Genomic DNA, 72,089 nt, shown 5'->3' with positions numbered 1-72,089 from the left:
TAGAGATAGAGCGCATGAACAGGGGAAGAGGCAAAGGGAGAGGGAGAGAGAGAAGCAGACTTCCTGCTAAGTATGGATCCCAGGACCCTGACATAATGACCTGAACCAAAATCAAGATTCAGATGCTTAACCTACTGGGCCACCCAGGCACCCCCTTCACTCTCACTTTATAGCACTAGTGGGGTTGGAGAGTTTCCTAAACTTAAACTTGTCATAGGCTCTAGGGAGTAAATTTGGCCAAAGCTCAGAGGGAGAGTAACTGGAAGAATGGAGAATAATAATAGCATCAACAATATTAAATATTTATTGAACACTCATTATGGATTGGCCCTGGGTTAAATATTTTACATCCATTATTTAATTCTCACAACAGTTACGTTCGGATGGTCCCTAACTTACAATGGTTCAGCTTATAATTTTTCGACTTTACAATGGTGTGAAAGTGATACACATTCAGTAACAACCTTTCCGAATTTTGACCTTTGACCTTTTCCCTGGGCCAGTGATACGCATACCGCGCTCTTGCAGTTAGCTACAGTTCCCCATCAGCCACACCATCACCCAGGTAAACAACGGATACTCTTACCATCATTCTTTTTTCCACTTCCTAAACAGTATGCAATAAATTGCATGAGATATTCAATACTTATCATAAAATAGTTTGTGTGAGATTATTTTGCCCAACTGTAGGCTAACATAGCGTTCTGCGCACGTCTAAATGAGGTTAGGCTAAGCTGTGATGTTCCATAGGTTAGGTGTATTACATGCATGTTTGACTTACAGTATTTTCAATTTGTGACGGTTTCATCTGGACATAACCCTATGGTAAGTTGAGGGAGATCTGTACTATTATAATCCTTATTTTATAGATGAGTAAACACAGGCTGTTGTGAGGATAAAAAGTAGAGAATGCTCTTTGAGAAAAAGTGGACAAGAAAGGCCTCCCTGAGGAAATGATTTTTGAGCCAAGAAGTAGTAGCCAGACATGAAGAAGCAAAGCCTGTGCAAAGCTGAGAGAGAATGTTCCGAGCGGAGGGGAGAACGTATGCAAAGACCTCAAAGCAGGAGATTGCTCAGTGTGTTTGACCACAGAAGGTCAGTTTGTCTGCCAAGTTGTGGGCTGGGAGAAGAGTTGTAGGTGGGGGCTAAGTCAGAGAGGTAGGCAGGGTGACGTGGTTGGGTGCCTTGAGGATGGTGGCAAGAAGTTTGAGTCTTACTCTAGGTGTGACAACTAAATAACATAAAAGATCCAAAGTGGCAATCCTCGTTATAGGCAAAACCATTATAGGCATCCATCCATCCATCCATCCATCCATCCAACACTCCCCCAACCCTACCTCTGTGCTAGTTCTTATCCAGCATGCGTTATGCAAGGAATTTGGATTAAAAACTTTTTAAGCTGGATTTCCTGGATTCCAGATGGACTATTAATGAACCAATCCTATCCTCCAAGGACTTGTGGACTAAGAACTGAGCAGGTGGGAAAAGCCCCGAATAAGGCAATCCCCAGAAGACCCTCCTTCTGGTGCCTCCCCAGATCACCAAGACACGAAAGGAAGACCTGTTCCCTGGGTATGGGAAGATTGTAATAATGGCCATTGCAAGATGAGCCATGACTGCTTTGACGATGGACTTGGAGCAGTTCCAGGGAGAAAGGCTCATCTCTAATCATCCAGAGATTTCCTCCTAGATTTTAACGTAGCCTGGAAGGAAATTACATCAAATACTCTTCCCCAGCACAAAAGGGGAATGCACAACAGTGAATTTAGAGACTTCCTAAGCAGAGACCTGCGGATTTGTACAGCCTCACATTGGTTTGTAAGCCTCAAGTCTGGAAACTCCCTACAAATATATGCAAGGAATAAAACAAAAAAGACATGTCAGAGGCATAAGGTAATCACATCTGATCAGTCCAAGCAGTGTTCAAGCTGGGGAAGATTACTGGACACCTACCAAACCTGGAATCTTCTATACTTAAAAAGTAAGGGAGAAAAGTATGTTTTCATTATCTTTGGCTTAAGACTTTGTAACTTTGCCAATTTAATGGATTTAATCATTTTTCACTGTTGCTTTAGTTTTAGTTTTCTTGATTATAAATGCAGTTAAGCATTTTTTTTAAAGGAGGAGGGTTATGTATCTGTAAATAATGACTTTAAGCATTGATTATAGCAACATTAAACAGATCATCTTTTATTTGTTTTTGTGAGCCTTTGGCATGAAATTTTTCTCTTCTTTCTGGACATACATGAGTCGAGGTAAGATATGCTATCAAAAGTCATACCAATTAGCCCAATACATGTGTGATAAGGTTATTGTTTGTCTCTCAGATGTTAATTCCTTCAACGAGAAGGTATGGGGTAACATCTCTATTAGGTAGTTAATGCTGGTTCCTGGGACAAAAGCTTCTTGAATCTCAGTGGTGAACATAGTAAGGAGTTATTTCTCACTCATACAAAATCTCTTGTGTGTCTCCAGCACAGTTCTTCTCCAGGCAGCCACAAAGGGACCCAGGCCACTTCTGCCTTGTAGTTACGCCATTAGAACAAGGGGCTTCCCAACCGTGGTGGCAGGGGATGAGAGAGCAGACAGAGTGTGTGGGATAATTTTAAGAGTTTAGCTTGGAAGTGACTTGCATCATTTTTACCCACATTCTGTCATCCTGAATCCAGGCACACGACTCTGCTTAGCTTCCAGGGATTCTGAGCAAGGTAGAGGAGCGAGCTCATGGACAGATGTGACAGCACACACAGCCTCTGTCACACACTTATGCATCAGCCCTGTGCTTGTTAATGAGAAGAATAAGGGGAAACAGACACGGACCCACGCCTCAAAACTCACAGTCTAACTGGAAATAAAGGACATACATAGTTATGCCATAAGGCTGCATATGATGGCTACATAATGAAGATTATTGATCAGGTACTATAAATCTCTCCATACTTTATTTATTTATTTTTTTTAAGATTTTATTTATTTGACAGAGACAGAAGAGAGAGAGTGGGGGAAGCAGGCTCCCCGCTGAGCAGAGAGCCGGATGTGGGGCTGGATCCCAACCCTGAGATCATGACCTGAGCCAAAGGCAGAGGCTTAACCCACTGAGCCGCTCAGGCAGCCCTCTCTCCACCCTTTAAATGGCAGTCTAGAGAAAATAGCAAGGCAAAACTGTGGAGGCCAGAGAGCATGAGATAACACTTTAACAGGTGTCAGGGACACGCGAAGGGACAAGTGGCAGGAAATAAATCTGAAAATTTAATTTAGGGTCAGATCAGAGGAAAGCTAAGGAATTTCAGAAGTCATTGAATATTTTTGAGAAAGGAAAGAAAAGATTAAGTGAAGGAACCAATTCAACCAAAACAGGAAAAGTATGTAATCACACCGTGCCTTGGTTTCTTTATCTGCAAAATGGACATACTGATATTTACTTGTTACTCTTATTGAGAGGATTAAATGAATAGTACCTGTGAAGGGCTTATAGGTATTTACACTAATACATTTTATTTATTTACTTATTTTAGTCGGGGGCAGATAGGGGAGGGGGAGACAGAAGAAGAGGGAGAGAGAGAATCTGGAGCAGATTCTTTCTCAAAAGGAGAAATTTTTGAGATTCTCAAAAGGAGCTCAATACAGGTTTCAATGTCATGACCAGAAATCATGGGCTGAGCCAAAACCAAGAGCCTGATGCTTAACCGACTGAGCCACCCAGGTGCTCCTTGTACAGCTGATTTAAAACCCAATTTCCACAGGTATAAAGTGATAGTAATATTTCCTTCATGGGGTTGTTGCATGATTCAAAAATACAATATGTGAATGGCATTTAGCCATTAGCACGGTACCTAGTTTTCACTAGATGTTCAAAAATTCTGGTTATTACTTGCTATTATTAGAAGACATAAAGCCAAATAAAAACTAAATTCTGTAGCCAAATCAAGAGTTAATACAAATTCAAATATCTGCATATTTGAAAACAATTCAAATAATTTGTGGGTTTATTTCCACTTCTATTTGGATGTTTAGAAGAGTTTGAGCATAAACCCAGAGAAGGGACTATATCTGTTCAGTTGTTTATCCTCCCCAAAAGGGAACCTTTAAGCATATTGCTGACTTAGGGGGTAACTTACCTAAAACGACCTCAGCAAAAATCCTACAGTTGAGCTTTGACCCTGGTCAAGTCCCATTGTGACCCAGCAAAATCCTGGGTCTTGTCCCTGGGGAGGGAATAAAGCTAGCTCCGTTCATTCCAAAAGGGGCTCTGCAGAGCATTCAAAGGAAGCAGAGGATGATTCTTCTACCTCTCCAAAGCTACCTACCCCTGGTGCCCCAAACAGAGCTGGCTCTTGCAAACCAGGTGCAAAGGGGGCCCTCTCCGGACTTTGCACCCCTCAGTGCAGCTCTGCTCAAGCTTACTGTCTTTCCTATTCTCTCCTAAGGTAGGGACTGTAGTCTAGGACTTTACCTTCCTAGTCAAAACCCAGGGAGCCAAGTGGGTTAAAAGAATCACCACCGTCCTCACTGCATTGCACTGAATTTTCCAGAATCAGTCTCTCTAGTTAAAACAGCTTCCTTCTCCTTTAGACAAAATCAAACCAAAATAAAAAATCCTGAAGTCGAAGTCCTAGTGAGGAAAATAGTTACACATAATTCCACAAGCAGCTGAACTCTGAATCTAGTTTGAACTTCGTGATGCCTGTGTCAGCCTATTCTCAGTGATATAAAGAAGGATTAATTCAGGGAGATTAAAAGGAGGAAGACTGTGGAAAAGCTAAAATCACTGTGCCCAATTTATCTCCAAAAACATGTATTGATGCCTACTGTGTTCCAGGCCCTGTTTGGGGCAGTGGGGATGAATAAATTCCTGGCAATAGTCTTAAAGAGTATCACTAAGGGAGATAGAAGATTAAACCCATCAACATAAGGACCACAGGACAGGATAAGCACCAAAATCAAAGCAATTATCATGTGAGGCAGCACAATGGGGCAGGCAAACGTGTCAGAAAGTCTCCTGGGGGACATGACACTGAAGCTATGTTTCTACGACTAGAGTTCCTCACCAGGCATCGAGGTACAGAGAGAAGTGAATCAAAGGGAAGACGTTTTCTAGGATCTTGATAGTCAAAGTGACTAGCATCATTTTAATCACCTGCACAATTTCAAGATCCATTCCAGATCTGCTGACACCTCAACAAGGTCCTCATGTGATTCACAGACACTGTGATACCTCTGCACAGTCAGAGCAAAGGAAGGACAGAAATCTCTCTGCTCAGGGAATTATAGGAAGCTCAGACCAATCAGGAAACCAGTGAAAGGCAGAAGTAGATGAGGCTAGAGAAGCAGATCCCACACCCACACCACAATTGCAAAGAAGATAAGACCCTTCTTAACAGAAGTTCCTCCACTTAGAACCCCCAATAGCATAGAAATCAAACCACAGCCAAGTGAGGGGTACTGCCAGCTGGACTCTGGATCTGTCCCACCTGAGACCAGAACTGACCCCCCACTTGCATTTCCTCCTCCAGGCATGAGTCCTCGCTAATTTAGCTGTCTTCTGCCTACACCACCAGGCCATGCTGATGAAAGTGCATTCAGACCAATGAATTAGGCTGATTTCTATGAACCCTAATTGTCTTGTTTGGATTCCTTGCCAACAACTAAGATGTGGTGAGCAACTAGCATGACTTCATTATGGTTTTCAGAATTCCCATGGATGCTGCGGGCTTCTGTGCATAAGGGTAAGTGTAAAGCCGTGTGTACACTTGGGTGCATTGCACTGTGCACCGCAGCATGCACACTGAATAGTTCCTCAGACCACTACCTCCTCCCTTCAGCCTGTGGTCTCCCCTCTGGGAGTAAAGCGGGATCTGCCAGACAGAATGGAGACACAGACGCTGGTAGGGATCCATGACCTTCATTCAAAGAACCTATGGACAATTGCTTGATCTTTTGGGTCTCCTTCCCTTCATCTCTTGGCACACTCATGGAGCTGTTTCCCTCACCCCTTAATGCATTCCATCCTTATTCCCAAATGTTACACGCTCCTTTATGTGGTTTTGCACATGCCATTCTCTCTGCTGGGCATGCCCTTCTGCCTGCCTGAAGAACTCTCCATTCAAGCTGTGCTCCTCCTAAAGTCTGCTGTGAAACTCCTGAGCAGAGTAAGTGAGACTCTCCTCTCCCCGTCAATAGTCCATAATCCGGGCCTCCACTTGAACCTCTCGTATTGAACCGAGGCTGGAGTCTGGAGGACTCCTCCAGGGCAGGAACTACATAATCTGCTTTCATCTGTCCCCTAGCACCAAACGCATTTCTTACTACAGAGTAGATATCCAATAAATACAAGGAGAAAATTCCACTTTACTGGGACTGAGAACACACATTTTTGTGAATAAGTTTAGTGAAACAATAAGGTTAATTTTTATTAAATCTGCACCCTGATGTAAAGAATACAGGGCAAGTCTACAGTGCCCCCATCTTTCCTCAGGGCTGCCTGAACATGCAGAAGTAAAAAGCAGGGGAAAGATGTGAATTGAAATACTGGGAGGTGGGGAGAAAGAAAACTTAAGAGCATGTGGCTGATCCGGCGGAGCAATGTCTGCCCCAGGACAGTTCTGAACCTCAGAGGTTCCTTGAGCCAACCCAGTTGAGGGAGCTTTCCTATGTCTTTCTGAGCCAGACTGGACCTTGTTTGTGAGGAGCAAGGAGATGTGAATGAGATACTTCAACATCCAGGGGGAGCAGGTTTCAGCTCCAGCTGCGGCTCCCACAACAAACAAAGGTGCAAAATCACATTTGGAATGCTGGGTTGCCAAGGGAAGAGCCCCAGGGCTGGGGATCTTTTGGGTCTCCATCCCTTCATCTCTTGGCACACTCTTTGCATCCCTATGCTCAGAGCAGGTCATTTACATCTAATTGTGGAAGGAGGGTTCAGGTGACAGAGTGAAAAGAAAAAAAAAAGGTTAAGAACATGGGTAGCCACAATCAGTTAGGTGTCTAATCTTGATTTTGGCTCAGGTCAGGATCTCAGAGTCATGAGATAGAGCCCCATGTGGGGGTTCCACGCTCCGAGGGGAGTTCTGCTTGAGATTTTCTCTCTCTCCCTCTTTCTCTGCCTTCCCTCCCACTGTCTCTCAAATAAATACATAAGTCTTTTAAAAATAAATAAATAAATAAAGGGAGAAGAGAAAGAAGATGACGAGTAACCAGAGAAGCCGGGGTCCCATCTGGGCTCTACTGCAGACAAGCCATGTGGTCTTTTCTTGAATTTGCCGAGGCACAACTCTCTCATCTATAAAATCGAGGTATTTGCAGCAGCTCCCTCATGGGGTTGGTTGGGGAGACATTCTGCAGTGCCTACCGCTGTGCTGAGTGCACCATGTGTTTTTAATAAATGGTCCCTCTTACCCTACCCTGCCATCTGACAATCATTACTGCCTGAAACAGGAAAGGGGGACCATCAGCTCATAGCTCTTGTGGAGAGGGTCAGTCTCAAGCATAATAAGGACGACAATCACATTCTAAGACCCCCTCTCACAGTGCTCTCCAATGTGTCTTCACAGATTTCAGAGAAGCAGGAGCCCCAGTTCAGACGTATGGCGTGATGTGATGCCCTGGTTGTAAGCCCTGGCTGTGCCACGGGAGCTTAAGGAAGAAATGAGGCCTCTCTGGACCCCATTTTCCCCCTTCGGTTAAATGGTGCCATTCACAATGATCCCACAAGGAGTGAATAAAAGGATACAGGGATGCACGCAAGCGTGTTTTATAAACTGTAGAGTTTGGGATGATATTATCACAGTCTGCTTGGTAGGGTGGACACTGCTCTTAGGATTTGTGTTGGACCTGAATTTGGGGGGAAGGCAGAAGATTTTTGTGTTTTTCCCACTTTCCCTTTTGGGGCTTTTGAAGTCTAGCTGACTTATCTTGGATGGCAACCTCATCTGGGGCTTCAACAACTCGTCCATTCAACACATGCTAATTTGGGACTTCCAATTTTCTGGGTGTTCTGCATACTGGGAATACATTGATGAATGCTGCATACAACCTGTATGGGTTATTTTCACTGTCCTGTGCCCAAGGAACCCAAGCCATGTTGCTGGAACATGAGATCACAGCCTACAAAAGATGAGACAATTCCAGCCCAGAAAGGTTAAATAATCCAGTACATTACTTAAGATACCACAGTAAGTTGGTAGATGAGTTGTGCTTGGATTCCAAAGCTTCACAATATTGAAAAAAAATGGTGTATTAACAATTTAATGTAATGCGGTAACCTATTGAGAAATTACCCCCATGCTTTGTTTTGGTCATTTGAGATTTTGGAAAAAACAAAGGAAAGAAACTTCCAGCCTTCCTCACCACCCCATGATTGACAGGGCTTTGGTCCTCATGGGACCAAAAGTCCTGTGAGTCCCTCATTTCCCAGAATGCCACACAGCTCTTCAAAGGGCAATAGGCACATGGATGTAGAAATCTTCAAACACTTTAGATTTCTTTTTCCTTTATGGGTGTTTGGTAAGCCTCAAGTAGAATTATTGCTGATAGAAAAGTCACCTGTTTATTGGGTGCTAGAGAGGACTAACATCCTAGTTGTCAATAACACGAACTTCTGGTGCTTCGGGAGCTTCCCTACAAACCTATTAAAGTCACCCTGCTGCATAAAGAACCCCTGGGTAGCTTAGAACTGGCACATTGTCACTTCCGCCTCATCCAGAATAAAACATGACTTAGCCCAATGTCAAGGTGGAAATATACTATACAGCTGTGGCGGGAGAAACTGGCACCTTCACTTGGTCAAGGGAATGCATACAGGGAAGGATGAGCAATTGAAGATGAGGCAATCTCCCCAGGAAGGAGAGACTAGGGAGAGGCCTGCCCTGTAAGCAAATGTGTGGGGGTCACAACAGGACTGCAAGGTGGCTGGTCGGACTGAAAAGGAAGGTCCTTGGGTCGAGCGTGTGAAGAAAGGCTTGGGGAGACTGGTTGCTGATGGCAGCCAGATTTCCATAGGTCAGATGAATCCAGTGACTTCCCTTTGCACTTGGAATCAAACCCAAAGGCACTAACCTGGAGCTTCTGGAATGCTAAGAAGTAAGAAAGTACAAAACAAAACAAAACCCCAAAAACAAACAACAAAAAAAGCCACTATAATAACAGTATGTCAGAGAGACCCAGCAACCAATGGGAAGACACTCAGTGGCCAAATCTGGGACAATTTGAGCAACAAAATAAAGTAATCCTGGACTATAATTCATATGTATAAGATAAATATCCAGACTGATATAAATAAAAGATTAAGTAAATAAGAGAATAGACGAATCTCCCATGTAGAAAAAACCCAGAGCTCTTGCCTGATCTACATGGCCCCATGTGAGATTGCCCCTGCCTACCTCTCCAACATCATCCCTTTACCCACAGTATTCTAGCTATATTGCATTTCCTGGGGGCTTAGCACCTGGTATTCCTTTGCATGGAACGTTCTGCCTCCAATTCATACAGTTGACTGCCTCTTGGCACTTAGGTCAAATGACACCTCTACAGAGGAGTCTTCCCTGATTACCCCAACCATTCCCTCTTCCTTTGCCACCTCATTTCCCTCACAGCACTTGGTGTTTCAAACACGATCTTATTAATTTTTATTAACTCGTTTATTTGTGCTCTCTAGTTTACAAAATAAACCATGGGAACAGTAGCCTTGTCTGTGTTCTTTACCACTGTGTCCCTGATTGCAGGCACATAGTGACAGGTAATATGCATGGAATAAATGGGTGAGTAAATGACTGCTTACCGACCTCCACAGTCACGAAGCCAGGCACAGGGCCTAGTGCGGAATAAGGATGAATGCTGTTTGTTTTGTGGATGTGTGCATGGATTAACATACAAATAAATGAGGAGATTGATGAATGAGCAAGAAAAATAAGGACCGAGCATGAGTAAGTGAGGAAACTATGTCTTTAAGACCTTGGGCTGCCCCTGTGTAACATATCAGTAGTGAATGCATTAGTCCAGGCTGGTTCTGCAAAGCTGACCTGCATATTGCATGGAGAGCCACCCTGGTTGGATTTATGGATCACGTAGACCTCAGCTTTTGGAAATGCCTATTTAGAGTAGGGTAGGAGGGATACCCATGAACTTTTCCTCTCTAAACCCTTAATGAGGCTTTTGGAACACATCATTTGGAGAGGATGCTCAGCTCTGTGAGGCCCAAGGTATAAAAATAGATGGATTTACTTACTGAAATGATTCCCTGCCATATTTTCCCTATGTGGCATAATGATTAAAACTCATAAATTACCATTAAGTGTGAAGTGAACAAACATTGAACCTGTGAGTATCTCCTCCATCCCAGAACTGGGTCTTGGGAGCCCTCAGGAAGTTGTGATGGTCTGTAGCAAGGCACTTCAACTGGAAACCCAGAAGCCACATCAGGAAGGAAGCTCAAAGGGCTCACGGTCCCCACACAGAGTGAATGAGTGCTTAGCCACTGGAATCTGCGGCTGGAGGGGAAGGTCCAGGAGGATGAGGGGTTCAGGACACCTCATCACCAGGGGAAGAATTCTCTCAAGTTCTGTGGGAACTGTGTGTGCAGTGTGTAGAGTGTGGAAAGACCATTGTCCACACTCCTTAAATCAGCAAATCAAGGACCATCCCCCACACTCCTTGAATCAGCAAATCTGTAGTGCAATCCTGTCCAATCCTGGCCCAGTGGAAGGCATCTGCCATCTGAGGACCCTGGAGAAAGGAAACATGCTTTGCTTGTATGTGGTCCCAGTAGGGCTTAGCGTGGTGAATTCTAAACTAGCTATTGAATCAATACCTTCTTAAAAATTTTTAAAAACAAAAATTTCCAGGTCCCAGCCTGGACCAATGAGTTAGGATCTCTCAGGATGGGAGTCAAGGCAGCTGTGTTTTTAAAACCCCCCTGAGTACCTTACTTGCCTTCTCTCCATCATTAAAATAGAAATGAACAAGATGAATGGGGCACCTGTTTCCTGGCTGGATAAAATGCAGAATCGTGACCCCTGAAAGAAGGGAAACACGTACCAGGAAGATACTGCGTCTGTTTCCCAGCATGTTCGCCCAGGAATACTTTCTTAAAGGCAGAAAGAAGGAGACCCAAGCAGACTGTGGTGGTCTGATGTTGCTGAGCAGAGTTTGGAGTCCGGGCTGCTACAGTGGCTGGAATTTGTGGGGTAAGGCACTGGAGGGGAAATCCTTTAGAAGGGGGTGTGGGCATGTCTCATGGGTCCTTGGGTGTAGCCTGGTCTTTGGAAGCCCAGAGCAGGACTCAGTGAGGCCCAGCAGAGGGCAGGTGCTTAGGGCCTGAGGACAAACTGGAAATTTCAGAGGCTATGCAGTGCTTGGCGCTCCAGCTCCACTAGAATGGAGAAGACTTGGTGTGCATCCCAATGAAGACTGCAAAATCATTACATACTAGGGTAAGACCAGACTCCTGAGCAAAGCTTCTCAACTTCTGCGGCCCTGATACTCTGAGCAGGTAATCCTTTGTTGCGAAGGCTGTTCTGAGCATTATAAGACGTTTAGCTGCTCTACCCATTAGATGCCAATAACACCCACCCCCATTTGTGACAGCTCAAAATGCCTCTAGACATTGCAAAATGTCCTCAGGGGGACAAAATCACCCTCAGGTGAGAACCACTGCCCCAGAGTCAGGGCTACATTTCATAACTAGTGAAGAAACTGAAATAAACCAGAAATGACCTGTCCTAACAAAATTTACAAAAATTATACCAGTCCTAGTGAAAAAATGAAACAAAGCCAAATAGGATCAAGAGGATTCACCAGTAATTTAAAGGTTTGTAATAACTTACAGCCCCTAAAGGAAAAGCAACATAATCCAGCCTGTCTTATATGTCATCATCTACAATATCCAGCATACAGAGAAACATTACTAGGCAAGCAAAGTGGGAACATGTGACTCATAACCAAGAAATGGGTAATCAAATAGTTCACAACACTGTATTGTATATCCAAAAATTTCCAAGAGAGTCGATTTTTTAAGTTCTCGATATAAGAAAAAGAATTTGTGCCCACGTGAGGTTATAGATGTTAACTAAATTTATTGTGGTGGTCACTTCACAGTATATGCATATATCAAATCACTTTGTTGTGCATCTGAGCTTTATACAATGTCAATTATATCTCAACGAAACTGGAAAGAAAGGAAACTGGTAATCAATAGAAACATTCTTAAATGGCACAGGTATTGGAATAAGCAAAAGGACCCTCAATCGGCTGTTATAAATATGCTCAAAAACTTAACAGATGGCTATGATGAGACAAGAAAAGGGGACCTCCAGCAGAGAAACGGGAACTATGAAAAAGAATCAAATAGAAAGGATAAAACTGAAAATTCCAATATTTGTAATGAAAAATTCATTAAATGGAGTTAAGAAGAGATTGGAGACTACAGAATAAAGGATCAGGAAACCTGAAGGTAGATCCATAGAAATGATTCAACATGAAAACAGAGAGTAAAGAGTTGTTTTTTTTTTTTTTTAAAGAAACAACCATCACGTTATACAGTCAATTGTTTTTAGACAAACATGTCAGAATTATTCAATGGGGAAAGAAAGCCTTGTCAGCAAATAATATTTAAACAACTGAATAGTGATATGAGAAAAAAAGAACCACACATTGTATTCAAAAATCAACTTGAGATGAACCATACATTTAAACATAAAATCTAACATCTGGAACAACATAAAATCTAACACCTGAAAGAAGACAAGAGAACATTTTGGGTAAGCCAAGGTTTTTTAAGTAGGACACAAACAGCAAAGAACAATAACTACATATAAATAATAAATTGGATGCCATCAAATTTAAAACTTTTTGTTCCTCAAAAGATACCATTAAAAGAATGGATTCAGGGGCGCCTGGGTGGCTCAGTGGGTTAAAGCCTCTGCCTTCAGCTCAGGTCATGATCCGAGGGTCCTGGGATTGAGCCCTGAGTTGGGCTCTCTGCTCAGCGGGGAGCCTGCTTCCTCCTCTCTCTCTCTGCCTGCTTCTCTGCCTACTTGTGATCTCTGTCAAATAAATAAATAAAATCTTTAAAAAAAGAAAAATGGATTCACCACAGAAGGGAGCTACACTTGTGGTGAGCACAGCATAAGGTATGGAAAAGTTGAACCACTATGTTGTACCCACAAAACTAATGGAACATTGTGTGTCAACTATCCTCAAATTAAAATTTTTTAAAAATTGATTTACTGTCCTTGATACCATGAAGACTACTCATGATTCATAGAAAGAAGTAAAAAATCACCGTGAATAGGAATTTGAAAGAAGTTGATCCCAACCCCCATGGAGGATGTTGAGGGGTTCAAGACCTCAGTGGAGGAAGTATCTGCAGATGTGGTGGAAACAGCAAGAGAACTAGAATTAGAAGGGGAGCCTGGAGATATGACTGAATTGCTGCCATCTCACGACAAAGCTTTAAGGCACGAGGACTTGCTTCTTACGGATGAGCAAAGAAAGTGGTTTCGAAGGATGGAACCTGCTCGCGGTGAAGACGCTGTGAGGACTGTTGAAATGAAAATAGAGGATTCAGAATATTACATGGACTTAGTTGATAAAGCAGCAGCACCAGGTTTAAGAAGATTGACTCCACTTTAAAAGAAGTTCTCTGGGTAAAACGCTACCAAACAGCATCACATGCTGTGGAGAAGTCGTCTGTGAAAGAAGAGTCGATGAATGTGGCAAATGTCATTGTTGCCTTATTTGAAGAAATTCTCACAGTCACCCCAGCCTTCAGCATTGAGGCAAAACCCTCCACCAGCAAAACAATGACTACTTGCTGAAAGCTCAAAGGCGGTTAGCATTATTTTAGCGATAAAAACGTTATAATTAAGTACGTACATGGTGTTTTAGACACAATGTTGTTGTACACTTAATGGGCGACAGAATGGTGTGACCATAACTTGTATACGCACTGGAAAACCAAAAAATTCATTTGACTTGCTTTATTGAGATATTCGCTTTATTGCAGTGGTCTGGAACCAAATCTGTAGTATCTTTGAGGTATGCCTGTATAGTTCATTGATTTTTGGTAAAGATATCAGGGCAATTTAGTGGAATAAAAGAACTATTTCCACAAAGGGTACTGGCACAAACAGATAACTGCATGGGGAAAGATTAGCTTCCTCCTCATACTAGACAAAAATTCAATTTGTACTGGATCAAAGACATAAATGTAAATGTAAATGCCCAAATCGTACAGTTCTAAGCTTCTAGGAGAATACTTATGAGAAAATCCTCAAGTCTTGAAGTAGGCAAAGATTTCTCAGTGAAGGCCTTATACATACAAACCATGAAAAGTCTATAAACTGGACTTCACCAAAATTTTAAATGTCTTTTTATCGGAAGACATCATTAAGAGAAAGAAAGGCAAACCACATACTGGGAAAAGGTATTTGTATATCTGACATATATCTGACAAAATGCTCGTAGTATATCTACTGTGTATTTATATCTATCTATCATCTATCTATCTATCTATCTATCTATCACTAATCATCTCCTACAATTCAATAAAATAGAATACTTAAAAAGATGAACCAAAACTTGAAAAGAAACTTCATTAAAAATATATATTTGAATAACAAATAAGCTTATGAAAACCATTTGTCATCTGGAAAATTCAAGTTACAATTCTAATAAGATTCTACTTTATACCCACTAAAATACCTGTCATCACAAAATGTTGAAAACAATGTGAAGCAATGGAAGCTGTCATATTTGCTAGTGGGTGTGCCAAAGATTACAAGCACTTTGGAAAAGTCTTTGGTGGTTTCTTATAAAATTAACTGTATACCTACTCTGCGACCGAGAAATTCAGCTCTAATGCTAGCTGCATTGCTAGCAGTGAACAAAGAGGTAACCAAACGAAGACAGAAGGTAATTTGAGATTTTTTTTAAAGATTTTATTTATTTAACAGAGAGAGATGACAAGTAGGCACAGAGAGAGAGAAAGAGAGAGAGAGGAGGAAGCAGCTCCCTGCCGAGCAGAGAGCCTGATGCGGGACTCAATCCCAGAACTCTGAGATCATGACCTGTGCCAAAGGCAGAGGCTTAACCCACTGAGCCACCCAGGCGCCTGGTAATTTGAGATTTTAGATGTGATCCAGTAATGCTTTAACCTGCTTAGCGAGATTGTGGTGGGGTTGGCTGCCATTGTTTGTATCAGTTCGTGAGATCCTTGAAGGCAGAGATGGTTCTGAGTCATTCCTAGCTTCTAGCACAATGCCTGAAGACATTCCAAATGTGTTTTACTCAGTGGCTGAGTCGGAATGAGTGAATGAACTAAAGGAATGAATGAAAACTGATGAACCCAAATCCACAATCAAAAGAAGGCAATTAAGCCCCAACTCAGGAAATACTAATAAATGTAAACAGGCACTTAGAAAAGGGGTTAGACTGGAGATCCCTGGAAGGCTTCCTGGAGGAGGTAAATTCTGAACTGGTTCTCTAAAGAAGTTTCAGAAGCCCTTGGGTGAATAAGGCAGGGCTGGAGGGGAAGACTCAGATGAGGCGAACACTCTGGAGAGAAGCCTGGTTGGAGACACATGCACCTGTGGGCAGGTGGCATAGAACACTCTGCTGAGACTTGTCACCTCAGCCAGGTGACAAGAAGGGGTTCTTCTCAGCCCTTCTGCCCGACATTCCACTGACTCACAACCTACCAGCACTCAGCACCATCATGCACCGTTCTCCAGGTGGTGGCTTAAGTGCTATTGTCCCTGTGCCATCCCCTTCTGGCCCAGGTGGAGTGTCCAGCCAACATTAGGCCTCCTTCTCAGCACATTTGGCTGACCTCCGAGCAAGCAGCTGATGTGGGGCTTGTTCCAGAGGTGATTTGTCACTGCAGCAGGGGTGCGGGAGGAAGTGGGATGGGGCCATAGCCAACCTGAGCCCTGACCTCAGATTTAAACTAGCTGTACCAACCTGCTAAGCCCTGGGGGGGAAAAAACCCATTTTTTAAACCGAGTCATCAACGTAACCTAGACCATCTTTAAAACATCAATGAACCATCTCAGACTAGAAACTTACTTTTTTTTTTCTCAGTGAAAGACCTAGCATGATGGTCTTCCAACATTAGTGAAGATTAGCTTCATCTGGTGGACCTGTTCGACCACAGATGGCTGGACCTCACCCAGAGTCTCCCACTCTGTGGGTCTCTCTCACCCAGAGTCTCCCACTCTGAGGCCCAAGAACTTGTATTTCTAAGGAACTGCCAAGTGGTACTGATGCTCCTGACCCGGGGATTGCCCCTGAGAACCATTAATCCAGATGATCTAGGAGCACCACAGTATACTCCAGACCTGAACTGTGCAGCTCTTTGGTTGCTGGTCTTATGAAAACCCAGCTTTGGACTGAGAACCATAACACTGATAATTGTACTCCTCCAGCAGCCACCTCTCATGCTGTGGTTCTTAATCTTCTTGGTTGTTAAGATTTCCTTTGAATATCTGGTTTGAAAAATCACGGGAGCCAGTTCTACAGAAGAATGCATGCAGACACAGAATTTTACCTGCAGTTTGCTGGGGTTGAGTCCAGACGGATTTCCAGAGCAGCAGAAAGCCTGCTATGTAACAATAGGCTGCACCCGTAGTGGAGAGCAGGGTGTCAGGGCTCTCTCCTGTGTGATGTTGAGTTAACAGCTTACCCTCTCTGGGACTCTGAAATGAGGCTCATCAAACCTTCTTTGGATTACCTTCAGAGAATGGGTTTTTTTGGGGAAAACTGGATAATGAATCTTCACTTTTGATAGGAAATTCTATCTTGCTTGTTTTAAAATTTTGGCCATGTGTAAATTAAAACACAGGTACACCACACTTGACTCTTGCATTTTAGTCTTCCGAATACATGTACACAGACTTTTTCATGAAATCCAAATCAATAGCCAATTAAAAACCTTGAAAGCCTGTGTGTGGTGAATACAAATGAAATTTTAAAAATCCTCAGCCGTGTTAGTTTTTAGTTCCCATGTATACGGCAATGAAATCACACTAAAATGGCAAATAACTCAAGCTAAGTAAATGTGGTATAAATATTAAACACGTACCATCCTCCCCGGGTTGTTTGAGACTCAAGTGGGAAAATGTACGTGAAAGAACTTTAGAAACGTGTTGTCTGCACTTAAAGGTTGTTTTGATTGGTACGATCGTCATGCTAATACCTACGGGGCTCAGAACCCCACCAAGGGCCTCCTATAAGCTCCTTTCTGCGAGTTTCCGAAACCCATTCCCCTCACACTTATTCTCAGGTTGGGTCGGGGGGCTCTTCTCTGAGAGAACCTCAAGTCCTTAACTCTAAGTCCTAGTGTGTGTGTGTGCATGTGTGTGTACGTGTGTATGCCTGAACAGGTGTGTGCATATGTGTTTGCGCACCTGGGCGTGTGTGTACGCACCTGGGCAAGTGTGTGCACATGTGTATATGGTCTTTAAGGTGTGAATGTATGCTCCCCATTCCTCCTCTTTCCCTCTCTGTCTCTCTGTCCAAACACACACACACACACACACACACACACACACACAAACAAGTGAATAATAACAAATGATATGTAAAAGCCATGAGCTGTCCTTTGCTTGGCCGGCAAGGCCTGTCCCCAAGTTGGCCCTCTTGCTCTGCTTTCCCTAAGTCATCAACAGCTTCTGAGTTTTTTCAGTGAGCTCATCACCGAGGTCCCGGTGGTCAGTCAGCGACTCCCTGGAAGTGCAATTAGTGTCCACCTCACACAACAAGCAGGTTCTAACAGACTCCAGCTCCCCTTCTCTGAAGTTCTCATCTCCTGCTGTGGTGACGTCCTCAGCCAAGCCGCCCTTATTAAGGTTCCTGGCTGTCCTCACCTGACATTGCCTATCCAGACTGAGTCTGGGAGGTAGATGGAGCAGGAATCCGGGACCCCAGGTCCTAGGCAGGCCCCACTCTGCCTGACTCGTGAGCCTTGCTTCATATGCTTTCCCTCTCTGGGCCTCAGTGTCTCCACACATAAAATGTGAACAGCTGAATTAGACCTATGGTTCTAAGCCTTTTGCGGGGAGCTGTGGGGCCCTTTGAAGAGCTAATGAAGCAATGGGGTCCCCTTCCCAGAAAAGCACACATGAACATGCAAGCAAAAATGGTGCATGTTCGATTTTAGGGGTTCAGCAGGACCAAAAACCCTAGGACAGCCCTGAGTTGCATTCCAGCACTACCAACTACGCAAGGGGACGGTAAACTCTCTTCCCCCAGTCCATCTCTCCTCTCTTTCTGTCCCTCGGTGTGGTTAGAGGGATCAAAGAGGCAACAAATGGAGAAATTGAACATGTGAGGTCTGGGTCATATTATCAATACAGAGGCCACGCTACACCTCCTTGTTAACTCCACGATGATGATATCTACCTTTTAATAAACAACTACTTAGTGCCAAATGACGTACTAAGAGCTATCCTGCATAATCTTATTTAATTTTCAAATTAATCCTCTGAGGGGGGTACCATTAGCTCCACCTTGCAGTTAAGAAAATGGATCACACAAATTTTAATTACCTTGTCTGAGATCACGCAGTCAGTAAGCGGCATAGAGCAGATATGTTTTGACTGAGATAGAAGAGCCAGATAATGGGTTGTCCAGGTTCTCTGTCACAGGGATGACTTTTAATGCACTGGAAGAAACAGTAAAAGTGATTTCTGGACTGACAGAGCAGGGCATCTACTCGAGGACAGACAGACACACACATGCATGTACACATATGCACGTACACATTGACACACACACGGACCAAGAAAGCCAAGTTAGACCAGTATAGATGGACACAGAAGTTGAAGCAGCCTTGGGATTGAGGTGCCTAGAAGGACCAGGCAAAGAAGTTAATCAGGGGCAGTTCCTAGAGGAGGAAAAACTGGGCTAAACTAGGAAAAAAAAAAAAGGAAAAGATAAACAGATGGTGAAGGACAAAGAAGGCACGTTCTAGGCAGGAGGACTGGCTGAGACAGAGGGAGCCTGGGGTCATTCCAGTTTGGCAAACATTCACTGAGTACCTACTAGGTGCACTCTGCTACAGTGTGAGAGGTCTTGCCCTTCAGCCGCTCAGTGTCTAGCAGGGGTGACAGGAGGCAAGCAGCGCTGCCAGTCCATGTGACTCACGCAGCCGAAGGGCTTGTAAAGAGCCAAGATGTGGCTTCAGAGCCCATCAGTCCTGGGTTTGAATCCCAGCTCTGTCACTCACTGATTGCATGGTAAACTTGTTAAAAATTTACCTGTGACAGCTTCAATGTTCTCATGTGTAAAATGGAATCAAACACCAGATCTGCCTTGAAGAGCTGTTGAAAGTGTTAACTGGGGAGGCATGGGTGGCTCAGTCGGTTAAGCTCTGCATTTCTCCCAGATCATGATCCCAGAGTCCTAGGATGGAGCCCCGCATGGGGCTCCCTGCTCATTGGGGAGTCTGCTTCTCCCTGTCTGCGTGCCACTCCCCTGCTTTGTGCTCTTTCTCTCTGACAAATAAATAAATATAATGCTTAGGGACACCGGGGTGGCTCAGTCAGGATAAGTAGCTGCCTTCAGCTCAGGTCATGATCCCGGGATCCTGGGATCGAGTTCCACATTGGGCTCCTAGCTCACTGGGAAGCCTGCTTCTCTCTCTTCCTCTGCCTGCCACTCTGCCTACTTGTGCGTGCGCTCTCTCTCTCTGTCAAATAAATAGAATCTTAAAAAAAAAAAAAATAGAATCTTTAAAAAATAGAATCTTGAAAAAAATTAGAATCTTAAAAAAAATCTTACAGAATCTTAAGAAAAAAAAAAAAGGAAAGTGTTAACTGAGATAATGTATCTGGAGGTCTTAGTATAGTACTGACCAAGAACAAGCACTAAATGGTCATGACTTTTAACGGCCTCTCCACTTACAACTGTAATAAAGTTATTAGCATGATGCCCGGCACATACTAGATACTTAAGTGTTAGTGTCTTTTCATTCAAGATAAAAAAAAAAAAAATTGCTTTATTGTATCAGAGGGGAAACGGAGAGTGTCTGCTTGGCTCCCTTGACTGATGTCCGGGGAGCGAATCGCATAGTTCTTTAGAAGAGAGGCAACGTGCTAATGAACTGTACGGGTTTGGAGAACTGGACACTCATCAGTGACAACCAGTAACTCTGACAGGTGAAATTGAATGCTTAGAACATTTCACTTGATTCCTTTCAAACACACACATAGAGACGGGCCTACATCTCGGCTTTTTCCTTAATTGGTCACATTTTGAAGCATGCTGCTTACTTGTGACCCCGGAGTTAATAAACAGCCAGTCGGAGCCCTCACTATATCGAAAGCAGTTTACAGGAAGGAGATTTGCTGGGTGCCAACAATCATCCACTGGGGTTTTAGAGCAAATTACACATCCATCAATTTCTTTTCTCCTAGGAGGTATTGTTTCAGGCCAAGGGATCCTTGCTAGAAGTGAGATCAATAAATAGAAATTCAAATTTACTCTAAAGACACCTAAAATACAACATGTCCCCAAAGGGCTCCATTTCCTTACCCTCCCCCACAAAGCGAGTCTCCCTCCTGCCTCAGACGGAGGGGGAGGCTGGCACTAGGCTGTAGGCTCCGTATCTTCCTTGCCACCTCCCTCACACCCCAGCTTTAATCAATCTCCCAATCTGACGATTCCCCCTCCGAGATGTCTCTCCACTCCCATTCCCACAGCCCTAGACCCTCGTCTGGTGCTAATGAGACACCTGCCATTGTCTCCTAAATGCTCCCCCTGCCGCCCTTCTAGCTCCCTTTCAAGCTATTCTCCATGTGGTTGCAAAGCAGATCCTTCTAAAATGCAAATTCAGTCCCATCATGCTCCGATTAAAACTTTCCAAAGGCTCCCTGTGAACTTCAGGATAAAGTCTCAGCTTCATATGATGGCAAGCAAGGTGCTTCAACATCCCAAGGCTGCCTACCTTCCTGCCTCCCTGTTCCCTTTCCTCTGCTATGATAGATGCTTCAGCAGGACCAAAAGCCCTAAACAGACTCCTGGCTCTGCCCAGCTATGCGTCCAGTCCTGGAGGCCCTCCTTTCCTTGTTGGCCTGGAAACTTCATCCCTTGCCCTCCTGCAAAGCTACATGCTGACATTATTACTTGTGTGAAGCCTTCGGCAGCAGCCTTCTCTCCTAGAAATACAGTTTATCATCCCGTCTTGTAACAATGTGAATATATTTCAATTGTGGAATACATGTCACTGTATTAAAACTCCATATATTCAAGCCCGCTCTTTATTCCAAAATGAGGACAAGGTGATGTCAGGATCCTTGTATCTTTCTATCCAAAGTGCAAGCCCAAGCGGGCTTCATGTGGATAATTTCATTTCACCTTCACCATAGTCATATTAGGTGGGTACTATTACTGTTTCCATTTTACACAGAAAGAAACTGAGGCTTGGAGAGATTAGGCAGCTTGTACAAGATCACACAGGCAGGAAGTATGAGCCGCAGACTTGATCTCAGGGCTGAGTGACTCGAAAGGGCTCAAGAAACACTGGTTTCTGGGGTGCCTGGGTGGCTCAGTGGGTTAAAGCATTGGGCTCTCTGTTCAGCAGGGAGCCTGCTTCCCCTCCCCCACCTCTGCCTGCCTCTCTGCCTACTTGTGATCTCTGTCAAATAAATAAATAGATAGATAGATAGATAGATAGATAGATAAATAAAATCTTTAAAAAAAAAAAAAAGAAACACTGGTTTCTTTACTGGATGCTAATTGGGCACTCGCTCTTTTAAATCATATCCCCCCTAACCGTATGTGCTCTAAACACATTTAGAACAAGAGCCTAAAAGACCCTGATGGGAATGTTCGGGGGTATATTTAGTGTATCAAGGGAGTCTACGTACATGAACTTTTTCAAAACAAAACTCACAAGAACATGTAGTCATGCGAAGAGCCTGAATTTAGAGAACCCAGGTTCTGAACAACTATGATCATTTTATTTGTTGCATAACCTTCCTCAAGCCAAAAGCTTCAGGTGCCTGCAGCTGGAATGGTGGGACCAGCAGGCTGTGAGCGGGGGCAGTGACAGCGTCCGCTTCAAGCAGTAGCCGAAATTACAAGATTCCATTCACTGACCATTGACAACTGTGCTAAGCACGCGGCATGACTTGGCTCTCTGATAACTTGCCCAGGGTTGCACTGTGCCAGCAAGCAGCAGAGCGAGTACTAAACCCCATGTCCACCTGAGGCCAGAACTCAGGCTCTGGCCACTATTACATGACTACTACACACTGCTGCACCTTATGGCGTACTAAGAACTAAGCAATTTCAGGAGCTGGAAGGGACCCCCACGGTGGAGCTTCTGGGGTCCAAATGCTCTGGCTAGGCCATGTGATGAACATGTCATGTGCACTGGGACTGTGAAGACCATTACAACCAGAGAGCAAGGGTCCAACTGCCTACATGAGCCTGGTGTCTCATCTTCTGTGCTAAAAACTTCACTTCCACCAACAAGCACTAAGACATCCTCAGCATCCTCAGGAAGGTAGAAGCCAAAAAGAGGTCAAGGGAATAGGAAACCTCTGTATTCTTGACCAAAACAAAACAAATAAAAAAAATTCCTGACGCTTCTCCCAGTGTGGCACTGAAAGAGTTAACCTGAAACTGCCTCTATGATGAATGGCTATAATACTGTCTATGTAATGGGTTTCCTATTTAAATTTTGTGAGGATTTAATCAGTTGGGCGCAGCTGTGCAAGCTGCACCATAAACTATGTTGAAAAATATGTAGACATATACATTTATCTGCTACAAATTAAGCTCACTTAGAGGTGGTCTTAATGGCCCATGTAGCCATCATTACAAGCATAAATTCTAAACTGTCTGTTTCCAGTGAATTTGCTTTGAGAAAAAAATTAATGCTCATCCTTAGCAGAGCACAGTAATAAATGAAAGGACCCTTAATTTGCAAAGCGCTAATAGCCCGGCCATTTTTCATTAGGAACCCTACACTGGATCGTGTATGGCAGGGTGGCTTCATGGGGGATTCCGCTGCCCAGGCTGGGGAGGGACGGCCACGCCTTTCTGGAACCCTGCCCTCTGTGGTCTACCTGATCTGCTCAGAGGAAGACTGAAATCCTGGATCCAAGGAGAGGCTCTTGCCCGCATACCCATCAGTTTGGGTAGCACCCTTCCATCCAGGGAGACACACGAGGCTTTGCTCAGTGCACAGACAACGCAATAGTTAGCACACATCTTGGTGCTAATGAGAATCTATAGCAAAGAGAAGTTCTGCCCCCTCTCTTAGGTCCCAGGACTAGAAAGGGGACAAGATGGCAGAGTTTGAGTCCCAGCCTTCTACTCTGGCACAGTCTCATCTTGGCAACTCCCTTCTCCTTGCGGAAAGCGAGAGCTGCTGGTTTGTAAGACATTCTCTTTTCTCATATCTCAGTTGATCCTCAGTTTACTTATAACATCCCTAGGAGGTTTAATATGGTGACGGGCCCTGGACAGGGGTGTGACAAGAGAAGCACCTAGATGTAAAGTTCGGGAAATCATTCACTCTCAGGTCCCTGCAAGTGCCAAGTCTACATTTGCATGACCCTGACATTGAATGGCTCCTTAAACTTTGCTGCTGAAGTGCCACTCTTGTGTTACCCTAGTCCCACTCCTGGATGGGGACCCCAAGGCACAAAGAAACTGAGTGACTTGCCCAAGGACACATACGTGCCACATGAGAGAGCTAGAGTCTAATTCATAGCCAGCTAACTCTAAATTCCATATCTTTTCCATGTGTCTGATGATGCCCATTTAAATTGAGAAGTTTGGTTTTGTTCAGCCTATCATGGGCACTCAACGTGAGTCAAGCTGTATAGCAGAAGCTTTGACATATTTGCTCCTTCTCATTTTGGCTTTGCACTAGAAAGTAGCAGAAGGGGGGCTCCTGAGTGGCTCTGCTGGTTGAGCCTCTGATGCTTGATTTCCGCTCAGGTCATGATCTCAGGGATGTGGGATAGAGCCCAGCACTGGGCTTCATCTGTGCTCAGCACAGAGTCTGCTTATCTCTCTCCCCGTTCCCTGCCCCTTCCACTTTCTCTCTCTCTCTCTCTGGTTCCCCCTCTCTCTCTAAAATAAATAACACATAAAAATGTTTAAAAAAAAAAAAGGAAGCTGTGAAATGATGGAAACACTGAAAATCAGAATTTAAAGCAAGCAAACAAACAAACGAGCCTATTGAAGCCTGACCAGTGATGAAGACAGCACTGCTCTCCCAGGACTGTCCTGAGTGGCATGCTAGATAACTCCTTTCCTGACCTAGGAGACATCTCCCAGAGCTCTTACCCTCTGCATCTGGCCACTGGACCAGCCTCCTTATTTGAGACAAGTCATCAAACGGGGAGACAAGTTATTTCTCCTCTAAGCCTGCTCTAGGAAGGCTTCATTCAGCATGCCCTGCACCATTTCCATAGCAAGCACCAGGGGAGGAGAATAAATCTTTGCAGATCTGGCCTGCGGTTCTGCACAATTTAACAATTGACAAGATTGTGGAAACAGGCAAGTGTCGTTACTGAGTTAGCATCATTGCTTTGAAACAGATGATGAAATTAGAAGCAGCCAAATAGAGGCTTGCCCCCCATGCTGAGTGTCTGGGAAAGGTGATCATGGGAAGCTGCACTTACCCTATTCCTGGGCGGGTTCCAGCGGGTGGCGTCCACACAGGACAGTCTCAGTGGGCACTGGGCAGACTGTGGGAGTGGGGAGCCAAGCACAGTTTTGGAGTTCACATGCAGAGAAGACCAGGCTGAAACCCTGATAGATTGCACTTATATTTAAAGTTAAATATATGGCCGGACATTTCACAGATACTAAAATGTTTTACAGCAAGTAGGGGTGGAACTCATCTGAACCCATGCCTGATGCTAGGGGCCTCTTTTCTGCACTAGCAGTTTCTAAGCCAGCTTCCCTCTGCTCGTGGAACCCCTCATCTGACTCACCGGATGTCATTTCCTCTAGAATGCTGTCTCTGGTGCTTTATCCTGCTCCAGACTGACTTGAAGTCGCTTGTGGCACTCTCGGAACTCCTGCAAGGTATACAACTCTGCCCTTTCAGCCCTTCCTACATGAGGTCTGTCCCCCATGCAGCCTGGGGAGGGCAAAGGCCACAGTGATTCACCCAAGGAAGCTCCTCGTTTCCTAGATCTAACCACCTTATAACAAATAATGATAATAATCAATAATGGTCAACAGCAGGGTTTCCCAAACTTCAAGGTGTATGAACCTGGTTTAAATCATGATTCTCATTCACCTGGTCTGATAATTGGCATTTATCCCAAGTTCCCAGGTGAGGTCCATGCTGCTGAACCAGGGACCACCCTTTGAACCTGGAGGGTCTATGTCACCATGTCAGGCTTACGTGTGGACTGTGATAAGTCCAGAGAGATGGGACCCCACCCCAAACTCTAATCTACTGAAACGAGGTGGTCAGGCTGCCTGAAATCTCTCTTTCATTTCTTCAGAGCAGATGGTCAGTCAGCACACACTAGCGCTAAAGAGCATTTAACTGGATGTTCTAAGAGATAAATTTTACCTCAAAAGAGAGGCTGATACACAGGTTGGGTTTGGGGGGACAGGGAGGTCCCACTGAACATAAGGGCCAGCATAGCCCTGCTGTGACTTGCCCAGGCTCTGGGCCAGCCTGTGCGGTTTGTGTCCTGACTGTCACTTACAGCCTGTGGGGCCCTAGGCAGGTTACTCAACCTCCCTGTGCCTCAGATGCCCCATCTTTAACGTGGAGATCATTAGAACCCGTCCTTAGTGCGGTTGGTGAGGGCTGGCCAAGAAAACATATTCGGGGTGGTTCCTAGCACTGGATCAATGTCAGTTGTTACTTAATGCACAAAGGGAGACCTGTCTCTGCCTTACCCCAGAAGAATAATAACTTTAGGGCAGTGCTCGAAGCCCAAACTGGACACCTTGGAGACCAAGAACGTGGTCACTATTAGAGAAAGCTACGGGTTCAAAGTGGAGTCACGTGCCCATGCAAGCAGACTTACTTGCAGTTCCATCCTCTTTATGTGTGGAATTTTAAGCCAATCAATACAGATTTTTTGGGTCCACACCAAGGAGGTTATCTGCCACTTAGGCTCTCTCCATCCCCCAAAAGGGAGATGAGGTCATCTGCAGGATAAGACCCCCAGCCCTTGCCTCTAAGGGAAGGTGACCTCCCCTGAAGCAAACCTTTCTTTTCTTTTGTAATAACTTCCCTGCCCCACCCTCTCTCATACAACAACCTTCCACTTTGTAGGACTTCTGAGAGTTCCTTTCCAAGTGCTGGATGGGCTGCTGCCCCATTCATGAATCCCTTCATAAAGCCAGTTAGATCTTCAGATTTATTTGATTGAATTTTGTTTGTTTAACACTACCCAGATGTTACAATTTAAATGGCAGAGTCATCTGCCTGTAATAACTCTTAAAAAAGAGACTTGTTCCCATGTCGACACATGGAGATCTAAATTGGAGCTGCAAATCTCCCCCACAAAGGCCAGGTGCCAGCAGAGCTCTGTGGTGCCTGACTCACTGTGCAGGTCACCTTGCCCCGCGGGAGCCCGGCCTCCCCTTCTGTGGAGCCCCCAGAACCTTCATGCCCCCTGGGACCAGCACTTTCCAGATATCTCCATCTCTTCCCACAGGGTCTGTTTCCTAATTTGGCAAAATATAGGATTTTGAAACTGAATGTTTCTGATGTGGAAAACAAAGACAGAAGAAAAATTATTAAATTTCCTTACTACCTACAGCCCCTTGACAATTCCTTGAAATGGGCAGCGTGACATTCCTTTAGGGACTCAACTGCCTCGATATTAAGACTTCGCTAAGGGCAAAAGACAATCTTAGCCCGACCATCCCCACCCCCCATGATTTTGTAAGTCTACTTTAACATACAAAAATTCCTTTAGAAATTCCATTATCTCTAAATCCCCCAAGATACAAGCTGGCAATCACCCCCTAAGCATATAGCCCTCCAATATACATCTGAAGGGTCTCATGATGAAGGTTTTGTTAGACAGTAATAAGTGACCTTTTCCCAACAATTGCTATCCCCGTGAAGATCCTGGAAAACTTCCTTTCAAAAATTCGAGACCTAGGCTATCCCTAACCGCCACCCCCCAACCTCATGACCCTGGTGCAGCTCTTTCTGCCCACGGGTCCTGTCCCTCTACTTCAATAAAACCACCTTTTTGCACCAAAGATGTCTCAAGAATTCTTTCTTGGCCATCACCTTTGAACCCTAATACTCTTTCCTATATGACCAGATGGAAGAAGATTCTCTCCAATTTAATACCAGATAGACAATGGCAGGTGTGATATTGTCGTTCCTAAAAAAAATACTTACTTGGTCATTCAGATGACCAAAATTTATTTCTCAGGTATATCTGGTCTTTGGCCATAGTTTCTGGCTCAGAGCTCCCAAAACCCTCAGAATTTTCCGAGTGATAAGAGCAATGGGAACATTTTTTGTTAGAACTCTTTGTCTTGTCTTCATGCCCCGAATCACATCAGAGCCATAAAAGTAATGTGAGTGTCTTGATATTCATAATCTAACTTTCCACCACAACTGGGGGTATGTAAATGAAGTGATTTTGAGAAAGCACCAAAGGACAGGGACTGGTTGACAGAGAAACCAATCACAGAGGGTTGGGATTTTCAGTCCCACCCCCTGATGTCCAGAGAGGGGAGGAAGCTGGAAGTTGAATCAATCACCGGTAGCCAGTGATCAAGCCTATGTGATGCCTATATGATGAAGCCTCCATAAAAACCCCAAAGGACAGGGTTTGGAGGGCTTCCGGGTTGGGGAAACAGAATGCTGTTAAGTGCAACCATGCCAGGCCTCAAACTCCACAAAGACAGAAGCTTTGTTTGGGACCTCACCCTATGCATTTCCTCATGACTGTTAATTCTTATCCTTCAGTATTTGTTATAAACTGGTAATCTAGTGTGTAAACTAGTTTCCCAAGTTCTATGATCTGTTCTAGCAAATTAATTGAACCCAAGGAGGGGGTGGGTGGGAACCTCTGATTTCTAGCCAGCTGGTCAGAAACACAGGTGACATCCTGGACTTGTGACTGGCATCTGAAGCAGAGGGCGGTCTTGTGGGACGGATCCCATAAGATGTGGAATCTGATGCCATCTCCGGGTAGATAGGATTGTAGGATACCCAGCTGGTGGCAGAGAATTGTTTGCTGGTATTGGGGGAAACTCCACTCCTGTCATGTCTGAATCAGTGATCAGACCCACACAATGAAGCAGAAAGGTGAGTCCTTCCCAAAGAGGAACAGCTACATCACTTTTGGGTTAAAATAATTGAGTCAATCCCTGTTAATACAGTATTTCTTACCTGACCTTAAGAAATTTTCTTCCTCAAACACTCCAGGAAGAGAGACCCTGGTGCTCTCCAGCTCCTGGGCACATTCTTGTCTCATTCTCAGTCCAGGGTCTTCTCTCAAGCTATTCCCTCTGAGTCATGTATTCTTGTATACTCCCTTCTCGGGCTTGACCAGATGCCAAGATGCTCAGATGTAGCCCCACCATCAATCTCTCTCAGAACACTCTGCTTATTTCCTGCACAACACTTGCCACTACTTCTAGTTGCATATTTTTGTTTGTTTACTTATGTTTTGTCTATTTCTCTGGCTAGACTGTAAATGCCATGAGGGCAGGGCCACACCTGTTTTAATCACTGCCCCATCCCTGGCATGCAGCCCTCAGGCATCATGGGTAATGTGTACTGCTTCCTCCCTCCATGCTCACACGTTCTTAAAGGATATTCCCTGCTTTATCCCCCCCTTTCTTTCCCTTTTTCCAACCCTCCTTGGAGGTCCTATTATTAGACCCATTTTTATAAACAAGGAAACCAGAGACATCCAGTAACTCATTCAAGGTCACCCAGGAAGTAGTAGATCCCTCAGCCTTTCCAGGTTAGGCTGACATTGGAGTTGGCCCTCCAGGACAGGAAACAGTGCTGTCAAGCACTGTTTGACAGTGGATGCTCAAAAAAATCTGCTGAATAAATGGATGATTAGACACACGCAGCACAGTACAATCCAGTCTGAACCCATTCAACTCTGTTAACTCAATTCAACCAATACTCACGGGGCACTTTGTTGTGTGCCGCAGGTGCTGTAGGGACCTTGCCTTCAAGGAAGTTAATGGTGACTATTGCAAGACAAGCCAGTGTGTGAATAAGCCAGCTAACTTCATCTGCTTCTTTCCCACATTCCTGATTAGCTTGTTGGGTGCCCTCGGGACACTTGAGTCTTATGAGTGAGTCTGAGATGCACACAGCTTCCTTGGTCTTGGCTTTGCCCTCATCCTTCTTTTTATATAGGTACAGATGCCAGGGCTCAGAGAAACTAGATAAACTGCCCAAGGACACATGGCTAAGTAGGAGTAGAAAGAGGATTAGAATCCTTCCAGACTGGCTCTGGAGCCCCCATTATACTATACAATCTCCTAAGTTAAAGGCTAATAATAATAATAATAATAATAAAGATTTAAAAGAACATGCTAAATTCATTCAGCCTGAGCTTTCTCACATGCAGTTGAAGACAGTCAGCGGCAGACAGTCAATGACTTGTTGGCAGGAGTACAGCCAGGGAGGGGCTGAGCTGTGACTCTCCGGACAACACAGTACCCACAGTACAGTACCCAACAAGCTTCCCTATATGGGCATCTATGTGGGCAAAATACTGCTTCTGATTGAGCGAATGGTCAGGAATAAGAAAGAAAGAAATGTCTGATAGAATACTTCAAAATGGATGAGAGCTATGCAGGCAAGAGAAATGAGTTCAAGTTCAAACATCTTTTTTTTTCTGGCAATTCTCTCCAACAGACTTAGTTCAGCCCTGAAGCTATATATAGGAAGTACCTGGTGCAAAGCAGTCGTTTGCAAGTTTCAACCATTCACATGGCTGCTTTATACCCTTTCTTCCCTTCTCAAGCTTTGTCATATCCGTAAAGCACCATAGTGTTACTGAATGCTCTAAATAAACTCACTTTTAAAAAATTAAATGAAATTATTTTTTAATTTATGAAAAATACAGGTATTTAAAAATAGTCATTAAAAAGCTCTAAGTGGGAAATGAGTAATATTAGGTGGTAACATTTAAATAAACACAATGAAAACAAAACAGTGTTATTAAATTCAAAACAGATATTGTTACTTCCTCTCAACAGGAGGTCGGCTCTGCATTTGATACAAAGGGAGAGAAATCCTGTTGCAGATGAATGAAAGGCAAGCTAGCAGCAAACTAAGCCTTTCATCCTGTTATGATCCAGAGCAAAAGTAAAATAAAGTTGAATCATTTCAATCTGGATGAGTCCATATGATTTAATGCCATTTGATGCTACGGGCCACCCAAAAACACTTTGGGCATCATCCACACCACACATGAGACTGTGGGAGATGCTGGGTACCAGGGGGTGGGGGAAGGAATGAACATGACTTCACACCTTTTCTCTGCCACCTGCAAGCTTTGCGACTTTAGGTAAGTCCCTTCTTTACTCTGGACACTGGTTTTCCCGCCTGTAAAATGCAAGGTTAGACTAGAATTTAGTTACTAGTTGCTCTCTCTGGTCTTTCTGAGTCTCCCACTGTGTAACTCTATTCAGGGCAAGGGATAGTACATCCAGCAAGCTGCTGTACTCAGAAATTGAGAATGTGCCCTGGAAGACCCGTTCAAAACCACCATCATTTCCACCCAGGGCTCATTCCTGGGCTGAAGTCAAGTTTCATGACTTTCCAGAAAGGCTTCTGCCATTGGCAAAGGCCATTCAGTCTTGTGAAGAAGAGCTTGGCGGCTCGGGCAGGAGGAGGACTCAGCAAATAAAAGCCTGTTCGATTCAAGAAAACCGGCCTTAGTGGGCAACTGGAGCGGCTCACTTTGTTTAGAATATTTTGTAGCCAGCAGGATTATCTGCAACGATAAAATTCATACCTCCCGGCCTTCAAATAAAGATGAGCCCAGGAGGATATTGATGGCATCATTGTTGTTGGAAAGAGAAAGAAAGAGTGGCCTGGTGATCCCATTGTGTGTGGAATAAAAGGGCCAGAGAAACAGATCTATTTTCGTATTGCAAAACCGCACACTATTGTGCCCCCAGATCAGCTCATTCTTGGACCACGACAGCTCCTCTCTGGGAAGCCAGGATGTGTTTCCAGCAAACAAGCACAGGCCTGGACCCCCTCGGGGCAAGGGCCTGATTTAGGGGCACAAAGAAATACAGGCACCATGTGCTCGTACGCCTGTCAGGCGTGCATTCTCACACACCTGGGCCCACAGCAGAGACTGCCCTCCTGTCTGCAGCTTCTCCACTGCAACAGCAAATACTGCCCCCCCACCCCCCCACGCCCCCGCCCCATTCTTCTCTGCCCATCAGATTGTCTCCAGCCACCCCTAGGAACACAGTGAACTAAAAGACAGAACTCGGCCCTGCTTAGGGATGGAATGGCTCGAGAACCATAAAACCAACAGCTTCATCCCCTGGGATTAAGCATGATTTATGGCTTCCAAATTCGGCTTGAAGACCCCAGGGCTCTACCAGAAAGTGTCGGAGGCAGTATTCGAGCCCCAGCCAACTGTCCGGAGTCTGGGCTCTGAACCACTCTGAAAATCTCCGACCACAGCAGGCAGCCACTGTGGGGGCCGAGAGCCTGGCTCTGGAAGGCTGGCTTCCTTGGGTTTGAGTCAGAGTTCTGCCATGTACTCTCTCAACAAGCCTCAGTTTCCACTTCTGTAAAATCGGGATAGTGAGATTAGGTACCTCACGAATATAAACTTATTCTATTCTCCGCACGGTGCCTGGCACACAGGAAATGCTCACTAAATGCTAAGGGGTTGTTACTGAATTAACGCAGCCAAGAGTAATTGCTTCTTCCTCCTCTCTGCTCACCGCAGCCCCGGCCTGTTCCTGCAGCCTCCACCATGGAGTTCCCACAAGTGCCCTTGAACCTTGTCTTGGGAGTCCTTGGAGGTCAGCTCCTTGTACTGACTTCACCCTTAAAAGGGCTCGCATCTTCTTCCAAACCTGGCTCCCTGGTGGGGCTGGGCCAGGCCAGGGAGGGGGCAACCTGGGCCCATAACTCACCCAGTCACCTGGCAGCGGCTCCTGGCACCGAAGCCATTAGCTATACACCTGCTGTCTGCACCACCCGCAAGTCCAGAGGCCTTCTTCTCTCCTTCCTCCAGCAGGCTCGGACCTGCTGTCGTTGTGTGACCTCTCAAAGGTCAGTCCCATGAGGCTCAGCCAACTGATTTCAATCACCCCTTCTTTTTTTTTTTCTGGAAGAAATGGATGCATTCCTAGAAACATATAAACTACCACAACTGAACCAGGAAGAAGTAGAAAGCCTGAACAGACCCATAACCAGTAAGGAGATTGAAACAGTCATTAAAAATCTCCAAACAAACAAAAGCCCAGGGCCAGACGGCTTCCCGGGGGAATTCTACCAAACATTTAAAGAAGAACTAATTCCTATTCTCCTGAAACTGTTCCAAAAAATAGAAATGGAAGGAAAACTTCCAAACTCATTTTATGAGGCCAGCATCACCTTGATCCCAAAACCAGACAAGGATCCCATCAAAAAAGAGAGCTATAGACCAATATCCTTGATGAACACAGATGCGAAAATACTCAACAAAATACTAGCCAATAGGATTCAACAGTACATTAAAAGGATTATTCACCACGACCAAGTGGGATTTATTCCAGGGCTGCAAGGTTGGTTCAACATCTGCAAATCAGTCAATGTGATACAACACATCAATAAAAGAAAGAACAAGAACCATATGATACTCTCAATAGATGCTGAAAAAGCATTTGACAAAGTACAGCATCCCTTCCTGATCAAAACTCTTCAAAGGGTAGGGATAGAGGGCACATACCTCAATATTATCAAAGCCATCTATGAAAAACCCACCGCAAATATCATTCTCAATGGAGAAAAACTCAATCACCCCTTCTTATTGTGTCCCGGATCCCGGTCCTGTCCCAGGAGTCACCCACATCCAATTCAAGGAGTTAAACCAGATGTAAAAATCACTAAAAATAATTGACTGATTCATCACTTGAATGGCTAAGTCGTGGGTGAAGCGAGGACACTATTCCTAACTGAGGACATGAATGCTGCCCCCATGCGTTTCCCTGCCTAAGGAGGATGGTTGTCAGCCCTGGAGAGATTTAAAAAATTCCACTGGGTAGGCCCACCCCAGACCAGGAAATCAAAAGCCCTGCAATCTGGGCCAGGCTTGGCAAATCTTTCCGGGTTATTGTAATACCAGCCATGGCTGAGAAGCACAGGTGAAAACTTGATTTGGAGGGAATAAAGAGAACTTCTCTGTGAGTCCTCATCAGTCACCATTCAAGGCTGCCTCCCAGCCACCAGCTGTCTCCAAGGGCACAGGGATTATGCAGCCACGCTCTGGAGTCAGACCACCTGGGCTCAACTCCTGTTTTTTGTTTTTGTTTTGTTTTGCTTTTTTAGAAGATTTTTTAATTTATTTATTTGACAGAGACCACAAGTAGGCAGAGAGGCAGGCAGAGAGAGAGGAGGAAGCAGGCTCCCCGTGGAGCAGAAAGCCCGATGCAGGGCTCGATCCCAGGACCCTGAGATCATGACCTGAGTCAAAGGCAGAGGCTTTAACCCACTGAGCCACCCAGGCGCCCCTCAAGTCCTGTTTTGATCCCTGACCACACGGGCACATCCCTGGGACTGAGGATGCCTCTTTCATCCGCTGTGCAGTGACCAGGTAGTGCTGACATCACAATGGTACTGAAGGAATGACATGGAGCTGTATTAAGAGGCTCCCAGAGCAGATCCAGCCACAGAGTGGGTCCTCGGCAAATGTGACTGACTTTCCATCTGAAGGTGTTGCCCCGCACTGCACCCACACCTTTTCTCCAGTGCTTCTCTGGAATTCAACAATATGATGACATCTTCCCGAGCTGGCCACGCTTCTGCCTCTGCATCTTGTCTCAGTAGGCACACGATGTCTGTATCGGTGTGCTCCACGAGGTACGTCAAGGATGCAATCGCCTGAAACGGGGGTTTCTGCCAGGATCGCTGTGGAAAACAAGAAGCAAAAAAGCCTTCCATCTCTCAGTACTTGTTAGAACAAAACCACAATGATACCACTATCTATTATGTTTTGGTGACTCAAGATTTTGTCAAATCCTTTAGATTTTTAAATGTGTATACTAATGCTGTTTTTAGAAAGTACAATCTGCAATTTGGATACAAATCCTCACTTTCAAAGCTTCAGATGATGGCCCCCATCGTAAACACAATGAGGAGCTGTGCCCATGTTTTGCCCCTACTGCATGCAAACCGCCTTAAGGGCAAGGATGCTCATTCTTTGAGGGGCCTGGCCTCGCTGGTCTGGTCGGAGGAAACCAGGCAGGCCTTTGAGGGGACATCTTTTTCCTGCTGCTGTTTCCTTTCATCCTTTTACTGAGCCATCAGGAGAGGAAGCGAGCAAGCTTACCTCGAAGTTTGGGTTTGAGCTTTCCTCTTGAACTACCAAGTCACAGTGACTTTTGGAGTTTTGTCGTCCATGGAATGGGTAACATTTGAATAATGACATTTTCCTCGCTGGGCTATTGGGGAGTTAAGTGAGATAATGTATGCCTGAAGACACCCAATTCACTGCAGAAAATGGAGGGAGTGCAGCTTTAACGAGCTGGTTCTTTTCCTAAATCCTTCATCCTGGGACATGCAAGCCAGCTTCTCCTGCCTCGATGGGGAAGCCCTGGATCTCTGGGAGCCTATTAGCTGAGCCAAGTGGAGAGTTAAACATCCAAACTGACAAGGGGGTGCAGAGCTATTTCAGAGCACCCCACTGCCCCAGCAGATGGTTCTGGGCCAGATGGCTCCAGCGCAGGGGGCAAGGGGGAGGCAGCCAGGTGTTTATTGTGGCAGCAGAGATGTGAAAGGAAGAGTTCACTTGTCCACCTCCTTGCTCTCCCTCGGATTTCTACTCCAGAGGGGCCACTGCCCAGCCCTGACAGATGTGCAGTCTGGGAAGGTTTCCAGGTGCAGTGTTGGGTAAGTGGGCAATTAACCCCATGCCAGGACCTGTTCTGGCAAGATGCAAAGTAGGTGAGTGTGTCTTTGTGTTTTTTGGCTTCCCTTGTTCATGCTCCCTCACCTTCAACCAAAAACCCTCTGCAAGGTAGGGATCTGTACTCCCAATTTGATGACAACTACCTCCCTTTCTCCCCAACCCCTTAAAACTTACCCATCCTAGTTCTATTATCCCTGGGGCTTTACTCCCATCTGCTGAAGTGATTAATCCAATGCAACAATCCATTCCAAGAATTCAGACCTTAAGATGTCTTTCCCTACCCCCAGGACTTCCCAAGTGAATTACTCTTGGTAGAATTTCAGCGTCACCACAGCTCAGAGAGGGAGCAGGTGCAGTGGGTTTTTCATACTGTTTGGGAGAGCACCTGCCCTACCCATGGGAGGGGACACTGCAGAGAAGTCCAGGAACTCTACCACTTGCTAGTTGTGTGACTCAGCTTTGAGCATCCAAGATTGAATGGAAATAAGAGGAAGGGGTAACAGAGATGTGCACAGATCCAGATGGTATCAACATGGAAATGGGGAATTGTGTTTCCTGCAGTTGTCACAACATCCTTTCCCATCTAATGATGAGCCACATTTGGCCAGAGCCCAGCCAAGAACTTCGCTCACTTGAGAAATACTGTGTTACAGGGGCCTGCACTAGTGTTCATGGGCTACTGTGACAGCACCCCAGAATGCGTGGCTTATGCAACAGACATGCATTGTCTCACAGTTCTGGAGCCTGCAAGTCTGAGGTCAAGGTGTCAGTAGGGCTGGTTCCTTCCGAGCGCCGTGAGAGAAGGGTCTGCTCCTGGCCTCTGTCCTTGGATTGTAGACGGCCTTCTTCCCCCTGTGTCTCTTCACTACATCTTCGCTCTATGAACATCCATGTCTGTGTCCAAATTCCTTGCCTGTATAAGAATGCCAGCCATATTAAATTAGAGGCCCACCCTCTTTCTTATGCCCTCATCCTAACTCATTACATCTGTAACGATCATATCTCCACATAAGGTCACATTAGGGATTAGGACTGTAACATGATTTTGTGCATGTGTAGAGTGGGGAGGACATAACTTGACCCCTAACAGGGCTACACATGACTCTGTTGTCATACAGTCTTGAATTCCAGTGATGGGGGACCTTCCTTAGATGAGTCCTTCAATGACTCTAAGCCTAAGTTTCCTCAACTGTAAAATGGGGGGCAAAGGGGCTCTACCTGGGAGGGGTGTTTTCAGGAAGAGCAAAGACATTGTAAAGCATTCAAATTAAGGCTTGGAACAGGTGAGTCTTCAAGGGACATCAGTTGTTATGATTATTCCACATGTGATGCCGCATGGGAATTCTCCACACTACCCCAAAATAAGGGCACACCAGGGCATGGTACTGAGCGATGAGAGGCCAGACCCATTCCTCAACTGTGTCCCTAACCAGGTCCCTTGTTGCCCAAGGCTCGAGGAAATGCTGTATTGAAAAGAATAAAGATTTCCATTGCAATGAGGATTCCTTTGGTAAAGAAGCAAAAGATTTATGAGAGTAAGGAGTATGAGGCAGAATTAATCATTCAGATAATAGCAATGAATGCTATTTTATGTTTTTAACAGAAGTAAGATTTTTTTTTTTTTCCCAAGCAGACTCTTCCTTGAATCTTGGTTTCTTTTGTCTTTGGAGAGAGCAAGCAGTTCAGGACTGAAGTTCTAGCAACTCGGAACAATTCTCTGGGAATCCCCCCACTTTGCCCATTTCAGTCTCATTTTCAAATATTGTGAGTGACCAAAAGGGAACAGATTCCTGCTGAAATGTGTCTCCAGTCCCCCAAACCTAAAGGTCTCCTGTCTGCAACAGAAAAGCACCACAATGGCCATGTTCCTATCCAATTAGGAGCCTGAGCTGATAAAATATTTCCTGCCAAGAATAGCAATTCAAGAGAAAGAGAGAGAGATTTTCTTCTTCAAAAGTATGGAAAAAAGGCTTTTAATCAGAGAAGCAGATCTTTCTTTTTATTACTGAGGATAATATGATATGAAATTCTCCTCAAAACTGCACATAATGAAGGCAAAGGAATCATGGGAAAATTCCCTCTGTTTCTGTAAAATTCTGATGGGAAAGGGAGCATTGTGAAATGTTTGGGTTAGTTAGTCTGAATTAGTATCTACCTTTTCTCAAGAGAAGGACATTCTCTTTTTAGTCAAAGAAATAACCTGACTGCCTGTGGTAGGCTGAATAATGGCCCCTCCAATATGCCCATATCCTGATCCCTGGAAACTGAAAGTTACCTTAGATAATGTGGTAGTTAATTTTATATGTCAGCTCAGTGAGGCTATGGTATCCAGTTGTTTGGCTGAACACCCATCTAGATGTTGAGGTGAAGGTAATTTGTTGTTGTTGTTGTTGTTAATTTTTGGATCTGATTAACATTTACACCTGTAGTTTTTGAATCAAGCAAATTATCCTTCATAATGTGTGTTGAGGGGGGCGGCTCATCCAATCAGTTGCAGGCTTTAAGAAAAAGACTGAGACACCTCAAAGAGGAAAGAATTCTCCTTAAGACTGTCTTTAGGCTCAAGAGAGCAACATCGAGTCTTCCCTGAGTCTACACTGTACCCTGACAGCCTGCCCTACAGACTTTGTACAGGCCAGCTCCCACCGTCATGTAAGCTAATTCCTTAAAGGGCACCTGGGTGGCTCGGTGGGTTAAGCTGCTGCCTTCGGCTCAGGTCATGATCTCAGGGTCCTGGGGTGGAGACCCGCATTAAGCTCTCTGCTCAGCAGGGAGCCTGCTTCCTCCTCTCTCTCTGCCTGTCTCTCTGCCTACTTGTGATCTCTGTCTGTCAAATAAATAAATAAAATCTTAAAAAAAAAAAAGATAATTCCTTAAAATAAATTACCTATCTATCCATTTACCTACATATCCATCTATACATCCTACTAGTTCTGTTTTTCTGGAGCATTCTGATGAATACATATGGCAAAGGAGACTTTGCCAGTGTGATTGAGTTAGGACTCTTGAGAGGGGGTGAGTATCTTGGATTATCTGAGTGGGCTTGACATAATGACAATGAGCATTGTAAAAGGGATGGATGTAGGAGAAGTCGGAATCAGAGAAAATGATGTGCTGATCGGAGCAGAGATTGGAATCTTGTGCTTTGAATATGGAAAAAGGGACCACAAATTGGGGAATAGAAGCAGCCATTAGAACTATAAATGACAAGGACACAGATTCTCCTTTCAGGGGCTCCTGAGAAAACAGCCCTGTTGACAACTGACTCGACTTTGGGTCTTTTGACCCTGTAATTGTAGGAAAATAAATTTGTGTTGTTTTAAGCCACTAAGTTTGTGGTAATTTGTTACAGCAGCAATAGGGCACTAATATAGTGACCCAGAGCTACCAAAGGGATATTGTTGAGTATGTGAAATTAGAAGTGCTTTTAGAGCTCTGGATTTTAAATATGTATAATTATTGTCGTTAAGGATTCATATTCTTACTATGTAAATAGCTCTTATACATAATTAAAAAGGCAGACATCTCACAACAAAGACTATTGATGAGAAACTCACAGAAGAGATGATACCAAATAAATATCAACAAATGTTTTGGCCCTGCTGATGATCTTAGATATGTAAGACAAAACAATGAAATACTGGTTTTTTGTCCACCTAATTAACGAATGTCTTACGTGGTAATAGAGGGAAAAGGCTGTAGTGAGGCAATACTTTCACCTTTCAAACATGCTAGTGTAAGTGCAAATGCAAACATTCATAAGTTATCTTCACAACACATATCATGGGCTTTGAAAGTTTGTATCTTTTCCCTTACATGTTCACTTGAGGAATCCAGCTTAAGAAAACAATTGGGGATGTGAACAAAGATGAATGCACAAGTGTTACATCACTCTACATGATGTAATGAAAATAATTGATAAATGTCCATCAGTGTAACAACAGTTAAGGAAATTATAGCAAATACTATACAACCATTAAATAGAGTGTTCTAAAAGTCTCTGTGCTGCAGCGGTGCTAGCAAAAATAATGGAGCAAAAGATTCCAAAAGTCCACCCCTCCATAAAAGCAATGGAAAAAGAAACTGGCAAAAATGGTCAGAATCTACTTCTGACAACTTAACTAAAAAACAAAAGCAAATAGCAACCAGGGGAAAACTTCATCAAGAAAAGTGACTGAATCTCCATTAAACAGTGAGCCTTGTCATATTTTAACTGACCCTGGTCCATTCCCTGCTCCCCAGCTCTGTGGTAGCCTTGAAAATAGCAGCTTGTAATCCCAATACTGGTTGCAGAGAAGCAGAACAAACCTCAAGAGTTGTAATTATTAGTTTTGAGCAATTTGGTGTTTCCCAGGAAGACCAGTTTAAAAAGCTTGCCATTACTTTACCTAACGCAGTATTCACCCAGTTCTGAAGCAACTACATGGGAGCATTTGTCAAAAATACTTACAGGCAAATGTTTTAGCTGATGCTGGCTGAGGCAATGAATAACAGTTGGGGCAAACAATAGATTAATCATAAAGCTTGGGAGGAAAGGCAGGGGAATGAAACGCTTTGAGGGAATTAAGGGTTTGAAAAGCTCCAACTTATTCCTGGGATCTAGAAGCCATGTGCATTCACAGGATGTGCACATGCTCAGGAAAGAACTGAGAAAGCCCCCAAACTCTCACCTCTGTCTGACCTTGAGATTCTGGACGAACAAGAGAAGGGTAAATCATAGTTATAAATTTCCCAGCTGATTGTTGAAGGCATGTCCTAATACACACACAGTCTATCTTCAAAGACTGGGAAACTTCTTTATGCCAGGCATTTAACAAAATCTCTAATTATTATCTGACCACTAAGCTGGTGGGACAGAGACTTCAGTGGTCATACATGACAAAGAATACAGACTTTACAAAATTAGTTTAGAAAAGCCACTAAAGAAACAGCCACTACAACCAGAAGCAACAAACCCATAGGATCATCTGATTTGCAGAGTTTCCATTTTAGAATATTCAAAATGTCGAGTTATCAACCCAAAATTACAAGTCTTGTGAAGAAACAAGAAGTATGGTTCATATCAAAAAACTAATCAGTAGAAATAGCCCCCATGAGGTCCAGACATCAAACTCATTCTCTTCAAAAGATAGACATTGGCAGAAAACAAAACAAAATAGAACCATAAGAAATGAAACAAATCCACTGTAAGCTGTCTATGAGACAACAGAGACCCCAAATACAGGAAGGAAAAAAGGACAGAACAGAAGGGAGAAATAGACAGTTCAATTGTGATAGTCAGACACTGATAGTCCACTTTTGACTGTGGAGAGAAGTAGATGATCAGCAAGAAAACAACAGACTTGAACAATGCCATACAACAGGCAGACCTAACGGACACCTGTAGAACACTATACCCAACAGTAACAAAATACACATTTTTCTCATATGGAACATTCTCCAGGAGACAATATGTTAGAGCACAAAGGGAGTCTCAGTAAATTTTAAAAGATTGAAATTATACAAGATATATTCTTGCTATAGTGGAATTAAGCTGAAAATCAAAACAGAAGATAATCTGGAAAATTCACAAATATGTAGGAAGTAAACAACACGTTCCTAGATAAACAATGAGTCAAAGTCACAAGAAGTCACAAAGGAAATTAGAAAATACTTAGAGATGAAAAACATGAAAATACAATGTACAATGTGCCTATGGGATGCAACAAAAACAGTGCTAGAGAGAAGTTTATAGATGTAAATGCCTACAATCAAAAAGAAACCCAAAATTAATATCTTAACCTTCAAACTTAAGAGCAAAAACAAGAACAAATTAAACCCAAAGCAAGTGGAAGGAAGAAAATAATAAAGATTAGAGCAGAGATAAATAAAATGGAGTCCAAAAAAAAAAAAAACACAAACCTGAAAGTTTGATATTTAAAAAGATCAAAACAATGGACAGAACTTTAGCTAGACTGACCAAGGAAAAAGAAAGAAAACTCAAATTACCAGAATGAGGAAGGAAAGCAGGACATTTCTACTGACCTTACAGGAATAAGATAGGATTAAAAGAGAATACTATGAACATTCAGTTTGGAAAGGGAAGTCCTTCCAATAAATGGAGTTCGGAAAATTGGATACCCACATGTAAAGAACAAATTTGCCCCTATTTCATACCATATACACAAATTAACTTTAAATGGATAAAAGTTTAAAATTTAAGAGCTAAAGCTATAAAACTCTTGAAAGATAAATCTTAGTGACCTTGGATTGGGCAAATATTTTCTTAATTAAACATCAAAAAAGCAAGCAATCAAAGAAAAAATAACTAATTTTGACTTGATAAAATAGAAAACTTTCGTGCATTCAGGGTATTAAATAAATAAATAAATAAAGGAATAAAAATGAAAAGATGACTCATAGAATGGGAGAAAATATCTGCAAATTATGTATTTGATAAAGATCTAACATTCAGAATATATGAAGAACTCTTACAACTCAACAGCTAAAGGACAAATAACCCAACTGAAAAATGGACAACGGACTTGACTAAACATTTCCCTAAAGAAGATACGCAAATCGTCAACCAACACATGGAGAAATGCTTCATATTAGTCATCAAGGAAATGCAAATCAAAACCATCCATAACAAGACACCATTTGATACCCACTAGTAAATATATCAATACATAAATGGAAAACAGCAAGTGTTGGCAAGGACAGGAAGAAATCAGAGCATTTGTACATTGCTTGTCAGAATGTAAAATGGGGCAGCCACCTAGGAAGACACTTTGGTGGTTTATCAAAAAGTTAAACATAGAGATACCATATGACTGAGCAATTCCACTATTACATATATACCCAAAAGAACTGAAATCATATGGTGACACAAAAACTTGCACACAGGCAATCATAGTAACATTGTTCATAATAGCAAAACAATAGAAATAATCCAAATGTTTATCAACTGATGAATGCAGAAATGAAATGTGGATATCTAGACAATGAAACATTATTTGGCAATAAAATGAACTTGGAAGTACTGATCCATGCTTCACTGTGGATAAATCTCAAAAACATTATACTAAGGGAAAGAAGCCAGTCACTAAAGAGCACATATTGTATGATTCTCTTTGCGTGAAATGTCCAAAATAGTGACATTCTTATAGAAAAGAAAAGTTGACTAGTGGTTTTCAGGGACTGGGGGGATGGAGGAATGGAAGTGAATTCTTAAAGGATATGGGGGTTCTTTTTCAGGTATTGAAAATGTTCTGGGATTAGCAGTGACTGTTGCAAAAGACACCAAAAACAACTGCATTGTGCAGTTCAAAGTGGTTAAATTGATAGCACTTCATTTTTTTGTGAATTTTGTGAGTTTTATGAATTTTATCAATAAGAAATTTTTATTTTTTAATTTTTTATTTTTAAAGATTGCATTTATCTATTTGACAGAGAGAGAAAGAGACAGAGAGAGAGGGAACACTAGCAGGAACAGTGGGAGAGGGAGAAGCAGGCTTCCCGCTGAGTGGGGAGCCCAACACAGGTCTCAATCCCAGGACCCTGGGATCATGACCCGAGCTGAAGGCAGATGCTTAACAACTGAGCCACCAGGCGCCCCATCAATAAACAAATTTTAAAATAGTAACTGTATTAGAGTAAAATTTGTCACTTAAAACTATTAAACAAATTTTTTTAAAAACTGCCATGACACTGGAAATACCTTATTTAAGAAAATTACGGATGTATCAATTCCCAATTATGTAAAAAATCAAATGTGTATTATAAGCAAAAAAAAAAAAAGACATAACGCTAAATGTTCATGATGATTATCGTTGGGTGTTAATTTATAATTTTTTTGCTTATAGCTGACCTACATATCTATCTACATAATTATAAAATTATCTAAGCGAACATTATTAATTTTTGTTTTTTAGTTTCCTAGGTGACATGAATATTCTCACTGTGAAAAGAGAAAAAAGTACAAACAAAAATTCCCCTCCAATTTCTACCTGCCAGTTGGCCAGTCTAAGCCTAGTGTAATCGTCTGGTTCATGTTTTTCCAGATCATTGTCTCTTGGTTTACAGAGGTATACGCATACTCATTATTCTGCAGTTGCTCCATCTTACCCATTCATCTCAGAAAGCTGCTGGTGCACTCACAGAGCTCTAGCCTCTCATTTTTAACATCTCTCTGAGACCCCACACTACCAGTGTAATGCCTGTATTCAACCATTCTCTTTTTGGATAAAAGGTTCATCATTTCTGTGTTTTTGCTCTACAAATAAACTTTCTTGGTTGTGCCTCTGAGTACATGGGAAAGATGTCCCCAAGAGTGCTACCAAGCAGTGACATTACTAGGTCATGGGTTCTATGCTCTTAAAAATTTTGTTACAGGGGCGCCTGGGTGGTTCAGTGGGTTAAAGCCTCTGCCCGAGTCCTGGGATCAAGCCCCGCATTGGGCTCTCTGCTCAGCAGGGAGCCTGCTTCCTCCTCTCTCTCTGCCTGTTCTCTGCCTCCTTCTGATTTCTGTCTGTCAAATAAATAAATAAAATCTTAAAAAAAAAATTGTTACGGACTCTCTCACACTGTCCTCTGGAAAGGATGTCCTGATGGCTCTCCCACCTGCAATGTACAAAGTAACATGCCCTGCCATTGTGGGTGTTATCAATATTATTTTTGCCACATATTTCTTTATAATTAGAAAAGAATTAGGCATTTCCAATATCTTTTCCTTTAGCTGGGGCATCAGTAACCACAATGAGCACCACTGGACAGAGGGACGCAAGTTTTAACACTGGTGCTGACTGATTTATCAGGAGAAACCCCACTTACCTCATTTTCGTTATCTGCAAGTGAGGGTAATTAGAGTGGTCCTTGGAAAAACAGGAATGAGTCTGATATCTGTATAGCTATTTGCAGTTTGCAAGGTACTTATGATCCACAAATCACCCTGTGAGCCTCAAGGCACTTGAGCAAAGCAGTGCTAGATCTGAATTCGGGTTTCTCCCCTTACTGACTAACTGGGTAATTGTGGATCCCTTGCTCAGCTTCTCTGAGCTTTCATGCCCTTGTATGTGGTAGAGTGGGGCTTATAGCAGTGCCCACCTCATGGCTGGTGTGTAGGTGAAGTGAGATGACATGCTTGGTATATAGAATGCCTCCATAATAATCAAATGGATGATATTAGTAGCATATGACTACACAGCTTATTGTATTACAGAGGGCTAGCTCCTCTGGTTTTCTTCCTGCTGCAGGGGAAGGACAAAATGTGGTTTGCCTTCACTTCTAGGCAGATCATACAAAGAGGAATATGACCCTTCACACACATTTTTTAAAAGCTTGGTTAATGTTTCCGGTTCTACGTTTGATGAGCCACCAAGTTCTAGTGTTGAAAGAACCAAGTGAGAGGAGTGTCTTAGGGGATAGCAAAAGAAGGAAGGCAGAAGAATCTCAGCAGAGAGTCACGTATTCCACACTTGGAAAAGCAGCAACAGAGAACCAGCTTGGAGGACCATGAGGACTGGGATGGTGGACTTCTCCAGAGGAAACCTTCAGTGCTTGAGATTTAAAGAGCCTGTGATATCTTGGGGGTTTTGGAAGACCCCAGTACATTTGCATACTCAGGGATGGGAGAGGGGGAGATACAGGTCTGTTGTTCTAGCTGAACAGTTGAAGGGAAGATATATTATGTCTTTGGTTTTGTTACTGCTTTGCTTTTTAAGTCTACTTCATTTATCTCAACTCTTTTTCAGCTATGAATTTAAGACTACCATTACCAAGTTATCATAAATTTTCAAAATTCTATCGATTATTTGCAGAGATGTTCTGGTGGAGTAGAGTCCAGTGCATTCTAAAGCATGGTACACAGGCCATCAACAACCGAAGAGATGATTATTGGAGTCCCACAAGCATTTCTTAGTAGTTACTTATTATTTTTAGTAGTTATTTTAATATGTACACATATGCCTATTATTTTTACTGGTTTTCTGTTTGTGATAGATATGTGAAAGTTCCTCTATACATAAATTTATTTGAATAGAATGAATCCATTGAAAGGAAAAAATTAGAACTATAGGACAAGTAGTTCTAGGATATCACAATAATTGTGCAATGATTTAAGATTTGGGGAAATCTTCCAGCAGGCAAGAGCAATCCACCACGCATGTTCAGAAATGAGTGGCATAACCTGCTCTTAATCCTCTTTGGGGCCATGTGGAAGTAGAATAACAAATCAAGGCAATTCTCCTCCACTTTACAGCCATTTCTTTATACGTACCCCCCGCCCCGACCCGTGCCATGTGGCAGCAAAGTTCTCTCTTACATTCCATACCATCCAACCACCTGTCTCCTCTAAGTGCATTTCTTATGGAGAACACACATGTTGCCCTAGAGAATGTGCTTGTGTATCCCCGTTCCAAAAAGTGACCTCTTAAAAAATCCCCTGCCTCCTGATCTGAGAGCTGGCTAAGAGCTTTCAACTTGTTCCTATTAGTTCCATTTTATGTAATTTTATCAGAGGATCTCACCTAGCATGTCCAAATTGGCATCATTCACAGATATGAAGAAATGTAACTTCTGGAAAATCTTGGATTTTTACACATTATGGTTTTAATTAGAAATGTTAATTAAACACATGCTAACCTAAGGCTGTCAATAGGAGAAAATATTTGTTAAGGGTAAATTTCCCAGTGTGTTGTGTGACTTGGCAAAGTGTAAATATCCTGGTGACAACTTCGTGTTTAGTTGCAAACCCTTCAGGCCTGGAGTGTGCACATGTGAGTTCTAGACCCACCTTTCCTCTGATTATCTAAATAAAGCAGTTCTCCAAACTATACCTCAGTCTCCTCATTTGTAAAATAGAGCCATGACCTCCTTCATGTGATGATTGAGAGGGTCAAATGAGACAGCTTCGGGTGTCTTGTGAAGTCAAGACATTTTTCTGAATGCCTCGTCACTGTGTTCCAGCCCTCCGTTTTCCTACAGCCCAGCTCTGAGGTCGAGGGAACAGATGAAGGGCTTGCTTCCTCCAGCTCCAAATGGAAAAGCAAATAACTCACAGCAGGGCTGAGAATTCCAAATATTAAGAGCCTTCTTGTGTTTGTTGCTCCTCTCCAGTGCTTGGCAATAATGTAAGGCAAATATCAGGAACCCAGTGGGGAATTAATGTTAAAAAAAAAAAAAATCCTGGTGTGCTCTGATGTAATTAAGCAGTATAATTAACGTCCTCTGGTTGAAATCAACTGACAGAGGACACGGGCCCCCATTTCAGAGACAGCAAAGGTGCCAAAGTTCATTTGTTTCTTCTGAGGTTTATTCATATTTTATGTTCCATGTCATTCTGCTTCAGGAAAACAAAAAACTGTGTGCATGTGTCTCTTTTGCCCTCCCAGTCTGTAATTTCCTTGAGGGAAGATGCCGTGTTGTGTTCATCTTTGCTTCCCTCTGGGTATCTATCACAGTCTGACATGTGATTAGTCTTCTCCAACCTCAGGGAGGTCGAGTGTCTCCCATACCTACCATGGGAAATCCTTACTGTGGACAGAATTTGCATGCTTCTTCTGTTGATAGAAATGGTTTTTTAAATTCTGAATGGAAGAGGTGTTGAATTTATTAACAACATGGTACACTAGTCCCTGGCAAGGGTGGCTTCTCAGAGTGGTACTTGGGGCTGACTGGGCATTCATTCATTCAACAAATATTTATTGAGACTCTTTTATGTGCCAGGCAATGTGCTGGATGTGTGGGATGAATGAGGTTAAATAAGGCTGCGGGTGTCCTGGCTCTCATGAAGCTTATATTCTAGAGGGGACAGAAGAGAAAGGAGAAAACCCATGTCATATGTTGACAGCTGATGGTACTTTTGATAAAGGACACCAAGGGGGAGGGCAGAGGGTGCATGGGGAAGGCCTATCTTAAAAGAGGACCTGAATGAGGTGAGGAAGGGAACCACAGAAAGATCTAGGGAAGAGTATTTTCAGTTAACGGGAATAGCATGTTCCAAATCCTAGGATGAGGACCAGCATGATGTGAACAAAAAACAGAGAACGATCGAGTTTGCTAGACCATGGAAGAAGGGAAGAGTACTGGAAGAGATACAGATAGCATCACATGACAAGGATGCCATTTCTCCTACAAGGAAAGGGGAACCCTTGGAGGGCTTTGAACAGGGGAGTTCTGCAATTTCATTGGTCCCGTTAGAAGATCTCTCTGATCGCCGTGTGGGGAAATGACCACGTGGAAAACAAAAATAGGCTGTGGACCTGGGAGGCTGGCGGAAGAAGAAAATGATGGAACAGATGTCGGAAGTGAAAATGGAAGTCCAGTAATATGATATGTCTTCCTGTCCCATGTGGAAGACCTCTGAATCTTGGGTATTTACAGCTCTAAGAGTCTATCATTTCATGACCCCTGAGTTCAAATCTTTCTCCCCATAGTTGGGTCCAATTGTTGGTCTGGCCGCGTTTCTTATAGCAAAGTCATGCAGGGATCAAAACTCATGACAATTCCTCATCTTGAACCTGAAAACCAGAGTCTCTTTTTGTATTAGACACACCAGTGTCATCATCACAATCTCAGGCTACCAACTCAGGTGGGCAAGAAATATATATTTACTGATCTACTCACTGAATGTGGGAAGTAGAACAATGGCCCCTAAAAGATATTCAATCATCCTTGTCCCCAGAGGCTGTGACCATATGGCAAAGGGGACTTAAATTGGTACACGGAATTAAGGTTGCTTATCAGCTGACTGTAAGATTATTCTGGATTATGCAGGTGGGCCCAATGTAATCACAGGTGTCCTTAAAAGTGGAGCAGGGAGTCAGAGAGGGAGATGTGACTGCGCAGAGTGATCCAATGTTTGCAGGACTTGGCCCACCATTACTGGGCCAAGATGGAGGAAGAGACCCCAAGTTGAGAACCTGGGGAGGCCTGCAGAAGCTAAAAAAGACAAAGAAGGAAATTCTCCCCTAGAGTCTCTAAAAGAAATACGGTCCTTGTAGACGTCTTGGTTTTAGCCCAGTGAGAAACAGTATCAGATTTTTTTTTTTAAGATTTTATTTATTTATTTGACAGACAGAGATCACAAGTAGGCAGAGAAGCAGGCAGAGGGAGAGAGGGGGAAGCAGGCTTCCTGCTAAGCAGAGAGCCCAATGCGAGGCTCGATTCTAGGACCCTGGGATCATGACCTGAGCCAAAGGCAGAGGCTTTTACCCACTGAGCCACCCAGGCGCCTCTCAGACTTTTAATCTTCAGAACTGCAAGAATTTGTATTGTTTCAAGCACTAAATTTATGGTACTTGTTACAAAAGCAAGGAAACTGACACACTGCACTTCATCATCATTATTTGTCCCCCTTCAACTAGGTAGTAGAAAGTTACACCCAGCCAATTCGAGATTTCCTTTCCCCCCAGGATTGTTGCTACGTGCTAGGGCCAGGGCTAATGGGTACCAAGAGGTTGGAGTGGGGTATCTGGTCCTTGGTTGTCATTGATCCACGCTGGTGTCCTCTAAAGAAATATATTGTATTGACTGATTCTCACCCGTGACTGTGTCATCCTTCACTCCTGACCTTAGGGCCTCTCCCAGCCTGGCTTCTGCTGTTAACTACTTGTGTGTTACTCTCACAGCAGGGAGGAATGGCTGCTCTCCAACCTCACTCTGAAACCCCAAGAAATGCTGGGCAGCTGGGTCTGCCCTTTCTGTCTAGACGTGCCTTGTGGCTTTCACCTCTGCTGCTCCTTCTCTATGCTGGGTACTGGAGAATTCCTAGTGGGAGGCTCTGAGAAAGGGAGATGGTGTCTCTGCCTCAGATTTCCTAGGGTGGAAGAGCTCTTCTTAGGAAGACACCAGCTTCTATCCCCCTTTATTCCCATCCAATTCTCTCTCTCTCACCCAGACTAAAGTAGTTTTATATCTTTGGGGGCAGCAAAATCTGCCAGGAACTACCAAATATTCTACTAAATCTGTTTTAAGCCTGCACCTTGCTTATAAATCAGATTCCTCTGCTCATTGATTCCAATGGGACACCCCTCTCTTGAAGACTACCGGATGGTCCATGGCTTCCTGCCCAGTGGGGAGGGCTATGAGATAACAGGAAATATCTAGGAAGGGGAAAGGTTGATTAAGAAATACCTCCAGATATTTTCCCTCTCTATCAGCAGTGCTATGGGCCAGTCACTGTCACATTTGCTAGAAAGCAGGCCTGACCACCATGACTATGACTGGAGTGGGATGCAGAGGACCAGAGAAGAATGGGGTGGCTGGGTGTGAGAAAAATCTGTGGCAGAGTCATCAGGAAAACCAGACTGTCCAGTCTGGAATGTGAATCAGGAATTGGGGAGTGGCCCAGTTGGCTGCTAGTGATTGCAGAGGCAGGAAGATCCATAAAGAGAAGCAGAGACAGATGATCACAGCAGAGGAGAGTAATGGGAATGGTCCACAGGGTCTCTTGTAAGGGAAGAGCCTGCAACACCAGGTCCCTGAAAGCTTGTTGGCCCAAAGCTCTGACAGCAGCCTTTTCTGGATGCCAAGAGATCCCTATTCTCCTCAGACTCAGGTGGCCATACAACCATCCTATCACTTGAGGCAGCTAAACGGAGCTCTAACACTATATTTCATCTTATTGATTCCAAAGACCTTGTGTCCCCCAAAATTCATGCATCGAAGTCCTAACCCCCAGTACCTCAGAATTTGACCTTATTTGCGTGTTAAGAGGTGATTCAGGTTCAGTGAGATGATGGGGTTGGGCCCTTTTCCAATGTGACTGGTGTCCTTCTAAGAAGAAGATGTCTCTCTGGACATAGTTGGGTGCTGACATGTCCAGAGAGAAGACCATGTGAAGACAGATGGCATCCACAAGCCAAGGGGAGAGGCCATGGAGGAAACCAACCCTGCTGACCCTTTGAGCTCATAGACTTCCAGCCTCCAGAACTGTGAGAAAATGCTTTTCTCCTGTTTAAGCCAACTGGTCTGAGGTACTTTGAATGCAGCCCTAGCAAACTAATGCAAGCCTTAAAACCCTTTTTCCTATGGCCATGCAGTTGAGGGAGAATGGCTTTGAAGGGCAAGAGAAATTTTCTTTCTTTTTCTTTTTCATTTTTGCCTGCTCCCGGGAGTTACTTTGGAAAACATCCCTTCCTCCCTCCTCGATGGAAAATGGTGGCCTGTCTCCCAGCCTACCCCTCCCCCATTCTTCTTTATGCTTCAGTTTCCTGATTGGATTTCTAACCCCCCAAAAGGTTGGATATCTTTATCTTGCAAGACCAATCAAAGCTTTTGGTGAGGGAGAAAAACAGGTCTCCAAACCGTATCCAGAGGCGTTGCTTCTTTCATGCTCTGGCTCTGAATTCAAATCCTCCTCAGCCGCAAACCTGGTGACATGACCTCTCCAGATGTTTCTGGGGTACAAAGTCCTTCCCACGGCCTCTAGAGCAGTATTCCAGAAGGACCAAACCTTTATTGCTCAGTGCTCACAGGAAGATGCTAGGTGGTATGCAGAGAGACATTTTCCATGCGGATGGTTATGTATTTATTTTCATGCATGGTAGAAAAAAAGAAAGTCCGCACACCAGACTTGTGATTTCAGGTACTGTTGTTTACGTGGAGGCTAACACAGGTGTTCGGATGTACTAAGTGCCACTGATACAAAGGATATGGCAAAAAATCGGGCATAAGAGCGGCGGAAGCTTTGGGGGTAGGACTGTCACAGGCAAGCAAGGGCAGCATTGATGGCTGAGACAGCAGAAGGGGCTGGACCACTGGTTTGGGAACAGGTGGCTTGGGAGGCATCAGGTGTGGAGGGGCAGGAGAGGCTTCCTGTCTGCCCCCAGGTCTCCGTTCCTCCCTCTCTGTGATTGCCCCCAGATAACCTGACCTCCCGTGTCTGTGTGGCATGGCTCCAACACACATGGAACGTTGCCAGGGAAGCCAGAAAGGCCCCGGGGGAATCCGTGCTGCTGTGGGGGCTTCTGCTTCCAAATGCGTATGTGTTTCTGAGGCAGGACGGGGCTTCATTTTTCCCAAACTCCCTGGTCTTGTCAGAGGCTAACAACCTCAGCTGTGAAATGAATTTGACTCCCTCTGTTTATGCATGAGACAAACGCAAGCCCTTTCCCTGAGCCCAGCCACTCAGCAGCACCCCTGCAGGGAACACAACTGTCACAGACAACGACAGAACCCACCCCGCTGAGAAGCCAAAGGTGGCATCCCAGTGAGGGCGTGGAGGAGAGGAGGCAAAGACGCAGGGGGTACCTGCAAATGGTCAGTCTGTGCGGCACGGACATTCAGGTAAGCGTGGAGGCCTGTGTCCCCAAGCACAGGGTGACACGCCAGCAGCCGGTTAGGGTGGGGCTACCTCTCCCTGTATAGCTGAAAGATCACTTAGCTGCAAATAGTTATGACTCCCTCATTTGACTGAGTTTTAGCTTGTTAGTTCTAAGGAGCTGTTAAAAAATTGAGTATTATGGGAAAGCATGCAACTGTGTGGGCCTTTTCTGATGTAACTGTACGTCTCTGGCTATATTCATCCAATGGCATTTAAGGCTCATTAAATTTTGAATCCTGTGTCACCTGCCTTCGGCTCAAAATAGTTCTCCGTGTGCCTTTTGTCTCTCAACTCCATTTTAATGGAAATTGTTTCCATTCACCTCTCTGTTCCCTTCTTCCTGCTAGTGACACCCGAGCTTTAATAATCTCCAATGCCGAATTGTTCACTCTGTGACCCTGTCATTTGGAGAATACATTGGACGTTGGCGGAGGTAAACAGCTGATGGTAAAAATGTGGGGGTTGCTATTAGAATATTCCTTCTCCTCCTCCCCCCATTCCAGCCATACACAGGGATGCCCCGGCACCTACCTGCTCACCGACAATGTTGCCACTACTGGTAGCTTTGTCAGAAGGTGGGTCACGTCTCCTGTCTCAGCACCGGAAAGTTTCTGGGTCTAACACAGGAGGAGCACACACTCCATCTAAAGGCAGCAGCCATTAGTCATAATAAATAAATCTCACCTAGCCCTTGATAAGTGCAAGGTACCATTCTGAGTGCTTATAACTGGATGACTTAGGGAACTGTCCCCCTTGGTGTAGATGAAGTGACTGAAGCACAGAGAAGTTAAGTGAATTGTCTGAAGTCACACAGCAATTAAGCCCTGGATTTGAACCCAGACCATTGAAGCCAGAAGACATACTTGCAGCCAATCCCCTATACCTGCCACTACACCTGATGATTTCCACCTAATATCAGACAAGAATTGCATGTTTTTGTATTTTTTCCGAGAATCCAGAAATCTGATTTCATTTACATGAAATGTCTCAATTTTTTAAAATTGGCAAGAAAAAATCATTTTTTTTTTTTTTTTAATTCTTCAAGGGTCAAGCAAAATGCCTCTATGAGCAGGAACTGGTGTGTATGCTACCTGTGTGAGACCTCTGGTCTAAATGAACTTTTTTTTTTTAACCCCAGTGGAAATGTGCTATAAAACACTCTATTATTTTAAAATGTTCTTACGGTATTTCTCTCTCTCTCTCTTTTTATTATGTTATGTTAGTCACCATACAGCACCTCATTAGTTTTTGAACTCTTCAAAGAGAGCCAAACAGCCATCAAATTCAAACCTGTCTGCTCCCACAAGACACTTTCTTCCCTTGGAGCTGACAGAGAGCCCAAAGAGCGGGCGGATCCCAGGGCGGGAAAATCGGAAAGTCACTGTGCCTCACAGAGCAGGCAGCTTCTCCAGTCATGACTGCTACGCTGCTCGGAAGAAGGTTCAGGGAACCTGCCTTTGCGATTGGTTGACACCTGCACAACGTTCAGTCAATGCGGCAATTGTAGCAACCAGCACCAGAAATGTCAGCTCTCATTAGCCGGCATATAAATCTGCCTCCCTGAGAAGTGGGATGAGAGAACCACAGAGAAAATGCCAGGAAGCAGGAACATATGTTGATCACACAAAGAGAAGCTCCGACAATGGGTGTCTTCCTCCACAGCCCAGGCACCCGGAACAGGAAGGCTTTGTTTTGCCTCAGCCCTCGGTGCCCCCGTAACAGGAGGCTGGGCAATGTGTTCCACCACCCGGGGTGGGAGGTTCTGCTAAGTGTTTGCTGACACAGCTGAACAGTCGTAAAATGTCATAAAGAGTAAATGACTTGATAACGCAAACCAGTAATTACCATGTGGTACATGTTCATGCTATTTATATATTTTAATACCCTGGTATGAACGTGCCTTTCCAAATAGTACATAAATGCTCTAGGCTTTGTGTAATTCATTCCCAGCAGCCACAAATACGCATCTCTAGAAGGAGGTGCCCCTTCCCCTTCCTTTTTCCTCATTTTGGATCTGCATTCCTGGAGGCCCACCTGGCAGGGATGAAGTTTAGAATCTAGGTGAGGTCCAGTGGGGTGGACTCTAGAGCCCAAGACTGAGAAAGAATTCTTGAGACATCTTTGGTGCAAAATGGTGGTTTAAAGCACGGGGACAGGACCTGTGGGCAGGAAGAGCTGCTGCCCAGGGTTGTGAGGGGTGGCTGGTTATATACTAAGGGGTTGGGAACATAAGGGAAAAGGGAGGTTTCAAAAGAACTTTCATATGCTAAGAGGGCCTACAAGATACCAGAGGCCTTGAGGCCTTGCCATTGTCAGGTTAAGGTTGTTTTGCCCCTCTAGCAAGGTATTAACATAAGATGGGAATTTCCTGGAAGAATGTCACAAGTGTCCTACCCAGGAGTGAGGGGTGGGGTGGGGGGTTGCGGGGTGCCAGCTTGTGCTGTCCTCAGCTGGCCTTCTGGTCCCTCATCAGCGGGAATGTGGCTAGTGGAATGCAGGTGTGGATACCATTGGAGGAAACTCAGGAGAAGCTCTGCCTTTTGCAAGACATCTTACTCCCCGCGGTCTGAAGGGGCGGGAGGTAATCAGCATGCTGATACATGGGTGAAAACAGCTCTCCAAAAAAGAAAAGAATCCATGATTTGTAGTTTGCCGGTTTCCATGGAGTAAACACTTCCACCATGGTCAGTTTCAAGCTTCCAATGCAGAACATGGAGTTGGGAAGAGATGCATACATTCTGCTCTGGGGAGCCAAGCTACCTCTAGAACACCGTTAGCTGGAGGTCATGGGCCTGATATCTAACTGGCCTCAGCCACTGCCTCAGCCCCTCCCTGCACGCAGAGGAAAAGGATGCGACCATAGGTATAGAATCGTGCTCCATTCCATATATTTCCCAAGATGCCAAGCCCCACATCTCTTATTGTGCAAAAGAACTTTCATTGGGGAGCTGGTAGGAAATCCCATTCCAGACCTGGAGTGGGAAGGAATATCTGCAAGGGGACACAGCCATCTGCCCTTAGTCTCGAGGGCTGGAACTCACCACCTCTTACTCTCAACTCAATGCTCTGCACTAGAGCCTTTCTTCTGTGCACCCTGATTGCTACCCAGTAGACACAGCCGTCCTTTGTGCCTCACCGGCTCTCCTCCCTCACTGGGCCGTGTGTGTGTGTGTGTGTGTGTGTGTGTGTGTGTGTGCATATTGGAACAGGGGGCCTGGCAGGCTCCCAGAGCCCTGCATGGTGGTGATGGTTGCCAGGTAACAAAGAGGCATCATGGCGGGGAGCCATCCTTGACAGTTACAGGTAAATGGGTGCCGCAGGGAATAGAGCCTCCCTGAGAGGAAGAGAATTGGCAATGCCTGGTGTGAGGGTCTTGAGTCAGTAATGGGGTATACAACCCAAGAAGGGGGGCCTGGGGAGACATTACGGCTAAAACAGACCTTGAAGAAGCGCTGGTTCATGCCCATGTGTACTCAGTAGGGAAACTGAGACCTGAAGCTAGGAAAGGACTTACCCAAGCTCACACCATTCGTTGGTGTCAGAACTAGGGCAACTGGCAGTGGATGAAGCAGGATGTGAGGCTCCCACTGAACATCACCGAACAGGAAAGAAGCCTCGTATGACAAACCAGCCCCAAACAGCAAGTGCTGGAAGTTCAACAGTAACATCCAGGGCTGCATGCCTGGAATGAGTTCTGCAGTGCTGTCCCTGTGTACTGAGGAGCCTTTCCAGCCCTTCCCACGCCAGCCCCCGGGGGAGGGGAGAGAGCCAGGAAGCGGCAAGATGGTGGAGAAGAAATGATGCTCACGTCATGGTGTTGGGGGGGGGTAAGAAGTTCCGAGGGGTCACTCGGCTGAACAGATGGCCAGCAGATATTGGTTTCAACCCTCACATGGTTGAGTAAATAATGTTTAAGTTTTTCTTGCCAGCCTGGGGAGCCAAGCAGATCACACCGAGTGGAGGTACCTCCACCTCCTGCCCGCATCATCTGCTCTTCCCGGGGTTTTCATTTCCTACCCTGTTTGTGCTTTAGAGCATGGCTGGCTGGTCAGGAAGCCTGTGCCCTTGGAGGCAGGCGTATGTGTGCAGGAAGAGAGAGGGAGGAGGTGGAACAGGGCAGGGGGGCACGGGCAGCCTGGCATTTGATTACAGCATGTGCCTGGATAGCACCTGTCAGGTTAAATCACAGTCAAGGGCATCACAGGCGAATTGCCTGGGGGGCGGGGTGTTGGTCGTGTCTTAATTCTGGATAACAAAGAACCTCACAAGACAAAACCAAAGGGGTTCCCTTGATCTGCCTGCCAGTAGGATGGTTTCTCCATCCACGTATCAAAGAGCTGGATCTGGTGAAATTTCCAGGCGAGACTCCTGTGTTCTGACCCTGACTCAGCCACTCACTGGTCTTAGGCATTTCTCTGAATTCCTCAGAGCCTTGGTTTCTCTCTGAGTCCAGTGAGGATGTTGGCATGGGCCCGGACTATCTTCAGGGGGAAGACATGATTGAATGAATGACGTGTGCATGAAGGAAGAGGAAGAAGGGAGACATACAAGATGGATTAGGCCAAAGAGTCTCTGGTACAGCAAACATGGATTCACCCAACCAACATTTCTAGTCCCAACTTGATCAGGCCTTAGAACACAGAAGGCACAGTCCCATGCCCAAGGAGCTCACCTCTGAGTGGGGAGACAGATAAAGGGGTGGAGGCTGAGAAAATTAAGGCCATCTCACCTCAAGTTTAGCTGATGTGGGAAACAGAGGCAGAAGAAAATCATTAAAATTCCTCAACTACTGACAAGCCCTTGAAACAGACAGAGTGGCTTTCCCCTGGGGACTTAACTGCCCTCACCTTTGAGGTTTTGGTAAGGACAGTCCAAGCCTGACCAACCCCCTACCCCAACAGGATCCTGTAAATCTACTTTAGGAAACTTCATCTCTAAACCTCCAAGATAGTGTCGAGAATCATTCCCAAGCATATGGCCCACTGATATACATCTAAAGGGTCTCACGAGAAGATTTTTACTACTAGTAATAAATAACATTTCTCCCAACAATAGCTAGCCCCTCGAGCTCCTGGAGACCTTGCTTCCAAAAATCCTTGGAGACTTACATCATCCATAATCACCTTTGTCCTCACCTACCACTGAGTCCACCCCTACTCTGCCTTTAAAAACTCTGATTGTAATCTGGTTCGGGTTCCAAGCCCCTACTCCGCTATGTCGCTATGTCGGGTTACCTGGGCCCAAGCTTAAGCTTGTCAAATAAACCCTCGTGTGATTGCATTGGTGCATGGCTCCTTGGTGGTCTCTCAGATGCAAAGACTCGGGCATAACAAAGGAACAAAAAAAGCACAAGAGTCACACTGCCCAAGCTCACATTTCTGTTTGTCACCAACATGCTGTGTAACCCTGGGCTGGTAACCTCTGTGCCTCAGCTCCCTCATCTATATAATGGGCATCATGACAGTAGCTACCTCACTGAGCTGTCTGAGGGCAACAGAAACATAAGCAAAGCCACTAACAAGGTGCTCTGACCCATGGCAAAGGCTCAACAAATGTCAGCTCTTGTTATTACCAAGTTTTATGGCAGTGATAGCTCGTCATCCTGGGGAGCACAAGGAGAAATGTCACCCTTGGTAGGGGGATGGTCAGAGAGGACTTGTGGAAGGCTCAGCTGAATCTTAAAGAGCAAGCTAAGGGTCATCCAGGAAAAAAGCAAGTTCATTCAACAAATACTATGGGGCAGGGACTTTGGCAAGAGCGGAGAGTAAGACAGACAGGGTCTCTGTTTTTGTATCTCGCATTCTGGATCTGGGGCCAGTAAACCTGTTCCATGAAGGGTCAGACAATAAATGTATCAGGCTTGTGGTCCATACAGTTTCTGCCACAACCACTCATCTCTGCTGTTGTCACAGCTGTGAAAGCAGCCACAGACAATACAGAAATGAATGGGTATGGCTGTGCATTCATAAAACTTTAATTTTGAGGATGTTAACTAGATTTAATGTGGTGATCATTTCGCAATGTATACAAATACCAAATCATTATGCCATACACCTGAAACTAATATAATGTTATGTATCAATTATATCTCAGTAAAAACCTTCAATTTTGAGCACTGAAATTTGGATTTCATATCATTTTCACACCATGCCAATATTACTTTTCTTTTTTACCTCCAAACATTTAAAAATATAAAAAAAACATTTTTATCTTCTGAGCCATACCAAAAATAGCTTATTTAACCCATGGGCCATAGTTTTCAGAGTCTCGTTTTAAAGTAACAACAGACACAGAATCAATAGAAACATGAAAATATTGGGTAGCACTAAGGAGATAATTACTCCTAATACTATGAGGTAACCATGAGGAAGAAGGTTCTGATTCAGTTCAGGTGGAATTCTCTATGAGGAGTTGAAATTCAGTATGAAATCAGAATGATCAGATAAAACCAAATATTCCTAAGTCTGGACCAAAGGAGGATCCACTCAAAGGTAGGCTCAAATACTTGATATGTTGAGAGCAGAGACAGCCAGGATGTACCTGGAGCATAGGAGTTGTAAGCAAGAGGGAGGAATTGCCTGGAAAAGAGAAGGAAGATCCAGAAAAATAGAGAGGGAAAGCTGGAGTTTATAAGGAACCTATCTGTGATTAATTCAGTATCTGTGGAACTGGCCTTGGTTAGACTGAAGGAAAATATTTGAAAAGGGATTCACTATGTAAATAACTTTTGTGATTTCTTTTTATAGCAGGGGCAAAAGAGGGAAAGTATGAAATAATGCTGAAATGCTCAGCATTGGTCATTATTGTCTATGGGCTCTAATGAGTCTATTTCTCCCACTGACGATGGGATCAGGCTGAGTTCTGCAGGAGCTCCAGGCATGGACCCTGCGTGGCTTCCCATGTGTACATAAGTCGTTCCCCACAGCGGAGTCGAAATGATGGACTGAGCGTCCATGCATCGGATTTTGCTAATGCCTGCCTTAGCTCTCAGGTGGTGTCACCAAAATACTGTGACGAGATTGATTTAGTCAAAAAGTCAACTTCCAAGAAGGGGGTGGGAGAGTTCTGGCATCTGGTGCTCTTCGTAATGGTATGGGTCTTGGCCCCCTGCCCCATTGGTCCCCTCTCACTGACCTTGCTGTTCCGGTGGAAAAGAGAATTAAATGTCTTAGAAGGAATTTTTATTAAAAAACAGTAACAACAACACCTGTCAAAAGAGACTTTTCTACATATCAGTGGGTTGAAGGTCAGAAAGAGGGATATCTCCATGCTTGGGCAGTTGTACCAGATAAATCTTTAATTTTGGAGTGTTGGGAATCTGGATCCCCACCTCTCTTCACATGCACACACACACACACACACACACACACACACAGGAAAACTCAAGCGCCTGGGCGACTCCTGCGATCCTGCACTAAGTGGTTTGTAAGCCATCCCCAGTTTAACTTGAGCTTCCGCAGTTAAATAAGTACCTCTTTTTTTTTCCCCCATTCCACAGCTGTTGCCATTTGCCTAATTTCAATCAATTAACTTTTCCTTAAAAACATTAAGTTTCTTAATACTGTAACATTGGGCCAATTGTACGGTAAGTCCTGAGTTTGAAGGAGACAAATCACTCACACTGGCCTTCCTGCAGAACAAAGTCATCATAGGAACGATATCTTTGCAGGAACGGCAGGCTTCATAGGTGGTGCGGGTCCCCCGGAGCCTGGGATGCCTCGGCCCCACCCAGCGGGTCACCTGGCCGCATGACGTCCCTTTCGGGAGCCAGAGCAGGGGCTTTCAGGGAATTGCTACACAGGCAGAGTGGGCTTTTCCATGGACAGACATTGCAAGGCTGATTTAGAGACCAAGCATCAGAAAGACAAAGGGAAACTTGAGCAGAAGGTAGGGAAAGGAAGTGGGGTGGACCATCAAAAGCCTGACGAGAAGAGGGGAGGCCTTTCTACAGTGGGAGCCGCCTCAGCCTGCCTGTCTCCACCTCTTGGGCCTGACTGCCTTTAATCAGTCTCTAACGTGTCCTGATCCTGAACTTGGGGAAACACAAGGTTTTCTTTTAACTTTCAAAAAATGAGCAGAAGACATGAACAGACACTTCTCCAAAGAAGACATACAAATGGCTAACAGACACGTGAAAAATGTTCATTATCACTAACCATCAGGGAGATTCAAATCAAAACCACATTGAGATACCACCTTACACCGGTTAGAATGGCCAAAATTAACAAGACAGTAAACAACAAGTGTTGGAGAGGATGTGGAGAAAGGGGAACCCTCTTACACTCTTGGTGGGAATGCAAGCTGGTGCAGCTACTTTGGAAAACAGTGTGGAGATTCCTTTAGAAATGAAAAAACAGAGCTACCCTATGACCCTGCAATTGCACTATTGGGTATTTACCCCAAAGATACAGATGGAATGAACAGAAGGGCCATATGTACTCCAATGTTCATAGCAGCAATGGCCACAGTCGCCAAAATGTGGAAAGAGCCAAGATGCCCTTCAAAAGACGATTGGATAAAGAAGATTTGGTACATATATACAATAGAGTATTATGCCTCCATCCGAAAGGATGAATATCTAGCTTTTGTAACCACATGGATGGGACTGGAGGAGATTATGCTGAGTGAAATAAATCAAGCAGAGAGAGTGAATTCTCATATGGTTTCACTTACTTGTGGAGTGTAAGGAATAACATGGAGGACATTAGGAGAAGGAAAGGAAAAGTGAATTGGGGTAAATTGGAGGGGGAGACGAAGCATGAGAGACTGTGGACTCTCAGAAACAAACTGAAGGTTTTGGAGGGGAGGAAGGTAGGGAAATGGGAGAGCCTGGTGGTGGGTATTATGGAGGGCATGTATTGCATGGAGCACTGGGTGTGGTGTATAAACAATGAATCTTGGAACACTGAAAAAAAAAATAAAATTAACTTAAGATATTAAAAAAAAAAACAAAAAACAAAACCCTTGTGGGGTGCCTGGGTGTCTCAGGTGGTTGAGTGTTTACCTTCAGATTCAGATTATCATTTCTGGTCTGAGGACTGAGCCCCATGTCAAACTCTCTGCTCAGCGGACAGTCTGCTTCTGTCTCTGTCTCTGTCTCTCTCTCTGCACTCTCTATCAAGTAAATAAATAAAATATTTAAAAAAATAAAAAATACCCATCTCCCAGCCTTTCCCCGATCTCTCACTTGCTCTGCTCTGGCCACACTGGCCTGGGAGATACTCCACTAACAGGCCCGGCAAAGCTTGTCTCAGTAAAACCTGTGCTGCTGTCCCTGCCTGCATGCTTCTTACTCCGGAGAGAGCTGCCTCCTCCCCATCCCCACTTCTGCTTGTTCTCTAAGGAGCACAGCCCTGCCCCACGTCCAGCATTGTCTCCTCACTTCACTATCCGTGACTAAAATTCCACCCCCCATCTACCCCTTCACTGTTGAATGCCCAGTGTGCAAAACTGCCCAGCACACAGTAGGTGCATAATAAATGCTTGACGAAGGCTAACATCTGAGCCTTCCATGGTAACCACAGTGCTTTCTGGCCTCATCCTTGAGGCTTCATTTCGGTCTTTACACTCTGATGGTAGCAAACACACGCTGCCCAGGCCTGTTGCTGAGCCTGCACTCCTGTTGTCCCTGCCCCGATTCCTGCATGAAATACACCCCAACACACAGACACACAAACACAGACGCACACACACATTCATGCTTATCTTTCCCCTGGAACATTTCCCTGACCACACCAATCTCCAGGTATCATTTCTTCCCCTGAGTTTGAGTACCATGGACTCTCCAACCCATCAGAATTACTTGGGAACCTCTGACTGGTCCAGAAGCCAGCACCCTCTCGTGGAGACTCAGATTCAGGAAGCTCCTTCTCTAAGTTCTTTGGTGGTTCTGATTGTCAGTCAATTTGGGGACTCTGGCCCAGTGGTTCTGCTTAGTCCGCAGCTCCTTTCGACCCTCCCAGTGAAACACTAAGTGGCTGGAAGTGCGTCGGTTATTATTCACTCCCTTCCCAATAACCAGCTCATTCAAGTAAACAGTAAGTGCCCCATAAATGCCACTCAAGAAAATACAGGTTACAGAGAGACAGGGGGAACCTCCTGAATGTGGAAGAGTGGAGTGATGGACACTGTCAGGACACACACCCTGGCATTTTGAGTAGAATCCTGAGTCCTAGCGTGGGGTTGAGTCCTAGCGTGGACACTTACTCCCAGGGTGACTTTGGGCAACTGAGTTCATTTCCGAAGCTCTATTTCCTGCATCAAACAATGAGGATGATAGTAACCATGACCGCCTGGCGTTGTGGTGAGGACTTGATGCCATCTATCTTGTTACCACCCAGGAGAGCACTTGGCATAGTGCCTGGCATGCAGTAAGTGCTCAATAAATGGTCACTAATCTGTTAGGGTACGGAGTCGACCACCCCTCAATTAGACAGAGAACACTCTCGATAATGCAAGTCACACAGCGAGGTTTATTTCCAGCTAGTTGGGGTCCAAGTATCCTCCCGGTGCAGCAGGTTTCAACAAGGACCCCGAGCACTCAAAGCCAAGGGTTTATATAGCATTTTCAAGGCACTTCTTCATGGCTACATACATATCTTGTGCCCCAATTTGACAGTTTAACTTTGTTTAAACTTTTGCCACCCTGGCGTCACCCTGGCGCCATCCTGGCGGTTAAGTGAGATTTAGGTTTAGAAGAAATTTAACTTTATTTACATTTCCTTCTTGCCTCAGCCTCCTTCAGCATTTTTTTTTTTTAAGATTTTATTTATGTATTTGACAGACAGAGATCACAAGTAGGCAGAGAGGCAAGCAGAGAGAGAGGAGAAAGCAGGCTCCCTGCTGAGCAGAGAGCCCGGTGCGGGGTCCCAGGACCCTGAGATCATGACCTGAGCCAAAGACAGAGGCTCAACCCACTGAGCCACCCAGGTGCCCCCTCCTTCAGTTTTCTGGTGGGGAGGGTGACCTTAGGCCTCAGTTTGTCTCTGGAAATTGGGCCATTGAAGAGATAGCCCTTTTTGTTGTAAATCACCAGGAAGTTTGCAAACCAAGGGAGATTCCTCTGCAAGTTAACTATTTGCTTTTCTTTAACATTTGGCTCCTGTGGCACCATCGCCTAACTGCCCTGGTGGTATATGATTAAGTTGTATCTTAGGTTTTGGCTACTTTCCCTTATCTCAAGTTATGGGTGCATGTGGGCTGGTTAGGGATGCTCAGTAAAATGGCTTCCTGGCCTTCTGAATGGCCGTTCTTTTTTTTTTTTTTTTAATTAAATTTTTATTTTTTTATTTTTTACAAACATATAATATATTTTTATCCCCAGGGGTACAGGTCTGTGAATCGCCAGGTTTACACACTTCACAGTGAATGGCCGTTCTCATGCTAACCCACTCTTAGAGTGCAAGGTGCCGGCTTTTGCTTTGCCAAGATGGCTGTACTTATGTCAGGGCTAGACTCGAGGTGGGTACAGCCTTGTTTTTCTTGGCCTCCACACCTGGAGCTGGTTTCCAGGACTTGTTTTTTAAGTCCCTTGGGGAAAGAGGAACAGGGACAATAAAGTAGGTCCTTACAATGCAAAGCAAGGTTTTTCCAAAGAGGGAGAGGGCTCTGACCCCCTCCTTGTGCATCCAGAGCTGACTCAGCAGCAACACGGGAAGCTACGTTGTTATTGTCCAGTTCATCCACCCCCTCATCCCCCACCCCTCTGATCCCAACTGCGGTTGGGGGTCTACTCGGGCAGCTGCAGAAGTGCACATCCTGCCTGTGTCTCCTCCTCAGGCCTCCAGTCCTACCCCACCTGCCAATCATGCCACATGGCTGCCCTCCCTGCCCGAGAAGACTGGCCATGCAGCAGCCTCACAGCACACGCAGGGCTCACACATGCTCGCCTGGCCGCCTGGCACGCAGGCCTGTGTGCTGCCATGGCACGGTGCCCACTCCTGGGCACAGCTAGGCCAGCGCACGGCCTGGCAGATGGCAGCAGGGTGGGGGCTAGGAGAAGAGTGAGAGCTCCTGCTGGTGCTTTAGGTGAGGGTTGGGGTGGAGGTGTCGGCGGGGGAGGGAAGGAAGCTTGGCGGGCAGGCAAGAGATGCTGTAATGGCTTGTGTCTACGGAGCGGACTCCCGCACTGCAGTTCCTGGCTGGGTTTTCCCGGAGGCCTGGCTCAATGCAGCCTTGGCCATGACATCAAGGCCATCGGCCGATGAAGGCTGTTAAGGATGGTTCTGGGACTGAGAGTCCAGGTATGTTATACTTCTTTGTTTCCAAGTCGGAAACCCAATCTCGTCCCAATTCAATTTCATCAAATCCAACAATGATTTAGGGAGTGTCTGCTCCTGTTCCAGCCCTGAGAATTAGCCTGGGGTCCTGTCAGAGTGCTGGACAGAAGTGAGGGCATATGAGGCTAGTGCTGCTGGACATGCCATGCCTCAGAGCCCCTCAGAGCCCTGGCCGATGCATCCAGGTGAGGGATGTGGAGGTTACAGTGATGGTTATTAAGTAAGATACTAGATGTACATGGCCTTGACCAGTTGTTGGGTGCTGTAGAAATAGTGGGCTTAGCCACACATCTTTAAAGAGAGAAGTAGGAAAGACACGGGTCTGAGTAGCATTTCAGGGCTTGGGGGGGAAGGGTGCACCTTGTAGGTAGGACTTGGGGAGCTCAAAGGAGGGAGGAGAGAATTTTTACAGAGATTCCTTAACAAAGTGGCCATGATCTTGGGCTCCAGAGTCAAACCACCTTTATCTTCAGTTCTGGCTCTGCCATGTGTCAACAATGTCAGAAAGTTAACTAACTGCTCTGAATGTTACTGCCTTGAGTTGAAAAATGAGATCTGAATAGTTCTTACTCCTACAGTCCTGAGAATTTAATGACATCAGCAAGCACAGAGCCTGGGGCACAGTTTAGATGCTGTTTTAACTACTACTATCAATCCAAGAGGACTACAGAAATTAAGAACTTACCTCCCTCAAGAAACCCTCTTAGGTGTTGACATATTCCTTTCAACATAACCGATAGCCAAGGCCGGCTTGTATTTATGGAACATTACTCCATGCTAGGTGTTTCTAGAACTTCACTACTGCATCTAACCCTATCAATAACCGTGACAAGTGGGTACACTATTATTCCCCTCTTACAGGTGGGAAAAATCGACCCCAAGTTATGTAACATACTCAAGACAACATTATTAGATTTTATCCATGGAGACTTTGTCACCTGACTTTAAGATTCTCCATCCTTAAATATCTCATTGCACTGCTCCCCAGGGAATGTTCCCAGGCATACCTTACCCAACTCCTTGAAGCCAGCAGTGGACCAAGTTTCTTTAGGGACCAGGCATTGGACAACCTATTGGGCATTTGTCCCCAAAGACTTTGGAGGATACAGAGTATAGGCCAGTACTCCACCCCCCCCACCACTACCACATACACTTCCTGTGGCCTGCACACTCTGTGTGACCTCCAGCCTCCATGCTATTGCTCAGACTCTCCAAGATCATTCCTAGGCAGTTCCTTCCAGCCACACGTCCTTGACTTGCTGTTGCTTCTACCTGGGATACTTCCTCTGGTCTTCATGAGGCTGCTCTGCATTCAGTTCTCAACCCATGTGTCAGTTCTTCAGGGATGTCTCCCCGGGCCCCACCCCCACCCCACACCATGCCATCATGTCTCTCAGATCTGAAATGATCTTGCTGATCTACAGATCTGAAATGATTTTGCTTTCTAGCTGTCTCTCCACTGGAGAGTATGAGCTCTTGAATGAGAGAAAGGTTCTTATTTACCTGTTGGCTGAGTGTGCTCTCCCCAGCACTCAGGATAGTGTGGGGCATAAAGCAGGTGCTTGATGAATTCTTGTCAGCTGTCTGAAACACCCAAAGAATAGAGGACCCCAGGTAGGACGGGTGGGTATGATGTACCCTACCTCCGGTCCAGCACAGGCTCCCTCGGCTGAGCTCTGGGTCTGCTAGGCTACCTTCACTGCTTCCACCTGTCTTCTCTGACACTGAATGAGGAAGAGAAATGTGTCTGGCGGCAAGACCTTTTCAGATGCAAGTCATGACGGAATCACTACTATTTTTTTTTTAATTTTTAATTTTTAATTTTTTAATTTTTTTTTATAAACAGATATTTTTATCCCCAGGGGTACAGGTCTGTGAATCGCCAGGTTTACACACTTCACAGCACTCACCAAAGCACATACCCTCCCCAATGTCCATAATCCCACCCCCTTCTCCCAAACCCCCTCCCCCCAGCAACCCTCAGTTTGTTTTGTGAGATTAAGAGTCACTTATGATTTGTCTCCCTCCCAATCCCATCTTGTTTCATTGATTCTTCTCGTACCCACTTAAGCCCCCATGTTGCATATCTGTGAAAAATAGTAGTGATTTCGCTGAGCGTATCATGCTTAGCAGAATCACTACTATTTTTCACAGAGACTCCTCGGGTACACAGAACTCGGGGTCTGGGGCCCACAGATGGTCAGGGCCACTGCCTGAGTCCCTGATCCCATCTCTCTGCCACCAGCTAAATGCTCCTACTTAAATACTATCGCAGAATCCTGAGGAAATTTTCTCCTGAAAGGCTTTTCTATCCAAATTATGGATACTCACCATAAAGGAAGCAGAAGAGGAACAAGGGCTCTTTGGAGATGCTAAAGAGTCCTCAAGCCTAAAGATACAACTTGGGTGAGTGGGTGCCTCCTTTGGCACCTAGGTATCCCTGCCCCTGCACGGAGACTGTCCGAACTGGAATGGATGTGGGCAGCTTTGAGGGCTTGAATAAATATACATACATACACACACATATCACACACATATATGTGTGTGTGTGTATGTGTATATATATATACATATATATGTGTGTATATATATATGTAGGTGTGTATGTGTATATATATATATATATATATATATATATATATATATTTTGTTAACCATATCCTGAGATTCCAGACACTGCTGGCCTAGGTATAGGCACAGGAAAACCACACAGAAATCTAAATTATTTTATTTTGCTTTCCTGGTGATTCTCTGTTTCCTTTAATTCTCTTCCATCAGAGCTTCTCCTCTGCTATAGAATAACCCTGCTATAAAATATAGCTTCTAATTAGTAGATGTGTGATCTTGAGCAAGTTACTTAACCTCTCTGTGCTTCAATTTCTTCACTGGGTGGAAAATAGTAATAAAATACCTACCTCAAAGAATGGCAATAATTTAATGTGATAATGCATTTCAAGTACTTAGAACGGTGCCTAACACAGAATAAGCACTTAATGAATTATTGTTGTTGTTGTTGTTGTTGTTGTTACTACTTTTAGTTAAGGAAATGATGTCTATGGTAATAAACCAATTCCCAAATCTCAGTAGTTTGACAAAGCAAAGGTTTGCCTCTTTCTCACATCGAAGTCCACTCCACAAGTGTCCTCTCCTCACAGGTTCAGGGATCTAGCCTCTTGCCATAATGTGGCTACGACCTCAGAATCTCATTTATTCCACTGTTGAAAGGGGAAGAAAGATGGAAGCTCTCCCAAAGGACAGTTGGCAGAATCCATTCTGGAAGTGCCATTAGTCCCACCCACATTCCATTGGCTAGAACACAGTCACATGGTCTTGCTTCACTACAGCGGATGCTGGGAAATGTAGTCTAGCTGAGTGCCCAGGGGAGGAGGAGTGGCTTGGTGGAGGATTGGTCTCTGCCACAATTGTTTTTTTTTTTACTATCATGCCATACTGTCACTGAGAAACTATTCCAGAACAGAACTATTCCATGTGCACAGACAAATCTCCCATTTGCCCATTCTTCCCCAATTTGACACTGCCCTATCTCTTTTCTCCACCTTCACTTCTTTCCAATATACACCAGTCCCATCAACCTACATACCTGAAGAGGATACAAAAAATGTGGATTGAGACGGGACTATAGGAAGCTTTTCACTGTGACTACATTTCATGGGCAAAAGTCATGCCAAGCTTATCTTTGCATTGCCACCTCCCATTACTGTTCTAGAAACATAGTCAGTAGCCAAGAAATATTAATTTGTGGAATCAGTATTTTCATAAAGACATTCTGAATTATTTGATAATTGATCTGGCCAGGGCATACATGATGATAAGTGACACTGATCCTCAGCTTCAGCATAAGGGAGACATTTGGGAATGGTGAGGACCATGGTGAACGGGCTGCTATTCAGTGCTAGCTAACTGTGGCCATTGAGGAGCCAAACATTACCCAATCTTGTTATTTTGCTTTTAAAGTAAGAAAGATAGAATTTTTATGTGCAGTCCCCTGGCTTTTACGTTTAACAATGTTTAAAGCATAGGATGCTCAAAATAACTTGCAAAAGTACAGTACAGATAAAAACCCCACAATGTGGGCCAAAGAGAACACATCTTCAGGCAATGCCAGCTGAAAGCTACTACTTGCAATGTCTGGTAGAGACCGTGATGACAGAGGCAGTTCAAGAAATGTCAGGAATTTCAGTGGGCCTAAATCGCTGTATATTAAAACAAACAAATTATTTTTAAATGAAAACAAATTTAAAAAAAGGAATCTGTGGAGAAGCCATATCTTGGCACTTTGGTGACGACCCATTTGTGTATTCAGGTAAGGATGCTGAATATTTCTTTTAGCTCCTTCGGATGTCAAGCTTTGGGATAAATCATTACTTTATTTTTTTTTCTCTCCAATTCATGGGCACCCGATTAGTCAAGATTCTCCAAGGAAACAACCTGTGTATGTATATACATATACAGAATATTTCTTTCTCTCTCTCTCTAAACAACCTGTATATGTATATACATATACAGAATATTTCTCTCTCTCTCTCTCTCTCTCTCTCTCTCTATATATATATATATATATATATGTGTATACATATATATATATATTCATATATGGGTTCTGAAACAATAGTATGTATGTATATATATCGATTCTGCTTCCCTGGAGAAACCTGAAACACACACACACACACACACACTCTTCCTCTAAACTGATTCTAAAGGTCTGAGAACCAGAAGGGACACGGGTGTAAGTTGCAGTCCAAATTTCAGCAGGCTCAAGATCCAAGAAGAATGAACCAGTGTTTCAGTTCAAGTCTGAAGGCAGGAAAAGTCTCATGTCCCAGCTCAACCATCAGGCAGAAGGAGTTGCCTCTTTCTTAGCCTCTTGTTCTAGCCATGTCTTCAGATGATTGGCTGAAGGTCCCTCCTTCCCCCACACTGGGGAGGGCAATCTGCTTTACTCAGAAACCCCAGAGTAATAGTTAATCCAATGTCTGGACAACTCATCACCCAGTCAAACGGACATGTAAAATGAACCCTCAGAGGGATATGTCAAGGCTCCTAACTTATCCTCCTTCAATATGGAGGCAGTGCAGTGCTGCCCGTGCTCTGAGTTCTAATCTCTGTGACCCCAAGTCCAATTCCCAGTCCCCCTGCCTCCCATCGCTCATACCTTTGAAATAAGAGAGTTGAATTCCATGGCTCACGAGGTCTTTTCTACCGTAGCGTTTCCTGCTGTAGTCTGCCATGTGGACTTGGAATCAAAGCAGACTACATTTACCAGACACATTGCTTGTGACTTTATTGAGTAATTTGTACAAAACCTCCAAGAATAATTTATTCACCCAGTGGTGTGAGACAAGGGGAAGAAAATCAATAGAACAGTGTCTCAGTCATTTTTTATTTTCTAAACCTCAAAGAGATTTTATTTCATTTCAGAATTCTTGCAGGCACTTTACCCTACCACATGTCTTTATGCTTAACTTTCAAGAATGCCTAAAGAGATTCATTGTAGGGACTGAAAACCCTGCCTTCCCTGGAAACTGCTGGAAAGAACCCTCCTGGGAAGCAGACTTTCCCAGGGTTTTTACTGACACTTGAGAGATTACTGGAGAAGGACGGGGAAGGGTTTAGACAGAAAGCAACATTCCCTATCTCTCAGACTCATCTTAAAGTCATTCTGGAAAGAAATTTAAAGGCTACTTCTTTCAAATTCAATTGCCACCTCTTAAACAACTTAACATTGACACTCTCACTTCTCTTCCATCAATGTAATGGGTAAACTGACACTTTGCTTAAACAGACTTGCCGCACTGGCTGACTGGGAAGTATATCCATATATCTTTTGTTTTCTTTTCTGCACAAAGTGGAGAGCATCACTGAGCTGGGAGCTTTGAGAGCCTCTTTGGTTTTCTGGCCTTAGCAGGTCAGATGAGAAGCAAAGTTGACAAGGGAAAGGCCTTGGATTAAGAAGATCTGGTCTAGTCCTAGTATCATCACTGACCAGGCTTCAGTAGGAAATGAGCTCTTCGGGCCTCATTTTTCTCATCTGTAAAATGGGAAACACACTATATACTTTATTCATGGAGTTGTGTGAGGGTAACAAAAGCTAACATCTGTACTTGTCAGGTTTCTTGATTGCAAGTGACAGAAAACAACTCCGGTTACTTGAACAAAAGTAGATTCACTGGAAGCACAAAAGGGGTTCACAGAGTCCACATGATACTCCAAAAGCAGGACTGGATATAAACAAAACCAAGTCTCTCCCTCTCTCTCTCTTTTTTTAAGATTTTGTTTACTTGACAGAGAGAGACACTGAGAGAGAGGGAACACACGCAGGGGCAGAGGGAGAAGCAGGCTTCCTGCTGAGCAGGGAGCCCAATGTGGGGCTCAATCCCAGGACCCTGGGATCACGACCTGAGCCAAAGGCAGACCCTTATCGACTGGACCACTCAGGTACCCCAAAAGCCAAGTCTCTTATGCCAGATACCACACCTGCTGAGTCTCAGCTCTAAATCTACCTTTCTGCATTCTGCTCCATACTGCTGGGTCTTTCCAAACTACAGCCCTCCAGTTGAGTTCTGCCATAGAGGTTGCTAGAGGGAGATATCCCTGCCTTATATCTCAAATATCCCTGTCTCCTATAGGAACACCTATCATGGATTTAGGGTCTACCCCATATCTAAAATGATATCATCCCAAGATCCTTCACTTAATTACTTCTGCAAAGACCCTTTTCCCAAATAAGATCACACTCACAGGTTCTAGGAAAGCATATCAACCCACTGCAATGGGTGAACCACTCAACCCACTACAAAGGGTGATTGGCATCTTTCACTTTTGTGATTTGTTGCTCAGTCCTTCACCCTCATAATTAGGAAAACAGTTAGTCTCTCCCCCTTAAGGCCTCTCCCAGTCATGGGTTTTCTACTGTAGACCTCTCACCAATACACTGAGGAAAACTCATACCCAGATGCTGGTGAGCTGCAATTCCTCCCCAGTCTAGGAACAACGTATCACTCCTTCAATGCCAAGCTTGATTTATGGCCCCCTGGAATTGGACATGCAAAGGTACACCTCATTTGCTCTCCTACCATGACCTCCAGAGATCCAGGCAGCTCCAGGGACCCTGGGTAAGCCCTAGACCTATTTCTAACCACCTCTTAGAATCAGACCCACCGATCTCTACCTCTTAGGGGTCTTCCCCTATGAGACAGGCAAGTCCCTCTCTTTACCCTCAAATCACCCAGGCTCTACTATGTAAGCCTCCTTCCACAGACCTGGACCACAGCCTGTCCTCTTGAGGAGGCACCCAAGTGAAGCCAAGGTGTCTATACCTACTCTTTGAAGGATAGAGGAGATGACCTTCAAAAACTCCAAGGTGATGTTGGCTTGGCATAGAGGGAGAAAATCCCATAAATTTAATCTCTAGCAAAACATATTTCTGGGGATTACACGTTATTATGTGAAAAACTCAAATTGCAAAATAACGTAAAGAGTGTTGTCCCATTTCAAGTAGATAGATGTAGATCTTAAAAAGATATCCATTAAATTATTTACAGCAATTCTCTCCAGGTGATCAGATTATGGACTATTTTTGTTTTCATCATTTTCTTATCTACATTTTCTAAGTTTTCCCCAGTGAGCATGTATCATTTTTGTAATAACATTTTTAAGGTTATATAAAAGACAATACAGCACCTTGCAGTCACATAATGCTTTGCTATGTCTCACATCTCTAATCTAATTTCCTGTCTGTGAGGTCAGGAGGGCAGGTATTTTTATTCCAGTTTTGTAGATGGGGACCCTGAGGAACAGGGACTGTGAGATATGACCTGCCCAAGGTCTGAGAGCAAAGCTGGGACCAGGACCCTAGCAGGGCTTCCAGCTTTCAGTCCGGATGGCTTCACAAGCCACCTGTGCCTGCAGCAAGCCACCTGTGGGTAGGCATTCTTAAAGAAAGGCCCAGATACTATGAATTTGTAAGGTCAAGTCGTCACATTGCCAAAGGAAACAGTGGTCTTGACTTTGGCCACTTGGGAAAGTGGTAGAGGCAAGAAACTGTAGGACTATGTAAGAAGAAAGCCCACTGATTCTGTACCCCTGGCAAGGAAGGAAGCCCTGGTGCTTGATATAAAGGAATGGAGGGGAGGTGGCTTTCCAGGTGAGGTGCTTATCTCATGTGAAGATGAGCATAAGGTATGAGCTGTGAAGTATCTGGGTGCTGACATGTCTCAGGGGAAAACTGCCAAGGTCCCATGTAAGTAGGAGTCAGCTACAAGTCCAATGCCTGCTTGGCTCATCAATGTCCCAAGAAAGGACAGGGAGGAAATTCCCTCCTTCCTTAGATATGCCTCCTAGCTCTTCCTCGAGGGAGTGGGCGTAAGATGGCTGAGAGAATGTACAATTCTCAAATTGCTCTGCAAAAATACA

General features: G+C 44.4%; 1 long non-coding RNA gene across 1 annotated transcript; it reads left to right on the top strand.

The window, feature by feature from the left end:
* The first annotated feature begins 33,817 nt into the window (after nucleotides 1-33,817).
* LOC101680425 lies at nucleotides 33,818-53,205 on the top strand. The gene is made up of 3 exons (XR_198858.2): nucleotides 33,818-35,053; nucleotides 51,723-51,808; nucleotides 52,599-53,205. It is a non-coding gene; the product is annotated as an uncharacterized LOC101680425 (long non-coding RNA).
* The last annotated feature ends 18,884 nt before the right edge of the window (nucleotides 53,206-72,089 follow it).

Source organism: Mustela putorius, unplaced genomic scaffold, assembly GCF_011764305.1.
Source record: "Mustela putorius furo isolate JIRA1106 unplaced genomic scaffold, ASM1176430v1.1 tig00000174_pilon_pilon_pilon, whole genome shotgun sequence".
NCBI classification, from domain to species: domain Eukaryota; kingdom Metazoa; phylum Chordata; class Mammalia; order Carnivora; family Mustelidae; genus Mustela; species Mustela putorius.
Note: the sequence above shows the minus strand (reverse complement) of the source record. Positions and strands in the feature narration are given on the sequence as shown.